The sequence below is a fragment of the Phoenix dactylifera genome, unplaced genomic scaffold (genome assembly GCF_009389715.1).
Source record: "Phoenix dactylifera cultivar Barhee BC4 unplaced genomic scaffold, palm_55x_up_171113_PBpolish2nd_filt_p 001085F, whole genome shotgun sequence".
Taxonomy (NCBI): Eukaryota; Viridiplantae; Streptophyta; class Magnoliopsida; order Arecales; family Arecaceae; genus Phoenix; species Phoenix dactylifera.
Genome location: NW_024068432.1, coordinates 71,193 through 138,922, shown reverse-complemented (window position 1 = coordinate 138,922; position 67,730 = coordinate 71,193). Strand labels below are relative to the sequence as shown.

Sequence of the window (67,730 nt, the reverse complement as noted above, 5' to 3'; positions counted from 1 at the left end):
CGTGGACCTCTCCGGCGTGTGGCTGGAAAACCCCCGCCGGAGGAACGGGAGGCGCGCCCCTCGCGACTTCCGCCAACTAGCCGTTTCATCTGGGATCAACAAGGAGGTTCTCCCCGGCGGAACTCTGCTCTAGGCGTTTCATCCGGGATCACATCCCCCCTCCTTTCAGCCCCGCCTCCCGATTGAGCTCTGCGCCAGACGCTTCATCCGGGATCGCACCTCCTCGCGCTCTTCTCCCTTGTATTCCTCCCCTCCCCTTCTCCTGGGGAGGACCGGAATATCCCTTGGAGGTGGCGTTTCTCTGGAGGCAGCGGGAACTCCTCCTTCGTCCACTTCTTCTTCGTCCGCGCCGGCTCTTCGTCCTTTGCGTGAGGCGTGGATGGCGCCTCCGGGGAGAAGCACCCACGCCCGTTGGGATTGCAGCTGCTTCGGATGGAGGGTTCAGGGTCCCAGATCTTCAGCTCCACAGAGTCTCCACCCCTTTCTTGTTTTCTTTACTCCCCAATTCCCCTCTGGAAATTCTTGTAATCACACGAACACACCGTTGTAACCAGGAATTATTGAAATGAAAAGAATTGTACATTTTTCGAACTGTCTTCCTGGCTTTGTCGCTCTACTGGTGATATACCCGCAGGTTAGCGGAATTCCAGCTCCTCGGAATTTCTCGACCATCTAGGGCCTCCAACTGGTAGGAGCCAGGTCGGTTTACCCAGCGAACCCTATACGGGCCTTCCCAATTTGGCGCCAGCTTCCCACCTTCCGCGGGTTGAGATGCTTTGGCTCGCCTTAGCACCAGATCTCCGATTCTGAAAAGTTTCGGTCGGACCTTGGAGTTATAATATCGGGCCACCCTCCGCTGATACATCGCCATCCGAACCTGCGCCATTTCTCTTGCTTCTTCCAAGAGGTCCAGGTTCCCTCGGAGTTGCTCCGAATTGGCCCTCGGGTCGGTGCGCGGCGACCCGGGGCGAGGGGAGTCCGAGCTCCACGGGAACAACCGCTTCCGTGCCATAGGTTAGGCTGAAAGGCGTCTCCCCGGTAGGGGTCCGATGCGTGGTCCGATACGCCCAAAGGACATTCTCGAGTTCTTCGACCCAAGCTTGCCCCGTCCGACGATTCGCGCCTTAATTCCTTGGAGGATTGTCCGATTTGTGACCTCGGCCTCACCGTTGGTTTGGGGATGCGACACAGATGTGAACCGATGCTCAATCCCAAACTCCTCGCAGAAGTCACGGAAATGCTTATTGTCGAACTGTCGACCATTATCCGAGATGAGGACCCGAGGTACCCCAAATCGGACAATGATGTTTTTCTTCACGAACTTCCGGACTTGCGCCTCCGTGATAGTGGCCAACGGCTCTGCCTCCACCCACTTGGTGAAGTAGTCGATTGCAACAATCAAAAATTTCCGCTGGGCTGAAGCGATGGGAAATGGTCCGAGGATATCCATTCCCCACTGTGCGAAGGGCCAGGGCGCGGTGATTGGTGCCAAGGGGACAGAAGGGACTCTCTGGACATTGGCGTGGCGCTGGCAGGCGTCGCATTTCCGTACGTGATCCTTCGAGTCCTCCAACAAGGTAGGCCAATAATAGCCTTGCCTCATGATCTTGTGCGCTAAGGACCTAGCCCCCAAGTGCGATCCGCAGACGCCCTCATGGACTTCGCCGAGGACGTAGGCCGCCTCCGAGGGGCGGAGGCACCTTAAGAGGGGGGCGGTGAACGAGGTCCGATACAGCCTCCCTTCATAGAGTACGTAGTGGGCGGACTTCTTGACAAGTCGCCGAGCTTGATCTTCGTCTTCAGGGAGGATCCCTTCGGCGAGGTAGGCGAGGAGCGGGTCCATCCAAGACGGCTCCGGATCAATCGCCATCACCGCCCCAGCCTCGCCGATGCTCGGGCATCCAGGGTCTCCAGGTAGATTGCCCTCGACAAGTTGTGGCCTCTGTGCCCACCAAGCGGGACAACCTGTCGGCCCTGGCATTTTCGCTTCTGGGACCTGCTGAATGTCGACACTGCCGTAGTGGTTGATCGGTTAAGAGGGTGACCGAATGAGCCTGGAAATAGGGGCGAAGCCTCCTGGTCGCGGTCAGCAGCGCGAAGGCGATCTTTTCAGCCTTCGTGTACCGCGTCTCGGCATCCCGTAGGACCCGGCTGATGTAGTACACAGGCTTCTGGAGCTTTGCCTCTTCCCGAACCAGCACCGCACTGACCATGGTTGGGGAGACCGCCAGATAGAGGTAGAGCATCTCCCCTTCTTGCGGCTTGGACAGTATGGGAGGAGACGCCAGGTATTCCTTGAGCTGGTCGAATGCTGCTTGACATTCGGCCGTCCAGAGGAAGTCTTTCGGGCGTTTTAACACCTTGAAGAATGGTTGGCAGCGTTCGGCCGATTTTGCCACAAATCGTCCAAGCGCGGCGACCCTTCCAGCGAGCTCCTGAACCTCCTTTACTTTGGTCGGAGGGGACATACCTTGGATGGCCTTGATTTTGTCTGGGTTGGCTTCGATACCCCGCTGGTTGACAATGAAACCGAGGAACCTCCCGGCCGAAGCGCCGAAGGCGCACTTCGCTGGGTTCAGCTTCATGCGAAACTTCCGCAAGGTGGTGAAAGTCTCCTCCAAATCCGCGATGTGCTGGTCTGCATGGCGGCTCTTCACCAGCATATCGTCCACGTACACCTCCATGTTCCGGCCGATTTGCTCTTTGAAGATTTTGTTGACGAGGCGCTGGTAAGTGGTGCCAGCATTCTTCAGACCGAAGGGCATTACCTTGTAGCAGTACAGCCCCCGGTCTGTTATAAAGGCAGTTTTCTCCTCGTCCTGTGGGGCCATCACTATCTGGTTGTAACCGGAGAAGGCGTCCATGAAAGACAGCAGCTGATATCCAGAAGTCGCGTCGACCAGTTGGTCTATTCGCGGAAGCGGAGAGCTATCCTTAGGGCACGCCTTGTTCAGGTCGGTATAGTCGATGCACATCCTCCACTTCCCGCTCGCCTTCCGGACAAGTACAACATTTGCCAGCCACTCGGGGTAGCTTACCTCCCTTATGAATCCTGCCTCCAAGAGTTTGTCTACCTCCTGGTCGACCACCCGGATCCGATCCGGGGCACAGTGTCTCTTCTTCTGCTTTATTGGTCGGTGGGTCGGGTCGACGTTGAGGGCGTGAGAAATGACCTCCGGGTCGATCCCAGGTACATCGGCCGCCGACCAGGCAAATACATCGGCATTGGCTCGGAGGAATTCCACCAACCGGGCCCGAGCTCCCGGGTCGAGATTGGCGCCGACCCGGACCGCCCGGTCGGGGAGGCCTTCCTCAAGGAGGACTTCGACCACTCCCTCGGCCGGCTCCCCGTGCCGCAAGGCCACCTCGTCTCTGGCATCAAGGGACTCGACGCTTAGGGCTTCCACGGGCTTCTTCCCTTTGAGGGTTGCTAGAAAACATTGCCGTGCGGTCGGTTGGTCACCTCGGACCTCTCCAATCCCGACCGCCGTGGGGAACCGCATGAGCAAGTGGTACGTGGAGACCACCGCGCGAAGGGCGTTCAGCCCGGGTCGCCCGAGGATAGCGTTGTAGGCCGAGGGGATGCGGACGACCAAGAACCCGAGTCGCACCGTGGCTTCTGCGGGTCCGACGCCCGCAGTCACAGGCAGCTCAACGACACCTTCCGCCGGGACTGCGTCACCGGTGAATCCTACGAGGGGGGTGGACACTTTGTGGAACAACTGTCTGGACAAGCTCATCTTTTGGAAGGCCTCGTAAAACAAAATATCAGCTGAGCTTCCACTATCCACAAGAACACGTCTTACATCATAGTTTGCCATAGTGAGGGAGATCACCATGGCGTCATCGTGGGGAGTCTGAACCCCCTTTACATCCTCATCAGAAAAGGTGATTACATTGCCGACCCTCTGCCTCTTTACGACGGCCGTCCCTGACGCTTCCGTCGAGCCCCCTGCGTTCCTCACGGGCCGAGAGCAGCCCCCAGTGATAGTGTGGATCACGCCCGCAACGGGTCGATTCTGCTCCCGAGGCTCCGGAGGAGCCAGGTCGGCCGGACGCGGGTCTGCGGGGGGACGTCGGCCGCTCACATACCGACCGAGACGCCCCCGACAGATAAGAGCCTCGATCTCGTCCCGAAGCTGGAAGCAGTCCTCTGTGTCGTGGCCGTGGTCTCGGTGGTACTCACAGTACGCCCGGGAGGGCCTCTTTCCAGGGATCCTTCGTATCTGTCTCGGGGCCGGGAGGTCCTCCCGCCCCTTGATCTCCATAAGGATCTGGGCCCGGGGAGTCAGGAGAGGGGTGTACCGGTTGAAACGTCGGGGGCGGAGAACGAGGGCGTGGGGCGCCGTGGTTCTTCGCCGGCGACGGGCTTCTGCGCCGATGCTGGGGCGTCGGGCTCCTCCTCTGGCGTGCCTCTTTCCGCCTTTTCTTCCCAAGCTTTTGTGGGATCTCGGCGGCCTCCTTGCTCCGGTGGGCGGCCGCCTCCTCGGCGTCCGCATACTGGTTCGCCCGGGACAACAGCTCTGGGAAGCTCCGCGGCAGGCGTTTGTCCAGGGAGAAGGTGAGTCTGCCCTTCCGGAAGCCACGCTTCAGGGCTGAAAGAGCTACCTCCTGACTCAGGTTCCGGACCTCCAGCGTAGCCCTGTTGAAGCGGGTAAGATAATCCCGTAGGCTTTCTCCCTCGTTTTGCCGGACATCAAAGAGGGAGTCGGAGACCAGTCGCCGCCGGCTACTGACGGCGAAATGAGTGATGAAGAGGCGAGTGAACTGGTCGAAGGACCGGATTGAGTCAGCCTCCAGCCCGGCGAACCATGCCCTCGCCGGGCCACGGAGGGTTGCCGGGAAAGCCTTGCAGAGAAGGGGATCTGATGCTCCGTGGAGGAGCATAAGGGTCCTGAAACTCTCGACGTGATCCCGCGGGTCCGCCGCCCCGTCATAGGGCTCGATCGCCGGCATTTTGAACCCCGGCGGATTCGGGGTCTACAGGATCCTCGAGGCGAGCGCCGGCTGGGAGGAGATCTCTAAGTCGGCGAAGGGATCTTTGGAATGGCCCTTCAGGACCTGGAGTTGTCGGTGGAGATCGTCCACCCGCCGGTTCAGGGAACGCGACCGGTGGGTGGGAGACAAGGAGCGGCGAGAGGGGGATCGGCCGGAGCGCGGGTTCCTCGAGGACTGGGGGGTCTAAGAACGCGCCCGGGCCCGCCTCTCGTACCCCGCGCAGCTCCGGTGGGAAGGTCCCGGCAGAATGGAGCGTGCTCGAGAATCCTCCTCGAGTCGGCGCTCCTCCCCATGGGAGAGGAAGGAACGCGGGTTAAGGAGGACAGGCGAACGCTCAGGCAGCGGCGGCTCCTGAGCCTGCTGCGGCGCCCGGGACATCGCACCCTGCAGATTCTGCACCGCCTCCGCGAGGGTGCGAACCTGCTGGGTTAGCTGGTCGAACTGGGCGGCTTCGACCATCTGAATGGGCGGTGGGGCGGTGGAGTGTTGCTGAGAGCGTGTTGGGGATGCAGCGGCCTCCCGGCCAGTGGCGCGAGAGGCCCCACGACCGGAAGCATTGGAAGCTCCACGACCACCTCGCCGTGCCATTACGATCGCTCTGAGATCCGGCCCTTCCTCTAGCGCCAACTATTGCTGGTGGTCCAAACCGAGAACGATTGGCACAGCGGTGTGAACGGGGTTCCCTTGGAGTTGGGTTGATTGCGCTCCACCTTCCACCGGGAAACCTGCAGGCAAGCCTCGCACCACCACTGGGGTAGTGGGGGCCCTCCGACGATCAAGTCAGAGGAGATTGAAGGAGAAGGAGAGATAGTAGTAACGGATAAGAGAATACTCTGGAAAACCTTTTCTTTTCTTTTCCCCCTCCCCCCCCAGCCCCATATATATCAGGCTGGGGGGTTTTTCCGGGGATTCGTCATCGTGTGGCACGATGGGGCTGCCACTGACATGGCCGTTACAGGGCGTCGTGGGGCAGCGCTGGGTACGGCCCTGGCAGGGCATAGTGGAGCTCCGCTTCGTACGGCTGTTACAGGGGATCGTGGGGCAGCGCCGGATACGGCCGTTGCAGGGAGTAGTGGAGCAGGGGGCCGCGGCGTGCCTCAGAGGAACAGTCTGTTGTTGTCGAGAGATTGCCGACTCGGGGTCGGATGACTGGATCAGGGGGCAGCCGACTCGGGGTCGGGCTGCGGAGCCGAAGATATCCGACTCGGGTCGGATTGCTGGATCAAGGGGCAGCCGACTCGGGGTCGGGCTGCGGAGCCGAAGATATCCGACTCGGGGTCAGATTGCTGGATCAAGGGGCAGCCGACTCGGGGTCGGGCTGCGGAGCCGAAGATATCCGACTCGGGGTCGGATTGCTGGATCAAGGGGCTGCCGTAGTCTTCCTGGGCGCGCGTGCCGGTCACGTGGGGCATGGTGGCTAAATTCCCCCGTAACAATACTTAATTGACATTATTCCCACATTGCATAATTAAGTTATATTAGTTTTGCTTGAGCTTTGTTTAAATTTATTTTTTTTTTTTGAAAAATTCAATTTACCCATCCTCCGTCATCTTGAGCAACAATCTATTATTCACCTTTAGCCAAAAAAAAACCAATTATTATTCATATTCTTTTTTTTTAAGGATAAATATTTTTATGAGTTAAATCCATCTTCCCCTTAACTACCAAAACAAAGTGGTAACCCTGATTTATTCATAATTGAATGAGTAATTAAATCGACTCATTTATATCTCGATCCGACGCTCGATGTCGCCACCTACGTGCTTGCACGGGATTGGTTCAACAGTTGGATATGGTGGGTAACAAAAACACACCGCTCTTTTCTCGTCCCCGCTCGCGCTCTCTTGCTCCTGTGAGCGTCGAAGTAGGCGACGTCTAGGATTGCCCACTGGCCGCTTCCTCAAGTCCGGCGAGTATGCGGAGCGCGTCGGCGTCGGCGTTCCAATCCACCTCGCCGCCGTACTCGAGTACCTCGCCGTCGAGGTTGGTTCTTTCCCTCTCTCATTCTCTCTGCTACTCTCCACATTACTGACTCGACTCCAATCTCTACCCCCCACCCGCACCCCCCCCTCTCCCGGCCACTCCCCTTCACTGCGCCTCTTTCTCTTCGGAACCGGGATTCCCATCCGAATACGATTCGGAAACGCAGAAATGCGGCTTCGCGTCGGGTTCGGGAGGGGTTGTAGTTGTTCCCTGCGGCTAAGTAATCCAGAATTCTTAATGCCACTGACATGCATTCAAGGATAGGATTTTCTAGGAGTCATCATCTCCTAGCGTTATAATCATGTGAGAGCTACTATGTATGTCCAAATTTTTATTTTATAAAAATTTGAGGGTTGTAGATACATGCAAAAATTATTTATTAACTTCAATTTAATATCCAGAAAACTTTTATGATCATAGCATCCTTATTCCATTTGAAAAATTGCTCAGAGGATTCATATTCAGATGCAGTCTCATTCCATGTACATCTGGCTGGGTTTTAATGTATAATCCAGCTTTAGTGTATAACCCACCAACTGGTCTTCTTGATTTCATAAAAAGTCTCTCTCTCTCTCTCTCTCTCTCTGTGACAAAGAGATTCATCAGCCGCTAAATTAGAAGTCAATTCAGAGGGTTGATACTAGTTGGAGTCCAATTAAAAATAAACTTCTAATGGGAAATGTACATTTTGATGGACCAACATAGGTATACAGAATTTGTTTGTGATCTGTCATCTTTCTATGTTATCAAATTTTGTAGGATGATGACCAAGGCTGCACTATGTCATTCCATTGTGAAATTAAGATGCAAATTCATTGGCTGCGAAAACATTTTAAGAAAGAGAGGCAAGAATTCCAATGGCACTATTGATAAAGAAAGGCATGAAAGTGTGTTTCTTGACAAGCGTGGGAGATGGAGAACCTTTGATGAAAAAAAATTGTCGAGGAAAAAGGGTAATTCTTCCTTGATACGTTCTACTCTGCTGAAGATATGTGTACTGGAAAGTGATGATCATTGTTCTCTAAAGTTGGTATACCAATATTATTAGTGATAACACAACTTTTACAAAAGAATCCTCTACCTTTTATATCATTTTTCATGTGCGAACAAATGTAAATTTTCCAAACTGAACATGCATTTAAGAACATCTTTTCTATATTTTACTATGTTGTCCATCTCTGATAAGTCAGTTCCAAGTTGTAGAAATAATTTTGAAAATCAGAGATGTTTTGCCTCGCAAGTAAGCAAGACTAAAGGCTACTCCAAAAATTTGTTAGCAAAGTCAATTTTAAGTTTGTAAAATGCTTCATAATAAATAAAAAGCTTCCTCTGCAAACTGTTCACTAAAATCATTCATATCCTGAAAGTATAGCTTTAGTTGCACGAATTGGTTTGATTTCATTTCTGATATCTTAATAATATTGCATGCCTAGGTTCCAATAATATCATGTTTTTTTTGTATTTTCCTGTTACTGTCTACTTAAAGCAATGTCTTGTCTATATAAAACCTCTGTATAGGTGGTTCACTGAGGGCACGGGGATGGAAGTATGGATCTGGTTTTGTTGATGGAGTCTTCCCTGTTCTGAGTCCCATGGCTCAGCAAATTCTAAAATTTGTGCAAATGGAAATGGATGCTGCTAAAATCTGGGTCTCCCTTGATGCTCTTCCTCCTACTCACAATGTGTGGGATGACCTAATCAATGTGGTTGTTCAACTTCGTCTCAACAAAAATTGGGATCCAATTATAGCAGTAAGAACTATCTAAAGCCTTCATTTTCTTTATATAATCATTCATGATTCATCTTTCTATTTTGTTTTCAACAGTAAAAAGTTATCATTGGTGAGTAATTAGGTATAGGAGTGTTGTCATATGAACTTTCTTCTTTTAGTAAATGTCTTGAAATTGTCATCATCATGTCATCTTTCTTGGAAAGAATGCTTGATTGTTGTTCAAATAAGGATGGTGAGTCACATACAGTTTGCATCTCATATGAGCCAAATCTGGATCCAAAAAGCTGAATCCAATTCGTATTTCAAGATTCAGATCCCAATTCATAACCAAACCTAATCAGTGTCCGATCAAAAGCATATGTGGACTGGATCTGAATGCTTATCCAAATTCTAGTTCATACTCTTTGAACATGTTAAATACATATCTTGTATTATTAATTGTCTTAATATAATAGAGACAAACATTGTATGAATCTGTATATAATGGATTTTTAGCTTTAAACTAAACCCTCGATGTTTTGAGATCCTTTTCTGAACTAGAATTGGGAATTTTCGGTCAACTTTGCATTAGGTTATCTAGATGTTGCAAATCTTACACTTTGTTATTATGAATTTCCTAGTTGATCAAATTTTGAGGATTTTATGGCTTGGAAGTTGCATTCAATCATTTTACAGATTGCTTTAAATAAGTGACATGGGTCGTTGGTTTCTAAGAAATGGTCAAATTTATGATCTAGTCATATACAACAAGCTGACATTGTAGAGAAGTAAAGATTTTGCAACATAGGCAAATTTACTTCTGATATGGTGTATCAAGCCATCAAGATTTAGCACATGACAACTGATCCTAGTTAAAAATGAGATATTTAAGAAACAAAAGGAATATAAAAGAGCTTTGAGACTGTATGGCATTTGAACACACTAATGACACAACAGGACACATTGACACACTACAAGCTACTACATCTTCTAAAAGGCAAGAAAGTTCGAGCCTAGTCATTCTTGAATATTTGAGCCTCAAATTTGCATAATGCCGCAACAAACACCTGAGATACCACATACAAAAATGGTAGGGTTCGTGGGCTTCAGATAAGCCTTTCATATTTTGCCACTCTAGGAAATATAAGTGGCTAAATTGTTATGATTTTTCAAGGTGGTAGGTGGTTTGATAGTCCTCCAAAAATAGTGAGGTCAAGGTTCGCCGTCTTAGTACCAGACTCTGTACCGGTGCCACACTAGCACAGTTTTAGTGCGGTATGGTATGGAATTTTTTTGGCATACCGCCACCGGCACCGGGTATCCCGTACCATCCAGTTCGGGCCGGTACGACATACTTTGAGTGAGGTGGCGTCCTTACACATGCATATACATGTTTGTGTCTATATCAACGTGGTGTGGGTGGGATGTTCCAAACTCTTGTGAAAATGAAATGCATATGTATATGTTTTTGACATGTGTGTATTAGTGTATGTGTATGTATGCGTGCAAGTTTAAGGAGAAGATGATGCTTCTAGGAAAACTTTACTTTTAAAAGATTATGCTTTTGTTTTATTATAGAGTATTTTGCATGGATGGGTTGACAAATTATGGTTTCTTGCTCTTTTATTATTAAAGTTCTGCAATATGCCTCAAAATCAATCCACCATTTATGCCATGCAACATTAGTTTGATTGTGTTTGTAGTCCAAAGATTAAAGGATTGATGTTGACTTCTTTCCAATACAGGAGAAGTGATGATAACAGTAGGGAAAGGATAAAGTTGAATGTATGAAACACGTGTGAGAGTGCTTATGACAAAAATGCCTGATTCAAAATACAAATTCCCCTTAATATATTTCTTGATGTGAAAAAGGAAACATATCACAATGGGAAATTTAAAAAAATAATCCTAAACACATACTTTAAAATTGGAAAATGAGTTCCAGTTCATAGTATTCTTGTTTCCATATAAAATTTTCGAAGAGCTGAAATCTCATGAGTGATGATTGATTTTATGGGTTCTTTCTCATGCCTCAATGAAAAAGGACTTTAACTGGGATTTGTGATCTAGTGATTGAAATGCAACTATGGATTGACCAATACATTCAATTCTTTCTTGAGATGCATTCATTCTTTGATTGCATCTCATGTCTTTATTTGAATGATCTAGATAATCAAGCAGATCATCATAAAGAAAAATAATGGAGATTTTGTTCATTCAAAATAGATTGAGTGGATACAAGAACAAGAAGAATAAATGAAAATGATTCATTTATCGAAAAGATGATTAGTTGAAAATAAGGTTATAACTAGGTTGATAAAATCTGAATTTGGATGGGTTGGATTTGGATATAAAATTATCTATTTGATCAGATTCAGGTATGGAGTCAGACAGTGTTGGATATGGATATGAATATGGTTTCTTTTTTTTTTTGGCATTGAGAATATTGGTAAATAGAACCTTATTGAAGGTGCCCCTAGGGGCCTCTCTTACATTGATATGGATGAGTAGAAATTCATGATGATAGAAAGAGGGTTTCTGTTGTTGATTATCTGAATTCTGTGTACAAGGTACTTGTTATTAGTATGTCAAGATTTTATAATCTAATTCATGTCTTCACATATTTGCTCGCTGAAATTCTTGTAGCTTCATTGTTCTCATATTTGATGATTATGTCATTTAATGCTAGTTATCCTTATATGTTGGCGGTGAAAATTTCTATCCTTCGGTTTGACTTTACTAAGAATGGAGCTTTCTGATCTTGAGCATAATATGATTAGGTAGGGATTTTGGGTGCAAAATATTGAAGTCAACAAAGGGTTCATTGACTATTTAATGAACAATCATCTAAGATTGCTCTAAAAATTGCACAGTCTCCAATAATAGGGAATTGCTGCATGTCATTGGCCTGATGGTACCCAATTATAGTCCATTTACTATTGTGACTCGAGCATAACAAGTGTTTTACCCTGAGTTGACTGGGGGAATTTAGTTATTGAAGATAGGAATGACTAGGGACCTTACTTAGTGACAACTCCATATTATATGAGCAAAACTAGGAAGTTCATTTTAGTACAATTATCATTTTACCTCTAATAGTATAATTGAGTACCCATATAAGTTAAGCTCTTTAATAATTGAATATGAAGTTGATGAAAGCATTATTGCCAACTTAGCTTTGAGATCTAGTGAGAAATCTATGCTAGTATGCTAGATCTCAATGTCCTTCAATGGAAATTCTATTCTTCCTTCCAAAAGAGGAAAGAAACTAGAGTTAGGATCCCATAAAGATTCTAACTAGCTAATCTAGGAGGACCCCTGGACCTCTTGTGGACCGATTTGGCCACTTCGGGTAGGTTTGGCTGGAATTTGGAAGCAAGATATCATATTCGGGACTCGATTGTGAATCATAACTTTTGGCGGCCATAACTTTTTCATATGGTGTCTGTTTCAGCATGCCAAGTTCCAAAATGAAGCTCTCGATGAATGCTATGAGGATATGACAAAATCTAAGAAGTTTGTCATACCTTGCTAATGAGGGTTCGATGATGTTTGGGGCCTGAAACATTCTAGTTAAATTGGAACTTTCCTTTTTGGGTATGACTTTGATTGGTCATATTTTAGAATAAGAGAGGAATTAGGCAAGGTGGTAGGAGATAAGTTGACATAGGAATTAGCCCCATGATAAATTTTGTCTTAATATATGTTTTTTAATTATTTCAGGAAAATTTTCATCTCTCTGGATTAGATGAAAAATCTGACCCGAATTTGAGGACTAGGAGCTTATTATTATAAATTGAGGCTCTATGTCTCACTTTATAATCAATTAATCAAAGAAAAAAAGTGTCTAGAGCCCTACTTTCAGAATTCTATATTTTTATTATTAGTTCCTGTGTGAGGTCTGAGATAAGCGGATAGAAGGAATTTCTTCCTTCTCTATCTAATAGAATCACTAAGTTTCACATCAAAATCAATATCCTTAATTGATTCATTAAAATTAGGGATCTTGAGTGAGAATCCTCTTTAATTTTGAGAATTTGAGTTTTTAGTGCAACTTGAACTCTTTCGATCTATGAATATGAAAACCAAGAGGAAGGGTTTGAAAACTGTAAGTTCTTTGTCCTTTGCTATCGAGGTGTGTCCTAATAAGGTAGGAACTAAAAGTCCTTCCTTCTGCCAGAGACCATTAATCATGTAACACCATAGGACTTGGTCATTTGTTTACATGATTGGCTAACCACAAACCATTTTTGTCATGTCTCTAAGAGATTCTGTATCATGCTGGGCTCCATGTCCCAGTTTTAAAACCAGAGCTTTCATAAGCTTTGGCTATAGAATTAAAAAAAAAAAGTCTTGAAGGGGAGATTTTGCTGGAATTTTCGAATTAAACTTGATTAAGCAAAGAATTTAAAATTTTAAAGATCAAACTTGGAAAAGACCGATTGATGACTTGTCCTATTGATTTGACAGCGAAGAATACCAACCACCATATTAGGATTCTTGTGATTTTGGAAACCTTGGTCATTGTTTGGAGGTTGAAGACAAAAAATTGTGATTACAGCTTTATTAGGAGTTCGTCCAATTATATTAGGAGTTGGTTCAACTATATTTGGAGTTGGTTCAGCTCAACCAGCTTAAAACATGTATGGGCCCCTGAGGTGATGCGCTCAAATTAACCAATGGTTATCAAACCATCATATTAAAAAAACATGATTTGGCTAACTAGATTAGATTAGTAATGCTTGGGCTTGTGTTCAAGTTTGGACATTTTGGCAGAATTGGCTTAGTATTATGGTCTTTCTAGTGAGGGCAGAGCCAAGATTAATACTATGGACTTCCATAAAATTATGAGGTTGATGGTACTAAAAATAGATCGAATACTGGTTTATCCATATTTGTATCCATATTTTTTAGCAAATATAAACATGGATATGGATATTAAATAGATACCAAAATTAGTATCCATATTTGTTCTAAAAGAATCTAGATGCAAATCGGGTATCAGTTATATCCATATTTTTTTTAATTCAAATACGGACATAAATTGAATATTATTCAGTCTTAAATTAAGTTTTGAATATTTATTAAACATATTCCAAAATTAATATTCATATTTGTTCTAAATGGTTACAAGTACAAGCTGGATATTACTTATACCCATATTTTCCTATTCAAATATGGATATAACTTGAATATTTTTTGGATATAAATTAGATTTTGAATGGAATCCAATAAGAACAACTAACGTAAATGATATTGTCATAATGAATGGAATGGGATTCACTATCAGGATTGTAGCGATGCACTAATAACTGCATAAGAGTCTAAGTTATAGTTATTAAATTAAACCTGCATGAAAATCGACCCGACCAATGGTCTAAATTGTTGGTGGATCGAGTTTCTATTAAATATTAAATTTAAATTTTATTTAAAATAAAATATATAATATAAAAATATTAACAAAATTTCTGCATTAAGCACCACCATTACTTTTTAATTGCAGCATTAATAAAAAATACTGAATTATCTACTTTTAAGAGAGTTTTTAAGAAAACATATATTTAAATATAGGAATATATATGTTTTTGATATTCTTAAATACATTTTTTAGCAAAGTTGTGAAAAAATCTTAAGGAAGAAAATGAAGTATATATATGTTGCATTTTCTATCAAAGCAAAAGGATCAATTGTTTATAAAAGAAGTAATTATTAGAATATGAAATATTACAATATACATCAAATGAATATATTTAATGACGTGATAAGATTTCAATAAGAGTAATAAACCATCACTTAAGAGCAAAAGTGATTGTGATCCCAGTGGTAACTAATATATTGGCTTATAGTAGATTTAGTGGACAAACCAAAGCAAACAACCCTAATTGATAAGGGGTGTTTTGGTGAGTGACTTGTGAAACCAGTTGTAGTTGATCCTTATTTGGTAAGGGGCTTATAGTAGATTTACTGGGCAAACCAAAGCAAACAGCCCTAGTTGATAAGGGTATGTTGGTAAGTGACTTGTCAAACTAGTTGTAGTTGATCCTTATTTGGTCACCAGGTGGCATATGGCATATCCGCACGTTGAATGATGATGAAGTGGTAGGGCTGCGAGACATGCATCCACATCTAGTGGAAATCCAGATTCTGAATCATTTGGGATCATGTTGTTGAGCTTTTCCTTTAGCAATGGCGTGCTTGTGATTGAAGCGGAATCCTCCGCCATCGTTCTCTTTCTCCTCAAACTTGAGAGAGGAGAAGAGGAGGTGACGTGGAGGAAAAGAGTAAAAAAGAAGCCTCTTACGTAATGGCAGTGGGGACAAGGGAGAAGGGGAGCAAGGGTTTATAAAAACACCCGGCACGTATCAGCATGTGCTTTGTGGGATAGCAGCACGAAGCGTTTCTGATGCTATTGCATTTGCATAGAGTTTCCTATGCAGGTGGCTCTTTGAGTTTACTTGTGCTCTTTACTTCGAGTCTACTGGGTAATTTACAGATTTGTTGAAGATTTGTCACATTATTTTAGCATCTCTTGTCTGTACTCTTGATGGTTAGTCTGCTGAGTTTGAGAGGGTAGGATAGTTAACAGTTATAGTTGTACTTGTATGCGCTACACTGTGCATGTACTCTGGAATAATGGATTGGGCAATAGCCCGTTATACATGTATTTTGATCTGTGTCCATATAGTAAAATGCTATACATTACACAACCATGTAACAAGTTTCTTTAGCATCCTTCTGAGTTCTGAGTTTATTCTAAACCAACATCATATTTATTTTAGATTTTATTTTACACTTTCCATTCTTCAATAGATTCTTGAAAGGCTGTAACGTTTTCCTCAAATGATTTTCACCACCAAATTCTTGGGCATCATGTTCTTTGGATGCTTTATGTGTCACCTTTGGTTAAAGCATTTACAGATATTTGGTTTATGTTAAAACCTTTTTTTTTCTTGTCATTGGCCAACAATTTTCACATGTTTCATCCCTTTTCTTTTAACAAAACATGTTACCTATGACAAATTTTATCACTATCATAGTCAATGTGCCAGAAGGTGGCAAATTGCATTGCATGCTTCAATGTTGGACTGCTGGAGCACTCCATATGCTAAATCTGTCTATCCTAATTCCGGGAAGTCATTGTTCCCACTATGTTACTAAGTTAAAAGCTAATTAACTTTTCATATGTGTTTGATCTTCACATAATGCAGAACACTTGATAATATGACTAAGTGAAATAGAACTGTCTGGGATCAAAGTTCTAGAAATGCTTATATTTTATACGTTGGATCTTAGCTCCATCAAACAATCTGATTCTGTCACTGACAAAAATGTAATGAAGTTGTCTAGAGTTCTACTTGACTGCTGTTCAAATTGCACCCCCACTTATGTCTAAATCTGGAGTCAGGTTTTGAATGACTACTTTTATTCGTTTCTTCTGTTGGAACACTTCAAAGCTTGAGTGAATAATTGTTCTGTAAAACAAAAATTGGTGTTTTCCATAAAATTCATTTTCTTATCATTTAACAGAACTTGCCATCTTATGTATGTAAGGACTTGAAAATTTTGTGTCTAATTTTTTCCCAATTTAGAAACTAAAATCCTATCTTGGTCATGATGCTACCTTATATTCTGTACCTAGGGGGCCAATTCTCCATCTACCTTACCTATACAGCTTCAGGCTCTCTCTTGCATGAAGCATTAACTAATGTTGTCAATGTTTTTTCATGACCAACTTTAACCTTTTTGGTCTTTGCCTTTCTTTCTACATTTATGTCATGCATTTTTTGAAACTGTAATGGAGAGTTCTATTGTGTCTTTCAGGATCAAATATTAGACTAGAGAGTTGCTTCTAAGGTTCTTTATCTCCTGATGCTTTCAAAAGCATCCATTTCCAATCCTTTGGTTCTTGTTTTAAATTTCCGTGGATGCACTAAAAAATTGAGCAGATAATGACAGGCTGTCAGCTTAGCCACAGAAAATTCCTTGATATAATAATTTGCTTCCTGTTATTATGTATTAGGAAAATATAACAAGAATCATTCAGTGGGTACCCCTTTGCTCTGAGTTTTGAAATGTATCAGTTTAATAAAAACCAGCGAATTGGAAAATTAGGATGAGATCCAAAGTTGTCCACAATATCTTCAACAGTGGCATGACCCTATATGATTCTTCCTAGCTATCCTAGCTATCCTAGCTAGTAGGGCGATTAGAGACTGGAGTTTTCCATGCATATTCATTTTTCAATGTTCTTATTATGAATCAACTTTTTTTCCCGCTCAACATAATGCCAGTATGCCACAAGCATTTTTACATGTACTTTCATTATGGATGAGCTATATTTTAGTAGGACCATTATTTGTCCTTAAAATTGTTTCTCGAGTATAATACTGTTATTAGCTTTCCTAAATAAGATAAGATTCTTTTGCAGGATTATCAAGGAGGTAATTATACTAGTATCAGTAACAGTAATTCAAATACTTACTACTAGTAGGATTTGTATTGATTTCTCTGTGAATTAGTCGGCTACTTTGTTAGAGAAATGGTAACGGAAGTGTGTATATGAATTATGAAGTGATTAGTTCTACATGCTAAGCAATCTCTATTACATCAAAGCAGTATTCTGCCAACTAATTGATCAGCATAGATGGAAACTGCCCATAAAATTAAAAGGAGGGTCAAAATTTTGATCACCCTTCTGCATCAATGATCTATTTGTGAGTTTCCTGTCCTAGATCCTTGTAAATTTGATTATCAACTTAATAAAAGTATTCCATTAGGTATGCGAGTGGATACTGTACAAGAGTTCCTTTCGTCCTGATGTAATCTGCTATAACTTGCTCATCGATGCATATGGCCAAAAGTTCCAGTACAATAAGGCAGAGCTGGTATACTTACAACTTTTGGAAGCCCAATGCATCCCAACTGAAGATACTTATGCTCTTCTTATGCGGGTTTACTGTGCATCTGGATTGCTAGAGAAGGCTGAGGCTGTCTTCACTGAGATGAGAAAAAAGGGCATTTCTTCGAGTACATATCTACTTTAGTAATATTTACTCAGACTGATTATGATGCCTTTAGCACTCAAGAAAGTTGTTGGAGAAGAAATCCTGTACTCATATTTATTCTTTGCTAGAATTTGCATAAGCTATTCATATCGTCATAAAATAAGAGGGTGGGCCATGGTGCACTGGTAAGGTTGCTACAGTGTGACCTGAGTTTGACGGTTCAAAATGTGGAAACAACCTTTCCGCATTTTCTTTTTCTTTTTTTTTTTTTGGGGGGGGGGGGGGGGGAGGTTGCACATGACACTCCCTAGACCCTGCAGTTGTAGGACACTCCTTTTTTTTATTCATATCACCATAAAATAATGAATTCATTCAGCTCCTGTTTTGCTCAGGTGTTGTCGTATATAATGCATATATTGATGGGTTATTGAAAGGAAGGAACAGTCAGAAGGCAGTGGAAATATTTCAGAGGATGAAGAAAAATCGGTGCCAGCCATCTAATGAAACATATACAATGATGATAAATTTATATGGGAAGGTGAACCAATTCCTTTTCCTTGTGATATACTCTTTTCCTTTAATGTAATTTTTGTCTTACTCTCTCTGACAGGCAAATCAATCATCTATGGCCCTGAAAGTTTTTAATGAAATGAAAACAGAAAGGTGCAAGCCAAATATCTGCACTTACACGGCTTTAATAAATGCCTTTGCAAGGGAGGGGCTTTGTGAGAAGGCTGAAGAAGTATTTGAAAAGATGCAGGAAGCTGGTCATGAACCTGATGTGTATGCATACAATGCCCTCATGGAAGCTTACAGGTAAGTGTTGACCTTCTGATGCTCCTTCAAATAATTTATTGTTGGATTTTTATGAGGTAAGTCATGCCACCAATTTTTCAATGCAACAGCCGTGCTGGTTTTCCATTTGGATCTGCAGAGATCTTCTCTCTGATGCAGCACATGGGATGTGAACCAGATAGAGCTTCATACAACATTATGGTAGATGCATTTGGAAGAGCTGGTCTTCATGAACGTAAAAGCATTTTTAGAACATTCTTTCATGCTAGTCTTTTTGCACTAAATGTACATGTTGTAGTAATTGGATTGGGATGCATGTGCAAGGATTCCCTCGGTTATACTGGATATCATTATACTTGGGGGAAAACAAAAGCAAATGCATGATTGTTAGAAGGAAATACGAAATTGATATCATGCGATTTCTATAATTTAAATATTTCTAATAATTCAATGATAGGAGGTTGCATGCATTGAAAAAAATAATAGAGATACAACTTCTCGTTTAGGTGAATTTGACTTAGGGTTACATGTAATTATGGTATGTCATATCATACCGAACTAGGTGGTACGGAGCATATCGTACCATACTAGTTTGGTACTGGTATACAATATGGGGGGCATATCGATACTCGGTACGCCAAACCGGCCTCTTACCATACTGTACCGACATAGTGATAGTGTGGCATCGATATGGGGCCCGGTACCGAGAAAAGTACCTTTCACGTAATGCTTGTGACAGAAAATTCATTTGTAAAATGAGAAAGTAATAGATTGATAGACGCGTTCAATTACTATCATTGAATTTTGGTGTTATATCTCTATAAGGTATGGCTAGTGTTATGATCAGGGTATGCCGTATCGGCTGGTACGAACCGGTCCGGGCAGGGACCGGTACGAATCAATCCGAGCAAGGACCGGTACGAATCAATCCGGGCAGGACCGGTACCGGATCAGCATGGGATTCGGTACTGGAAATATTTCATTGAAAAACCGGCTGGTATGACTGTTGTACCAGTATGGAATTGGTACGGGCCGGTACGCCGGCCCTTGGTTATGATGATTGCAAATTTGAGAAAAGAGAAGTGTATACATCTTTTCTTTTTTTCTTTCCTTCTTTTCTTTTCTTTCGCTTTTGTGAACTAAGACGGGAAAAAGGGAGGTGTATACATCATTCTCGAACACATGAAAGTTACGGTATTGCCCTTAGGTGGCATGATTGTGGTCAGCTTTTGTGGGTTTTGGGGGGGGGGGGGGGGGGTGGTTTGCCCATGCATTTGCATTCGATATAGACAGCAGAAAAAAGATTTCAAGAAGAATCGGATGGTAGTTTGTACTAACTCGGTTGTTTTATGTTACTCAGACATCTTGAGACCTTTGGTACCTCTTCTAGTGTATTGATACTAGTACAAATTAAGCCATATCAATTTGCCATGTACACTTAATCATTTTTCCCTTTGTGCAAAATTATGTTATATGATTTTCTGGAAAGGTGCCAGTTTATCAGAATGTTCCGTGTCACAATTTAAAAACCTGTGCGCTGGTATGCATTTTTTTAAGCAGTCCAAATTTTTATCACTTATAGGTGATTGGTAGAAGAAATAGTATCCAATTATCGCTGCATAGTAATGAAAGCGGCATATTTAGAGCTCCAACGGACTGCTGATAACTATGATCAAGATAATGATGTCAATCTTGATACACTTTCACTTAAGGATACTTGGAAACTATTAATAGTTTAGAAATTGATAATGTGGCGGTAGTTCCTTAAAACACTGGTCGGTTGCAAATCTTAAAAAGAAATTATAAGCTCCAGCTTTCTTACTTCCATCTCATTATTTATTATTTTTCTAACTTTCTAGAACACCCAAATTCCATTCACAATATTAACAGCTATATCACCTGGTACTGGCACAATGACCTTCATTGATTGTGGCTAGTATCTGACCTCGTAATGATATTTAAATATGTAGAAGGAAATTAAACTCATTAGAAACTATTTTCGGCTAGAAACTACACAAAAACATGCTTATATTTTAGAACAGGAAAATTCACAGCATACAAATGTGTATAGAAATATAAGTTCTTCAGCTATCTCATTTTGATTTGGGAATTTTTGCCTATTTCAACTCCCTTATCATATATTCAGTTGACACCCATGGCCACATCAAGCATATTCTAGCTAATAAAGCTTGATGAAAAACAAATTGACAAACCACTCAAACCATGTTTTCTCTTTCTTTATATATATATATATATATATATATATATATATATATATATATATATACACACTGAAGAGGATTTGATAGAAGTTTCCATTCTCTTAAATTTGTAATGCTTTGCCTTCTTTGCTGAGGTCTGAGCAAACAGCTTTGGCATATTATGCTCGATGGAACTAATTATTTGTTTTCTCATTGGGTTTTTCCTTGTTGATAGCCAGAATTCTTTTACTTAAAAACCTTTGTATATTTTCTCTAAGTATAATATTATTTCTTGATTGAATATGTGATGCACTATTCTGTTGTTATACATCCAAGAAAATTATGGATGGATTTGATTCATGTTGGCAATCATCACATATTCAATCAATTGGCTTATTTTACTTTTTTATCTAATATTCCACAGATGCACAGGCCATGTTTGAAGAACTAAAGCAGCAAGGTGAGACACCCACTATGAAGTCCTACATGCTACTCCTATCTGCCTACTCAAAGGCTGGAAACATCCCTAAATGCGAGGAAATCATGAACCAGATGCATAAATTTGGTCTGGAGCCGGACACATTTGTGCTGAACTCGATGCTCAATGCTTATGGAAAGGTAGGCCGGTTTGAGAAGATGGAAGAGGTATTAACTGCAATGGAGAATGGCCCGTATGAACTTGATATTAGCACATACAATATTTTGATCAACATCTACGGGCGTGCTGGCTTTTTCAGTAGAATGGAGGAGCTGTTTCAGTCCCTTATCAGTAGAGGACTAAAAGCTGATGTAGTGACATGGACTTCGAGAATTGGTGCTTACTCTCGGAAGAAACAGTACAAGAAATGCTTGGAAATCTTTGAAGAGATGATCGATGCTGGTTGTCACCCTGATGGTGGAACTGCTAAAGTGCTTCTCTCCTCATGTTCCAATGAGGAGCAGATGGAGCAAGTTACTACTATAGTGAGATCAATGCACAAGGAGGCAAGAACCATGCTTCATATTTGATATTTTCACCCATCTTCCTTTGGGAGTATTATAAGTATTTTAACCAGTGTTATCTAATTCTTTACACATTATAGAATTGTGAATTACAACAAAAATTTACATAGTTTGACATAATACAGGAAGAAGAGCTTATTGTGAATTACATATGAAGATTTGTTTCATCACTTCGGTCAGCCATTCATTTTTTGCCTTTTCTCTCCTGGACTATTCCTGTATCATCTATCCAATGTGTCTTGACTTTATTAATCCAAATTATGTGATGGACAAACTTCTTATAAATCAAAATTGAGGGAAGATTGAATTGTATACAAAAATTTGAGTGACTTCTCTCCTTCCTCTACTGGCAAACTGAGAATATTAGATGAGGCAAATTACAAATAGGTAACTACGACTTCGATTGCTTTTTCTTCATGAAATGCTGGCAGGAGACATGCGAGGTAACCATCATTCTCTTCTTTGAAGGCAAAGTTGGTTTTCTGTTAAACTTTTATAGTTAAAAAAAATATTATGACATTTTTGGCCTTTACATGCATTTGATATTTAATATTTTGATTGCTTTTTCATCAAATCTATGTAACCATCCAATATTGTTTTTATACCCAAGCAAGGAGTTAAACCTTTGGTCAACTGTCTGAATCTTCTGATGAGATATAACATGGCCTTCCAAAATGGATTACATATTCCAGCCAGGTGAAGTGTATCTTGCTTGCATTGCGGTCGATTGCGGTGGCCTCCATTTTTTTTCCTTTTTGTTAGGCTTAATTTGGAAAAGAAATTGAAAATTCTGATATAATTTTTTAAAAAAATTCACAAAAGGTATAGATAATTCCTGAATAAAGTGAGATGAGTTCCTAGTCTTGTTTGGTTAAAGTGATCTTATACCCATCGTTTAGTTATATAGTGCCATAATATGATTGACATCAATGTAGATGCTCTGTTTAAAAAACAACTATGCCCTTTCCTTTTCTTATTACTTCTGTTAAGAAAGGGAATTTTGATATGTTATTGAGTCAGGTGGGAAAAGGTGGTAGGTATCTTGGATTTATGGGAACCCAAGGCACTGTTGATCTAGTTGTCCAGGATTTGACTGGAGTTGGAATATGGAGGCTTTGTACGGTAGTTATCCTAGGATAAGCCTTGGATAAATAGCCTATCTTGAAGTTAGACCTGTTCATGGGTCACGTTGGTTGGTATGAGCTTGGGCTGGGTTTTGCCCCAAGGTCAACACCGTTTATTGCGATCCAGGTTTGGCCCGGCCCAACTGTTGGGCCTACCTTCCAAGCCTAAGCCGGATCCATACTTGGGCTTCCAGCTCTAAACTGAGCCTTATACTTTCTGACCATTATTTATTTATTTTTTAAAATAAAAATATTTAAAGTTCATTAGAAATATTAAATTTGAATAATTAAATATTGCTAACAATCTATAGCCTTTATTGTAACATTTACTATAATAGAAATAATCAAATATCAAAAATATTTATTCCACTTACTTTACAAATTAAAAATATTTGTCAATTAAGTATATAATACATCAAACATAAACAAACAACATAATATAAATAAAAAAAATCAGATCGGTCCGGGCTCGGGATAGGCTTTAATCTTCAAGCCTACCCTTATATTAAAAGACTATTTTCCAGGCCCTGCCCACCCTGCTAGGCCTAATATTTTGGTCCAAGCCCAGCCAAAAAGCTTTGGGCTTGATCAAGCCGGGTAGATTGCCCGATCTTGTGAATAGGTTTCTCGAAGTCTATCAAATATGCTAAGTTTTGATGTGTGCACACTTGTGTAAATAATAAACCTCAAAGGCTAAGAATCCTTCTAGTTAGCAAACGGCACGATATTTGGACGCTAAGCACACACTAAATATCTAAATGAGTTTTCATGCCAAACATACCTTGCCATGAACATAATTGGCATCACTTGCAGTAATTTGGTAGTCCTACACCTCAGCAGCATTTGAACAGAATGTCAATTTTGGTTTGATAGGAGGCAGCAAAATTGGTTTAAATGTGTTGCCCTGGACTCAATGATAAAATGTTAGTTTCCATTCTTGGTGAGAAAAAAATTGAAAGTCATAATTATGTGCCTGAGAATTAAATTTTAAAATTTTGCAATATTTTCATATTGATTCACTATTATTTTCTTATAATGCATACTTCGATCTATCTTTGTTCAGTCTGATATAATTTTTTCTTTACTTCTGTCGTTCTTTCTTTTCTTTTTGGGACAAAAAGTTTGGTCTATCAGCTCTATTGGTAAATACTAGGGGCACAATTGGGCCAAGCTTCTGAGCTTGGATTTGATCAACTTGGTTTGAACTTAATTTGAAACTTGAAAGTTGAGATCAAGCTTGACAGTCTAATAATGGATTTAGCCAAACTTGGGCCTGTTTGAGTAGCTTGATAATACTTGTCAATCAAAATAAACTCATGCTTGCACCAGGCTTGAATTAATTAAGCCTAGTTCAAGCAAGATCCAATCTCGGTTCAAACTTCGCTCAAGCTCATTTCAATCTTGGTTTGATTGATTATACACCAAGCGAATAAAGGGTCAAGTGTTGGACTAGAACCAGTGACTGTTTAGATGATGACTAACATATTTTGCAAAATATGCTTTGCCAATTTAGAGCTTTATCAAGTTGAGGCTAATAGATTAAACCATGTTCAGGTTTGACTGAATTACATGTAAATCTAGCTTAATTCGAGCCTATTTTGAACTAAGCTTAAGCCAAACTTGCGACACTTAAATCAATTGATATCCTTATCAAATACGAAGTATAATAGTTATAAATCTAGCTACAACCACCAAAAGATAGCACATAGTTACTAATCGGTGATGCCGAATATCACATGCTTTAAAAAGATAATCTATGTAGATGAGAAATATTACGGGGATTTTATATTTGAGGAAACAAAATAATGGTGAGAAAACAAAAGAGGTTAGAGATGGCTCTATATAAGTCCGGGGTTTTCCTTCGAACTCTGCCTTATGGGTGTAAATGAGATATTCTTTCTTGGTAAGAAAAAAATAGACAACGGCTCAAATCATAGTCTGCTCACGATTCTATGGATTCATTTGCCCTTTTGTATATATAGAAATTTAGAATTCTTTTTCTCAAGCTGTATGAGGAGAAAACCTTCCACACATTTTTGGAAGGGTGTCGTAAGTTCAAATGCTTACATATTAAAAGCAGTTCATCCTTTAAATTGATAATAATAATAATAATTTTTAATAATCACTAGCAACTTATCATGTATAATGCATGTTTGAAGGAAAAGAGAAGGTAGAGTAAGTAACATAGCTCAATTTACTTAGAAGTCAAATCGAGAGGTCTAATCTTTGAGATAGAGTTCAATCTATTTGTTTGTATGTTTTATGAAAGTAGTTTGATTTGATTGGAAAAGGAGAGAGAGCGAGCGAGCGAGCGAGCGAGCGAGCGAGCATAGAAAGTTGGTGAGATACTTAACATATAATATAAGACTAGCATATTTATGTTCAGTAACTATAAAATAATAAAATAATAATAACTTAGTTTATTAAATACATAGTAATATTAAAAATGTACACTAATATATGATTCTTAAAACAAAAGGTTAATAAAAATATAAAATAAAAATAAAAATTATTATAAAATAGAAAATATAATATTTAAAATTTCTAGTAGTAGTTGAAAGCATGCTAAATAAAAATAGAAAATCAAAAGATACAATTTTAAGAAGTAAAAGAAAGAAATGAAAATTTGCAAGAAAAAATGTAAAGGAATAGATAATAATCAATAAATAGAAATAGAGGACATAAAAATGCAATTCAAAGTACAAGAGTTAGAAAGAAGTTATAATGAAAATACAATGTTTAACTATAAAGTAGGAATAGAAACAAAAATTTAACTAATATCAAAAATATTCAAATTGAAATGATAAAAAATAAATTATAAAATTAAATTTATCAAATAAATAACATCAAATATGCATATTTGGTTATAAAATTTTTGAAATTAAAAATAAACTAGTAAAATAAAAAAAATTGAGATATATAATCTTTAAATGGAAATTGCATAAATGCGAAAGAGAAGGAAAAGGGTTGTGTGGGGGTATTGGTTAAGAAATGAACATGGCCATCAATGCTTTCTGTCATGCTTTCCCTCGCATGCTTCAGCTACCGCGTATATAGAATTTTTTAAGAAAAGAAGGGCTTTACGCATGAAGATTCTGTTGCCTTGATTGGTGATACAACGAACTTATACTTTTCAAGCCAAATATGTATTTAAAGAGACCAATAAAATTGTCAATTGAATCTGGATGGCTACTTACGTGGCTAACTATTTAAAATATATTTATAATCAGAAGAGAAAAAATTTTCACAGACACTCCATGAGCTTGCATTTTTTTATTTTTTATTAGATATATTCATATATGCATTACATGGTGAACCGTCAAAGAAAAAAAAAATAAAAAAGAAAATACAACGAAACCCCACATCCTATGCTTGTAGATCTGATGGACAAAGAGAAATAGCAAATAATAACTCGCGTGGTGGATTCACACGCAATGGGATCTCGGTGCGGTGCTCCACCAACTTTTTTGTTCTGGGTTGGTGGGTTGGTGGTTTGTCCTCTTTGTAACGAAGAAGACCACCGCTGGTCGCAGCCACCAGGCTTTCGCAGGAAAAGCTGAAAACAGAAGGATGTTTTGCATGCATAATTTTCTAAATATATAAAATTATATAAATATCTTTATAAAGTTGATGCATACCTTTATAAAATATTTATTTTGGATATATATATATATATTACATACATATCCATACCATTTAAAAATAAATAATTTAAAATTAAAATGATTCAAATATTTTCATGGATTGATATGAAAAAGAAAATTTTATAAGGATATATGCACAAATATAAATTTATGAGGATATTCATGCAATTTTGCATATGCAGGAGAATACATACTTAAAAAATATTAAAAACTGAGGTATATGCTTAAATGACAAAAGTTAATAATAGTAAAGATAATTTAGCCACTCTTGATTAAGAAGAGTAACAAAAAAAATCAATGTTGTCATACTATATGATCCTATGTCGATATCAATTTATGTTATTTTTATGCAATTCTTGCCTCAAAAAATGAATCACTTACCATATAGAAATTACTAAAAGTCATTTCATTGATCTTAACATCTATAATTAATTTAATTTTAATATATTTTATTATTATAAAAATAATAAAAAAATATTGTAAATGTTATAGACTCAATAATGATAATTAGATCAAAATTAAATATGAGAATGTAATTACCAAAATGGTCATTTAATATTCTAACTTGACCAAGTTAAGATTTTAAATAAATAAAAATTGACAATGTTACTTAGCTTTTTATTTTGACTCGTCGATTTAACTGAGTTATTAAAGTTTTGGCAAGTATCAGTCTAGCTTTGATCTTTTTTTTAGTGTAAATCCTCCTAAATATGAGAAATTGTAGAAATTTGTTGAGAAAGTTGCTATTTGTGCATGTACCCTTATTACCTTTTCTTTTAGCATGCTACCCGTAAGGATATTTTAATCATTTTAATTTTTATTTTTTTAACAGTTTTAGATGGTACGGATATATATATATATATATATATATATATATAAATTATACATGCAAAATAAATATTTTAAAAAGGTACACATGCAAATTGTAACTTTATAAGGATATTTACACAATTCTACATATTTAGAAAGTATATATGCAAATAATCTAAAATATAAAGAATTAAATCGAAGGAAGTTGGAGGTTGCAGAGGAACTTGCTGGTCCAACAGAATAGGTCCCTCTGGGTCTCTCTCCAAAATTTATTTGAGGATTATGTTTCTCCTATTTACATCCAATAATTTGTAAAACTTATATTTATATGTAGTTAAATTAACATGGCAATAAAACTTTTTGTCACGTGAAAAATCAAAATTATTTTTAAATGGAAGAAAAGATATACATATTTTTTATATTTTTTAGTGACTGTTATGTCACTAAAATTTATTTTAGTAATTTTATTTGGATCCACAAAAGATTAACGGTTTGACTGTAAATGCAGTAATTTACCTGTAATCCTAGAAATTTTTTGATAATTTATATATATATATATATATATATATATATATATATGTATGTATGTATGTATGTATGTATGTATATGTGGGGGGGGAGAGAGAGACGGACACGTGTTGCACACTCAGGCTTTTGGAGTTCCTGCGAACGCCTGGGTCTGCGAACCAAATCCGCGTCGCCCCGTTCCTCCATAAATACTTTCCCTAGGGTTTTCCGGGAGGTGGCAGGAGAGAGCAGGTATTGCTTTTTATCATTATGGCAGCGAGGTTGCTGTGGGCTTCGAGAGTCGCTTCGTACCTACGAATCTCCACCTTCCCAAGGGGCTTCGCCAGTGGTAAATCTCTGCTGCTCTCTTCCGATTCCGATCCTTCTTCCGTCTCTCGAGATCAGGCTTTTTTTTTTTTTTTTTGCTTTTGAGTGTCTGTGTGTGTTATCGTCTTTGGCTTCTTGCTTGGATGTTTCTGCTTGAATGGGCGACTGGGTGGTCCTGTTTTTTCTTAGATCTTGGTTAGGGTGCTTGAAATGGAAAGATCTGTTGGTTTCTAAGCTAAAGTTTGGATTTTTTTTCTTGATGGGATTTACTTGATTTTTAGTTTTGATTAATGTATTATTGTGTCTTCTTTTATTCATAACAGAAGTTTGTTTGATTTGGATGAATCTGGGATGAATTGAGAGGTCTCGCTTTTATGATTTGGTTCTGGGCTATTTGAATCCGTCAAAGAAGTCCACAACAGGTGTTTCTAGAATGGTGGTTTGGGTAATCTGGCTGATCTGTCGTTTAGGATTGAAGGCGATGGAGAAATTGTTTTCTTCTGAAATGGTTGGAGTGCATGCTTGTTTTCTTTGTTTGTTTTTTTTTTAACTTCTTTAGTGGATATTTGTGGTGGAGAAGATAAAGGTTTCTCTTGGTTGATATTGACGATCAAGTTTTCAGGCGCTAAGGAGGTTTGGAATAATTGGAAAGTAATCTCATGATTGTTGTGTTTTATGATTCCATGATTTCTTAAGAAGCTCTTAAAATAAATAGGGTTAATTATACTTTTGGTCCTCCAAGTTTAGGTCGATTTTTCGATAAATTTCTAAACTTCAAAAAGCTCAAATTTGGTCCCTTTTTTTCACAACTATTTTAATGCTGTCCTTCCCTCGGATTTTGGCCATTTTTTCTCACTGGAAATCCTTGTTGGCATTAATCGGTGATTGTATGGCCAATTATGTTGCAGAAATTGCAGATGAAAATTTTTCTTTTAATGATACGGCATATGGGTGATAGTGTGACATATGAGTGATGACGTGGCATGTGCTTTGAAATTTTCTGCTCAAAAGTGTCCAATTGTTGAGTGTCACATCATCACCCATGCCACGCCATTACCTATATATCATAAATTATGTTTTGGGTCCTCAAGTTTCACAAATGTTTTTACATGGTTCTTATAGTTCAAAAATCTCTAATTAGGTCCTCTAAGTCTTGATACTCAGGATGTGTTGGCACTCTAGTGAAACAATGGGATGCCCTTTTTCCTTTTTTTTGTTTTATTTTTTTTTCATTGCTTTGTTGCTTTTAATGAATTTTTAGATGTTTTAGACCCTTGAATAGGCTTTTTGAGCGGATGGTTGGGTTTGTGGTATAGATACCAATACCAATACTTGTAGTTTGAAAATTTGAAAAATAACAATAAATTTAAATGAAGCACCACTTATCAAATGAATCATAAACAAGAAAGTCAATGAACTTAAGTAGAATAATAAGAAAATTTCTAAACAATAATTGAAAATAAAAAATAAAGAAAAAGTAAAAAAAGTAAATAAAAGAATTGGCATCTCAGTGAGTTATTGTGATGCGAGGCAATTCCAAGTGTCAAAATGCATAGATCTTGGTCCATAATAAATTAATCAAATTGGCATCCCAACTTACTAGGACACTAGGCCATCCCAATTGTTAGGATGCATAGGTCCTTGTCCATCCCAACTAAGACCTATGGGGATGACATGGTCCATAGAGACCTAGGATCCTGCACTTTTCTCGAGACTTGTTATTTCTCTCATCTTATCCGTGATGGACCAAGTCAAACCGGGTGTCTAATCCTTGGGTCATATACTAGGATTAGGAAACAACGCTGATATAATAAATCTAACCCCTAGATGAAATGGAACATATAGGACACTTGAAAACTCTGGATATCTTTTCATGCTGACAAGGACCCAAACACCAAACATGCAAACAAATACACAGAGATCAGCTAATTGTTTGTGTGGGAACATTATGAACCATCCATTTCCTTGAGGATGTTTAAAGTCTCAAAGACAAATTTAGATTTTTTGATCATTAACAAGTAGAAGGAAAACCTGCCAATAAAATGGAGAAGACTCAGGATACATTCATTTTGGGCTGAAATTGAAGAACTAACATAATTTAGCTCATGATAGGGAGATAATCCTGCAAACGGTATTAGAAATGAAGAAATCCACTTTTTGATTGGTGATTAGTAAGGGCTAGACTATCAAAGCGAGAATCATGAGTATGCAGTGCAGCCAATTAGAATTGGAGGCTGTCATGCATGTGACATTGCTGGTAAGTGCAGCAGGTGGCATGTAACAGCACCTCAGTCTACATCAAATAGAAAATGAACCCCTTTCGAGATTCACCGAAGGTGAAGGTTTGAGTAGGTAGAAAACCTAATTACCTTTCAGACATTTGGACGAGTATTCAGAAAAGTAAGACCCTTGACTATTGAGATCCAAAGTGATATTGTCCATAGAACAAGTATATTCTGTCGGAAATACATGACTTGAATAAGCAGCACTTCCCTTGTCTTGGTCCATGCCTCTCCAGTATTTCCTTTGTATGAGAACAAAGTTTAGGATTATATAGCGACTGGAAGTAATACTAGTATCTGAGTTCACTTCTTCAAAGCTTTCATGTAATTGAAGTTGTTAAAAGATTCCATACTTACATTTGTACTAGGATATATATGTTTCTTTTAGCATTAAGATGAAGACTCTCCTTTTGCATGCAGGAGTTTGCCAGGAAACCAATTCACGGTTAGCTCATTTGGTCTTTAAGATTAAAAGATTGTGTACTATTCAAGCCAAAAATGTCATCACACTTCCATTGGCCTTCATCTTGTGGAAAGTGAACATGCTTTAGCATATTATGATTACCTAGTTTATGAACAATATGATTAACACGTTTTGAAAATATTCAATTTATTGCACATCCTATTCATTATTATTAACTAGTAAATGTTCTTGTCTTCCTTGTTATCTTTAGACCTAACTAGGGGTGTGCAAAAAACCAGCCGAACTGCGAACCTAACAGGAACCGGTCTCTTCGATTCGGCTTTTGTTGGTTTTTTTTAAATTCTGTTTGGTTTCGGTTGGAGAAAGTCTTGAACCGAAAAAATGCAGTTTAGTTTCGATTTGACTTTTAGAAAACCGATTCAAACCACTGACCCGACCCATATGTGTGCCTATATATAAAAATTTTTATTTTTATTTTTTATATTTTTTATATAAAATAGAATTTTTATGTTTAGACATAGCCGAGCCCATTTAGTCCTGACCATTAAATATTAACCCTATATAAAATGAAATTTTTTATATTTAGACTTAGCCTAGCCCATTGAATATCAACCTAATAAACTGAACGAAATGAACCAAAATTTTTTAGGTTGGTTTCAAGCAGTTTTTGTAGATGATTGGTTCGGTTTCCATTTTGATTTTAGGAAACTGGTTGAAATCAGTTCGGTTTTGCGTTTAGTTCCAAACCGATCCGACCTGACCCGTGTACACCCCTAGGCCTAATATTAACCATGGAGTTCATATTAGTAAGAGTTAATAACTGGTCCTTAGAATGTTTATTATATTACTCTGCTTTGGATTATTTGCTATGATGATTGGACTCTTTCTTATTATCTCTCTTCTACTCTCCTACCTTTGCACTTAGTTGAGGATGTCTAAAAATGCTGATTTGGTTTACTGATAGATATTCCATTAATAATGTATGCATTTAACTCGGGGTCCCCCTCATCCACTGGGAGACAAATGTTATTCTTGGTCAATATCTCACATTCCTGTGAAGTGTGTAGGGAAGTTTGGCTTTAGAGCATTTTTTTTCCAATCAGAGCTTGTTCTCACCGCTCATACCCTGTTGTATTGTGATGACTTGAATGCTCATCCATTCTGTTTTTTTTTGAACACGCAAGCACATTAAAAATAGTTCATTGCTTATTTCCTCTTACTTGCTTCTTCCCCTAAATTTAGCCTACTAAATAGTTCACAGATTTCTTGGTGAAATTCCATTGGATCATGAATTCTTAATAGTTACTAGACAAACTATAGCTGCATGGTTCACTTGCTTTGTGAGTGGCTCAAGCTGGCAAAGATATTCTTATTATATGTTCGTTAGATAATTTATGACTGCACATGCATTGCAAATCTACAAGTACATGCATGGTAAATCAAAGTACTGTATACACATTATAGTGAAGGGTAATGGACAGTTAAACTTGGAAGAGTGGTTATTGCATGCCTGTACTTTCTTTGGAAGTTACAGAATCAATTCTATTTTATTCATTTGCAGTTGTGAAGGATTTGAAATATGCCGACACGCATGAGTGGGTTAAAGTTGACGGTACTTCTGCAACAGTTGGAATAACAGACCATGCTCAGGTTTTATACTTGATCAGTTTTATCATGCAAGCACAATGCTTTTTCGATTTCTAATTGTTTGAGTAACATAACATCAACCAAGATACTGTTATTTAACTCATCACTTCGGGCCAAGTTGCCAAGTTTAGCTGTGGTATAGGAATATTTTCTTTGTTCATCTTGATAGAGTAGCGCTCTCCACTGTGCTCCAAAAGAGTTGAAGTTTGCTGCTTATTAGCTAATTTTCCTATTTCTATCAAGTTCAACATAACTCATAAATGGTTTTTGGTTCGTTATTTTACTAAACTCAATTTATGCTGTTTTGTTTTCAGGACCACTTGGGTGATGTTGTGTATGTGGAATTGCCTGAAGTTGGCACCAATGTGACACAGGGAAAGAATTTCGGAGCAGTTGAGAGTGTCAAGGCTACTAGTGACATCAATTCTCCCGTTTCCGGAGAAGTAGTTGAAGTTAACACTGAGCTAAATAGCTCTCCTGGATTGGTATGTGTTGCCTGACAGCCATTTTTATTGATGAATTTGATGGAATTCTCACTTAGTTTACCATTTTCATGGCAAATGAGCCCTACTCAAGCTACCTTCTTCACAACCTTGTCTTGTCCAGTTCTAACCTATCTTCTTATGACATCTAAGGAATTGCTTTCTCCTTTTTATGTTGTATAGAATGCATAATCACATCCAACTGAGACTTACTAGGCATTTGTAAGATCTTTGTTAACTTGACCATTAAACTATAATCATAATTTAGAATTGGTACTTGATAGTAAATCGTTTATTCAACCTTCTTCTTCCATTCTTTGTTGTACCATTTGTACATGACAGGCTTCATGATGTTTTTTTCTAGTTTTTCAACGGGAGGCATTGAAAAGGAAAATCAACTTTATGTTCTCTAGTTGTCTGCTAAAATTTGTAGGGGACTAAGTTTCAGATCTCTCCTTGATTTCCTTGCATCTGATACCTTTGTATTTTATGTTTATCTTCTTAGATATCTGGACATGTAAGTAGGAGAGGTTCTTATCCCGTGTTTAGGTGACATATCCCACTTAAAATAGTTTCTAGATTTTAGGACATTTTCAAAGAGTAGCATAGCAAGTCGATAAGCACTCCTTTAGAAATTTAGTGGACATGACTGTTAAGTTAGGACCACCCACATTCTATTCATCCAAATGATGAATTGAATAAATGAATTATTTCCATTTTCTGCTTATCCTATCTCTCCTTTTATCCTTCTTTGACCTTCCATTCTTCCTTATTTCTTCATGTCATCTTCCTTTCTTTCCTCTTGTTTTGTTTTCACTCTATTCTTATCTGTTGACAACAGCAAGCATGAAGAACAGCCCTCTTTTTGTCCTCCTTTTCCCATTCAATTAACTTTTTTATCCTTTTATCATTGGAGCGATGAGGACAATTTTGAATTCAATCTAACTTGTCGAGACATTAGCAATACTATTGTGAACCACTTGGTAAGGATACTTATATCATCATTAACTCAGATTTGATGTAGGTCACCCATATAGTTTAGGCCATTGAATAAAGTAATAGCCAGAAACAAAACCAATTAAACTTTTGTTATTGGTTTGTGCTGCAGCACCATGAATCTCATGACAATTATATGTTTGCAATGTGCCCCCTTAAACAGGAAATCATGCTTTTTGGCTCAATATAGGATCAAATAGCTATGCCAGTTACATCTTGATTTGTATTCATGTATCATCATAACTATTAGAGTATCATTATAAGATACTTGGTGCAATGACCAAGTTCATGTATTCGAAGACCTTCACGGTAAAGAGAATTTTCTGCACCCCAAACAGGAATCAAATGAGTCGAGGGTTTCAATCTACTTAGAAGGTGTAGTTCCACCTAGTTCATGGGGGAATTGTGCAAGGGGAAAAAAGTACCATAATAGATTGTTAAAGTGGGTAGGAGAGGTGATCACAAAAAGTAATGGTATTTAGTCCCTTGTGTTTTGCTTCCATAATGTTATACCAAAAACAGTAACAATGTTAGTCAAGGCTCGCCGAATCGGTACCGGGACCTGTACCGGTCGGTGGACGGTACCGGCACACGGTATGCTTGGACTTGTCAGTTCTGTACCGGCTTCCATAATGTTATACGAAAAATACTAACAGTGTTAGACTAAGGTCCACCAAATCGGTACCGGAACCTATACCGGTCGGCGTATGGTACCGACACACAGTACGCTTATAGAACCGGCACACCTAATTTTTTTTGGAGTTTTTCAAGTTGATTTAATTACTAATCAATCTTTTTTTATTTTTTTTATTTTTTATTTTTTTAATGTTTCTATAATTCCGTTTAACTTAAATGATGCATCTTGTTATTTTAAAACGATACAAAATATAAAATGATTAGTGAAATGTTGCATGCTACAAGAAACAACATGAAATATCCTCAAATCAAGTAGTGAGGTGAAAAATATAAAATAATACAATCAATTTATATATTTAAAGTACAACGTACGTATCAATATCTAAAATCTCGTCGAGTGGCGACGCCTTTTGTTGATATTTGGATCATTGGCATAGGCAGGAGGTACATCTGCCCACCCTTCTAACCAAAAGGCGTTGTAGTCTTGTATGTTCATCCCATAAGGAACGTGCTTAGGGTTTTAGGCACTCTTGGATCTCTTGCTGAAGCTCCGACTCTGAAAGGTATCCTCTGGCTGAAAAACTGGCCAATAAAACTGATAAAACGGCTGTGGAGGGGCTTATCTGAATAAGCCGACAGCAAAATCCGACTCATAGGATGCTCTAGGCTGCATAGGATAGTAGCCACTGGAAGATGTCTCAGACGCACAATATTCATATCCATATCCGAATGGGTTATAGGTTGTTTGTGATTGTGAGTAATAGGATTCAGTATGCTAAAGAACTTGATATGTTTATGGATCCTACCGCACGTGTGAGGTTATCTGAAGCTGCATCGTGTCTTTCTGAATGACCTCGAGGAGCCCATTTTCTATATGTAATCAGATTCTTGCTGGCTCCACCAGATCGTGGACCGTGGTCTTTATCCTGTGTAGCATGCATAAACTAGGGGTCATTGGTGAATCGAAGACTACCATGCGGTTGTCTTATAAATAGTGGTCTCATATCCTCCACTCCCTTCCTGATCTACAGATCTATGACCACTAGAACTGTTGTTCCTAATCTTTGAATCTAAGTGAACTGACTCCTCCACACTCTCCATTGGGGCTACAGGTGCCTTAAGATTTTTTTTTTTTTTTTTTTTGGTGTGCTGGGCGGTTTGGTCCGGTTCGGCCTACCTTGATGTTAGCACTCTCACCAAATCCTTTTTTCCTTTTTTAACCCAAGTAGTACTAGGGTATAATATCCTTCATTAGTTGGAATCCTTGTAAGAAAGATGGCTGGATGGTCATAGAAGAAGAAAGGAGAATTCACAAATAAAGGATTTTTGGAACTATGTTTTGCAAGGGCACATGTAAAGACATTCAGGTCCACAGGAGTACCACTTTCATTTTCTTTTGCTTTCTGATCACTAAACAAATTAAATTTTTTCTGCTTATCTTAAAATTCCTCTGTGGGCTGGGGTGAATAAAGCTGACCAGCAAAGCTAGTGGTCGATAACTTTTGGACTTGGTAATGGTTGTTCCCGCACTGTCCCATTTCTGACCTTTCATCTACAAGGAAATTTGCTAGATTCATTTTTGGTAAGTTAGTTGATTTTAGACATGAGGCCTAACAACATCAGACCATTGTTCAAAGTTAATTGACACAGGTCCATCTCCAGGGTTCGATCGGGTTCAGCAGTCAGGTTGAGCTACCGCGCACCTTTGACCATCATATGGGTCTGCTAACAGTGTGAATTCCTAGATCTATTTTTCCTAGAAAAGCAAAGACACCTTGATTATTCTAGTGTCCTTTGATAGATAATGTTTGGATGCTGGAATTTCTATGCTGTTTGTGTTGGTGCTCATTTTTTTTTGGCAAGTAAAGGAGAGTGAGCTCCCCAATGTAAAATTCCTCACATATTAGCCTCAGCTTTAGAAAGTAAGAAAAATCACTTGAGAACATTTGAAACCCAGATGACACGATCTGGAATAACCCTAGCTCCATCTGCAAGGTTGTCAGCAACCTTTTTCCAGCAGTAGTTTGGGCTGCAAGTTGGCATCCCTAAGGGCTCGTTTGGTTCGCGGGAAGCATTTTCCTTCCTAGGAATATGATTTCTGGGAAACAAATTCCTAGGAAGAGGATGCCTAGGAAAGTATTTTTGGCATGTTTGGTTTACCATGGAAAAGTGACAAATTTCCAAGGTGCTTATGTTTGGTTGGCCATCCACTTTTCTAGGAAAGTTATATATAATTTCTATTATGCCCTTAATAAAAATTAGGTTTTTAATGCCTCTTTAATGCTTCTTTAATACTGAAGGGACTTTTTGGAAAAAAGTAAAAATGAAGTGATTCCCGCCTCATGGGAAAGTAACTTTCCCATGTTTCTCATGGGAAAGACTTTCCCATGAAATGTGGGAATCACATTCCCATGGGAATACAACTTTCCCTTCTCTCTCCTTTGAAAACTCCAACCAAACAAGAGGCATCTCATTACTTTTCCGTTGACCACACTTTCCCCCCTTCTTTTCCCGCGAACCAAACGAGCCCTAAGTGTATGCAACAGGGAAGATGTCCTGGGTTTGAACCTGGGTGGTGGCCATGCCTAAAACCTTGTAATAGACCTACATTTGTGCTGCTTGTTAAGTTTTTGGGTTTGAAAGATGAAAATCTTGCTAAAGATGATAACTTGAAATGTTTTTCTTGAATCAGGTGAATGCTAGCGCATATGATGATGGATGGATTATAAAGGTCAAAATGAGTGATGCAGGCGAGTTGGACTCACTGATGGATTCCGACCGATATGCAAAATTCTGTGAGGAGGAAGATGCCAAACATTGAGGCAATTCTAGATTTATCTCGACAAAATTGTCAGTTTGAGTTTTGCCGATTCTCAGTTCATGCTTCGCAAAATCTTGTTGTTTCATCATCTTTGCAGGCTCTAGCAGCGAGCATTTGACTGCTGAAATAATCACAACTTTTTCATCCTTTGGCCTGAGGATTGTAAATTTTGATTACCTTTTATGCCTTTAATTTTGCCTTCAAATATGAACTCTGATTCAAGAGGTCTCCTCATGCAAAGCTGCAGGCTGTCAATTGTGCGATTGTCGTCTTGTTATCCATACCGTTGTTTTATACATGGGGGTCTTTGAGGCTTTTCAGTTAATGAGATGATTATCATATATTTTATTCCGTTTTTTCTGGCAAGACTCTTCTGCTGAGGTCTTGGTGTCCAAGGGGTCAAATCCACCAAAATTTGAGCATAAGTATGCGACCTTAAGCCTTTCAAAACAAGATGGGCATTCGATTTTTCAGTCATCAATACATTACTTGAGGCTAGACTCGTTTGCATGTTAATGTCCATGTATTGATGTAAAATGTTTATGTCCATCGGCTCATCTTCTAAGTGCACCAATTACCTCCATATTTATTGGATACTTGTAAAGGAGAGAAAATCCAACAACAATCACAATGCGGTGACATGTTCATTCGGGTAGTTCTAAATACACCCCCCCCCCCCCCCCCCCCCCGATTGCTCAGGACACCCCCCAAAAACCAAAAAAAAAGTACCCAAACTAACCTTTAGTGTAATTACCATATTGCCCTTGAAATTTTCTCAGTACACCCCCCTTCCTCCTCCGTCTCCTCCTCCGTTTCGTTTTGAAAAGGAAAAAAAAAACCACCCCTCAAACCCCCCTTAAACCCCTCGATCCATTTACATCGTTTAGGCGATCTTTGAAGGAGATTTAAGCCCCATTCGAAGCATGGACAAGCAACTAGTGATTTGGGACGAAGAATCGGCCGCAAAGGTACGTGTTCCACCTTGTTTCGAAAGTTTTGTTTTTTCACGGTTCGTGCTCCGTTCGGCACTGGATCGCCGAACAAAAGGCTTCTGTTCGGCTGCATAGTGCCGAACAGAAGCCTTCTGTTCGGTAGCGCTCTACCGAACAGAAGGCTTCTGTTCGGCTGCACAGTGCCGAACATAAGGCTTTTGTCCGGCACACTGCAGCCGAACAGAAGGCTTCTGTTCGGCACTCTGCAGCCGAACAGAAGCCTTCTCGTGCCAAATCGCGTGCCGTGCTGAATTTTGTGCCGAACAGATCCTCTGATTCATTAATTCTTGGTGATAAATTATTTTATATGTAGGGCTATGCTACAACCAAATCGAGTATAATTGGATCAGAATTTGTACTGGATTACACAAGCGAATTTACAACTTACGAGGTATTATAATATATTGTGCAATTTTGTATTAGTTTAGCGAGCTATTTTTACAACTGTGTACTTACATAAATTGTTTAATGTATAGATCTTCAAGAGTAGAGAGGACTTGTGTAATTGGTGTCGTGAAGCTGGGAGGCGAAATGGTTTTGTTGTTGTAATCAAATCATCCGATGCAGGTACCATTTCTAAGAAACCCAGAATTACGTTAGGTTGTGAGAGGGGTGGGACGTACCGAACCACAAAAGAAAAGCGAATAAAGACTGCCTGTGGGACAAAGAAGTGTGGATGCCCTTTTGCATTAAGAGGAAAGAAATTGGATACTGCGGATGATTGGATATTACTGGTCGTATGTGGAGTGCACAATCATCCCGCTGCAGAGAATCTGGAGGGGCACTCATATGCAGGGAGATTATCTGAGCAAGAGACGGAATTGTTAGTGGATATGTCGAAGAGTTTGGTTCGTCCAAAGGACATATTATCCACATTGAAGGAAAGAGATGCCCTCAATGTTACGACTATCAAGACTATCTACAATGTACGTCAACGGTTTAAGGTTGCAGAGAAAGCCGGGAGGTCTGAAATGCAACATCTATTAGGTAAATTATCAGAGGCTAAATATATTGAGTGGCATAGGAATTGTACTAATACGGATGTTGTGCATGACTTATTTTGGGCACACCCTGGCAGCATTGATTTGTTCCGTGCATTTCCCCGTGTGTTGATAATGGATTGCACGTACAAGACGAATAGGTATCGTCTTCCGCTCTTAGAGATTGTGGGGGTGACATCTACTGACATGACATTTTCAGTTGCTTTTGTATACTTAAATTCTGAGGGGGAAGAAAGCTATACTTGGGCATTAGAGAGATTGCGCAGTGTCATAGCTGATGATGTTTTGCCTGAGTTGATTGTTACAGATAGAGACTTGGCTTTGATGAATGCAATTCATAGAGTATTTCCTACTGCTAGACATTTATTATGTAGATGGCATATTAGTAGGAATGTTTTGGCCAAGTGCAAAAAAATTTTCGAATTGAAGGAGAAATGGGATAAATTTATTATGAGTTGGAATGTACTAGTGCTGTCCTCCACGGAAGACGAGTATAATGATCGCTGGAGTGCACTGCAGAGAGAGTTCGGTACCTATCCAGATGCACTACAGTATGTGTCAGATACTTGGCTGAGCAAATACAAGGAAAGATTTGTTGCGGCGTGGACTGATACATGCAGGCACTACGGAAATGTGACGACAAATAGGTATCACAAATAAAGACTCATTTAAATTTAATTTGCCTCAATTCTTATATCTAACTTTCATTTGTTTACTAGGGTCGAGAGTGCACATGCAAAGCTCAAAAAGCAGCTTGGATCAAGCCAAGGAAGTTTCGAGTCATCTTGGACTAGAATACATGGATTGATTGAGTTGCAGCACAGCTCCGTTAAAGCCTCATTGGAGAAGAGTTTATTGGTAGTGCAGCACAACTTCAAGCCAGCTGAATTCAAAGAGTTGCGAGGTTTCATATCTATAAGTGCGTTAAATCATGTCCTCGCCCAATCGAAACGAGCCAATTCAGTTGGGTTTGATGATTCAAATTGTGGGTGCGCTATTCGACGCACACATGGTATACCATGTGCTCACCAGATTGCGCGGTACAGGGTGGAAGGTCGGCCCATTCCTCTCGACTGCATAGATCCTCATTGGAGGAAACTTGATATTCTGCCTACCCCCCCCGTGCAGCCAATTCAGTTGAGTTGTGATGCAGAGTTAGATTTGATTGCGCTACGATTCAAGAAGTTAGATGGGGCTTCTCAATTGCAGATGATCAAGAAGTTACGAGAGATTGCAAGTCCAGATAGTACACCTCTTTTAGAGCCTGCAAAACGGAAGACCGGTTCACGTGGGCGCGCTTCACTGAAGGTTGATACGTCTACTCGACGTGACCCGTCTGCGTTTGAGTTGGTTCTATCTGGACAGGATAGTTATTCACCTGGTGTTGAGAAAGTTACCATCCGCAATCCATCTACTCAGATTCAAAAGAGACGGCCCAAGCAAAAGGTAAGTACCAAATATTTATTTCCTTACAATAGGTATCACAACGTCTACGGGACGGTCCGTGCCGTGCCGGTATGTCATGTGCCGATACGGGACATGTCGGGACGTGCCGTGCCGAGATGTGCCGATACGGGATGTGCCGTGCCGAGATGTGCCGATACGGGATGTGCCATGCCGAGATGTGCCGATACGGGACATGTTCTGCCATTGTTACATCTTTTCTATCATTTGATATTATTTGCAGATTTTTCGTACTAGAGCCCAGTCACATACGCCCATTATCTATATTGATGCTATTCCTTCTGCCTTGAGACCATACATCCAGCATATCAAGGATGTAAAAGCTGATGGGAATTGCGGATTTAGGGCAATAGCTGACTTACTGGGATTTGGAGAAGATGACTGGGTGCGTGTTAGGAAGGATTTATTGCAAGAGTTGCAATGTCATTCGGACCACTATCGCACATTATATGGTGTGGAAGGGACGATTGCTGAGATCACTCATGCATTATCATATTATGATGATTGTCCACCATATGACAGATGGATGACTATGCCGGACATGGGTCATCTTATAGCATCCTGCTATAATGTTGTCCTATACCATCTCTCGTTACAACAATGTCTGACCTTCCTACCTCTCCGTTCTGTGCCAGTACCTCTTCTATCCCGCAAAGATATCGCTATCGGATTCGTAAATGGAAATCATTTTGTTGAGGTACTACGTTCACAACACTTGCGAATATTTAATTTTGCTTATTTAATTTTGCTTATTTATAATTTTGTAGCTATTAATATTTTCTTATTTCTAATTTTGAAGGTGTTCTTGTTGCCGGGACATCCCGTTCCGCCAGTAACGACCAACTGGCGAAAATATCATCTTCCTTGTGCTACCGGATGGGAAAATTCATATGAAGCACGGATTCAACAGTTCAAAGAGAGCATCTCACCTAATGTTATAATTAGCGAGACAGTAGAGTTAGATTGATTATTTATATATGTACAATTTTTGAAAGTTGTAAATTTTTTGGGGCTCTTAGAGTCATGTACTGTGAAACTCCATCATCAGCTGGGAATACATATGACGACTGTTGTTTCCGTTGAGATTTCAGATGTAAACAGAAACATACTTAAGAGCTGGTGGGAGCAAACAAATCAAACAGAGGAACTAATAGACCTTTCTGATGTACAAGAACTTAACGGTGACAAGCTTGAGCAGATGATTAACACATTTGTTGGAAAAGAGGGCTCTGTGATGTTCTTGGTTAAGAGGTTAATCGGCTGCCCTCTCCTTGCAAGGCCAGGTCTTGCCACTGGCACCCTCTTAGGCTTTGCTGCCTTTTTTGGAGGGGAACTTTGTCCAGGGTCAGCTTTGATTGGAACAACATTTGGAGGTACCTCAGGGGGAGGTGGAGGCAGAACATCAGTCGTATCAGATTCAGGGTCAAACCCCCCATGGGACTCCATCTCCTCAGGGGGAGGTGGAGGCAAGACAGTAGAGTTAGATTGATTGTTTATATATGTACAATTTTTGAAACTCCATCATCAATATAAATCAAAAAATATCTGTCTTCGCATTGTTAGATTGATTGTTATGTGCACTGTTATATTTGTGTAAAATAGAACGGGCCAGGCTTTACAAAGATTACACGTAAATGTACCAAAAATATATATTTTTCATTAATATCAAAGGCTTTACAAAGATTACAAAGGCTCCATCATCAATCCCTATGACGCCATCGTCGACGCGTGTACTGCTGTACGTCCGAATGAGAGGGTCCTGGATCCGAATGAGAGGGTGCTGTACTCGGGCCAGGCTCATCACCCAGAAGTACCTGATGCATCTGAGAAATAGCATCATATAGGTGCCCGGCACCTAGTGACGTAGCCTCTGAGGGACCCATCCGTACAATGTCGGTACTGATACCGAGTGCAGCTGCATTACGCCGCCGGTGCATGTCAGCATCATCATGACCTCCCCTAGCTCCAGAATGAGTACTCGAGCGCAGATGAGGAGGCTGAACTGCAACGTGCGTGATACGGAGATACCACTCCATGTATCCCGGTACGCTGTCTGATGGCCGGGTAACTGGGTGGCTCCTGCTCGCCTGGCTCAGCACGTGGTCCTCCCACCGCTCCCAAAGCTGATCCATATAGGAGTAATGTATCCGGTACGAGCCTGCTGTGGAACCTCTGTTGGCTCGCGTAGTGGCTAGTGGCGCTCGAGGGATGGTCTGAATACGACCAAACTGTCTAAGAACCCTTTCTGGATGATAGGGTTCTACGATATCAAGGCACTTGATGGAGCCACTAAAAAATGCGACGGGTATATATGGGCGATCTCCCCGAAGCCGATGATGGGGATCCCAAATAACCTGTAAAACAAAAGGTCCATTTCAGTTTTATACTATATCGCATATTAAATGTACTGACAAACACAAGCAAATGGTAATATGATACGTACCTCATCGATGCTCAAAAAGTCCAATGACTCACGTAGAACCACTAAATGGTCCATCGTGGTACGGGATGGAGTACCGGGCATCCAGCGGTGCACGCGGGGACTGGCATCAGTATACTCGAGCGACGGGTGAGGACTGAGTGCTGGAAAATGCTCATAAATCCATGCCTGCAGAAGCGTCATATAACCACTGATCTGTCTCACTGATGACCTCGACGCAATCCCCAACTGCCGATACAAATATGCTAAGACAGCTGTACCCCAGGCATATGTGCTCACCCTATCCAGATCCCGCAGTAAACACAGATACGCTATAGGCACCCTGGTCCCACTCTTATCAGCAAAGAGTGTGCAGCCTAACAAAAATAACAAATAGGCTCGTGCTGCACACTCTATCCTCTGCTGCCTGTCTCTATCAGATACAGAGTGAAACTGAGTCCTCAGCCACTCCATCCTCACAGACTGACCGCGCGATGACAGTACCTCCTGACGCGCGTCTCCAGCTGACACCCCCAACAACTCCACAAGTAGCTCCTCAGCATCCCGATCACTCATCCTCTCAGGAGAAACTGATACTGAGGAACCTGCGACAGGAATCCCTAAAATGGCGGATACATCATCCAACGTGATAGTGATCTCGCCAAATGGTATATGGAAGGTGTTCGTCTCGGGCTGCCATCTCTCTACGAAGCCCGAAATCAGAATCTTATCGATGAATCGATAAGAGCACTGTACTAACTCTACGAGGCCCGACTGCCTCAATAGTGCTCTGAACCTGGTATTTGGTTGGTTTGAAGACCACCACTTCCATTCACCAACCTTGGCAGTATGGTTCATGCACTTTAGTGGAGCTCGTTCCTGTAATATAAATGTATAATTACTACTACTTTATAAAACATCAATAAACAAAATATAATGCTATAACAAATAAACAATACCTGTTGCCTCCAGATGGAAGCTGCTATATGCGTCCTGAAACTGATCAGGACGGACTCATCCTCTGGACCTCCTGGACATGGTCCAACGGACTCATCGTCTTCGCCCCTAGCGGGCATATCATCATGCTCTGACTCAGGAGAGTCCGATGGCATATGAGCAGGCTCGGGAGAAGCAATCCTAGCACGACGTCTCCTAGCTGACGCCGTAGGTCTAACTCTGGCGGGACGGGAATCCATGTCTGAAAATATAAAAATTCAATGTTAGGCTATATCAAAGAAAATAATTCAATTGCATACATAAATGTTCGGCACAAAATTCAGCACGGCACGCACCAGAACCCTTCTGTTCGGCTGCACGGTGCCGAACAGAAGGCTTCTGTTCGGCTGCACAGAGCCGAACAGAAGGCTTCTGTTCGGCACTGTGCAGCCGAACAGAAGGCTTCTGTTCGGCACCGTGCAGCCGAACAGAAGGCTTCTGTTCGGTTGAGTGTTGCCGAACAGAGGGCTTCTGTTCGGCACTGTTCAGCCGAACAGAACCCTTCTGTTCGGCGATCCAGTGCCGAACGGAGCACTGGAGGCGGGGGGGCGGGGAGCTACCTCGACGTGGTCGTGGAGGCGCCGGCGAGGTGCTCGTTGCTCGGGAGATGGCCGGGGAGGTGGTTCCGGGAGAATGCCGGCGACGAGAGGGAGAAGGGGAGAATGCCGGCGACGAGAGGGAGAAGGGGAGAATGCCGGCGACGAGAGGGAGAAGGGGGAACGGGGGGGTTTTGGGCGAGGGAGAAGGGGGAGACGGAGGGGGTTTGGCCGCCGGCGAGGTGCTTGAGGTGCTTGAGGCGAAGTTTTTTGGGCGGAAGGGAGAAGCCGGCTGGAGTGGAGTTTTGGAGGGGAAGAGCGGGGTTGGGGGGGGGGGGGGTTTGGGGGGTGTAGAGAGCAATTTAGGTGAGGGGGTGGGGAGGGTGAAGGGTAATTTAGGATTTTTTATTTTTTTAGGGGTGTCCTTAGCAAATGGGGGGGTGTAGAGAGTATTTAATTTTTTTTTAATTTTTGGGGGGTGTCCTGAGCAATCGGGGGGGTGTATTTAGAACTGCCCTGTTCATTCCTATCACCTTCGCTAGCATCTGATAGACAAAAAAATTTGATGAGGATACAAATGTATAGGTCTCTATTGTGCCAATGTCCATTCCATCGGCAACAAGTTTCAACATCAACATGATTTTTATTGGAGCTTTATTTTGTGGAAAGGTTTGGTTTTCCTGGTAACTTTGGAACACTTGGTACATTAGGAATGCAAGCAAAAGAATCCAAATTGAAACTCAATTTCTTAAAAGATTATTGCAGAATGAGGCAAACTGTATGCAATTTTGAATTTTTTTTTTATGGAAATACACTTCATTGCTTATGTAATGAATGCCTGCATAAAATGTATGATAAAACTCAAAGCTACGTGTAATAAAATTTAAATGCTTGGACGACAAACCACTCTGTGATGGGAAAACGGGCTAATACTGTTGATAAAAGACTGAGGCTACAAAATTGATTCAAGCTTTCCCATTAACAAAGACAATCATCTCAAATTAAAATAAGAGACATGGTGAAATATGCATAACATATTAGTTTCATGGATTTGAGAAAGAAAAGATACATTTTATTCCCTAAGGATCAGTATATGTCCAGGACATCTCCATACTTTGTCTCAGATTGAAATTTGATTTAATGTAGAATACAGGACATATCCATGCACTGAGAAAAGAAAAATAAATAAAACAAGCTAGCTATGCTGTTACTAACAGAAGTATCCAATGCATGGTGAAGCTTCAGTAGCATCCCTGCTGCCTGTGGTATCCAGGCCTATTTAACGTGCTTGATCTTCCAGTTATGTGCTGTCCGAGGTCCACTAGTAATGCCCTCATAGTACCGAGAATGCAGCTTTTGGTTGTTCCAATCCTTGACAAAACTTGAGAATAGATCTCGTGCAGCCTCAGATGAAAGCTCAGAGAAATATATACTTCTCTCTTCCTTCAACCAGGTTGAAAACTCATTGTTCTTGGAGTAGTAGTCATCCTTTGATAGCTCTTCGACCTCGTGTTAAGCAGAAAAGGCAGAAACATCAGGAAAGAATAGTCAAAAGATGGTTAAAATAGCATACAAGTAACAAACCTATCAAACCATACTGCACCAAATCCACAAACATTTTCCCCACAACATTTCACATTGCTATCAAGTTTTGATTTAGGCCACTGCCACACAACAGCTCACATTAACTTTCAACCAGGCCTTTTCTTCTCGTGCTTAACCTTTTTCTTCTTCTTTTAGGAAAAGGGAGGGGTGATTGGGGGTGGCAAACTCTATCCCGGAACCACCCAGCCACACCAGCCCATGTGAAACAAATAGGTTTGGGTGGGGATGCTTCAAAATTAAGTCAGTTCCAAGTTGACCCAAAATCATCTCGATTATAAATGGGCAGGTTTGGGCTCAGACTCCGGACCCAATGGGTGGGACCAAGGTGATCTGGCTGGGAACCAATTGCTTCCATACCCATATAGTTGATAGTTCTCTAATTTTTTCATATAGTTTGTTTCACTACCAAAAAAAAAGGTTAAAGTGAAACTACAGGATAGGCTATGAGATTTTGGGATATCGGGTTGCATTTAGCTAGTTATATTCTTGATTAGTTTATGACTTTCATATTTTTTTTTATAATTTTCCAAGTTCATTATGATTGCAATTAGTTATATGAAATTAAATTTGATTTTATGATTTGTGATTTGTGCATACTACAATTTGCTTCATTTTTCAGTTGTGTATGATTGACCAGTGAAGTGAGAACTTAAATGTGTTGTTGGGTGGATATCGGTTTATATAAAATAAATGGGATGGGTGTGGATTTATATTTTCAAACACAATTATAAATCTACCTAGTATGGGTTGAGTGTTTTTGACCCGAACTTAGTCTGACCCGACCCATGGCTACCCCTAGGGTTGACCCACCCTATTCTCATGCTTAACCTTAATCGCATCATAACTACACAACTATAGATATTCTTGGTGTTGCAAAGTCCTTTCCCTTCATTCTTCTTAAATAAAATCATTTTTCTTATAATGAGAGAACCAGGGAAGTATGACAAATACAATTTGTTGATTATGCATAGAAAATAAATTTCCTAGATTGGATGTAAGGTCTAAACCTTACACTCAAACTGCAAGCATCATACAGGTTATGACCAATTTTCTGAAAGAAGGAAAACAAGCTAAAGTTGGGATCATGTTATAGTAGAAAAGATAAAACTTATCCCCAAAGACCAAGATACAGCTGTATATTTGACCTGTAAAAGATCAAAGCAATTGTCACCTATACCTAGCTGTTAAAATAGACCATATTTTTTTTCATCATAAACTTTCCTGCCAAAATCAAAAGACAGAAACTCTCTCATCCATGCAGAGATAATCTGAATGTTATGGGCAAACAAATGATGCAGTATCTACGACAGGAAAGTGATACATAAGCAAGCTGAATGATTTAACCAGCCAGCCAGCCAGCCAGCCAGAGAGAAAGGTTCTAATGTTTTGGCTTCACATGACTTGCTATCATACCTGGATCGATGTTGAACAGGATGAAACGAATCCACTGTTGGAAGGAGTAGCCTATCGGGATGATCTAACATTTCAGATTCTAAAGATGATCATAGATGGTGGTGAACAGCGTGAAGCAATTGGTCCTTCCAAAAGTTATACGCACCCAATGGCAGAAAACTATACAAGTAGCACAGATATACCAAAAGAATTCCATGGGAAGAATATAAAAGACATGAAAAAGAGAAAAATAACATTTCAGTGACTTGTTGAACAATCAAAACAGTTGCAATGAACTGGAGTCTGCAGGTGACTCAAGCAAAATGACAAATAATGCTATTAAATATGTGCAGGATTTGGTTTTCCCGTAATTCAGATGATCCTGAGACTAAGGGGATCTAATTGACCAAAATTAACCAGAAGAACCATAAAAAGGGCAGCCAATGCACAAGGCTCTCACCATTGCGAGATTTGGGGAGGGTTAGATGTCGCAACCTTACCCTTGCATGTGGAGACGCTACTTCCGTGTTTCAGTCACAATGGAGCAACATTACTGTTGCACCAAGGCTCACCTAGGGGCTGAAAACGGATCGAATACGGATCGGATATTGATATATCCATATTTTTAAACGAATACGGATACAAATATTAAACGGATATTAAAATTAATATTCATATTTGTTCTAAACGGATACGGATACGAATCAGATATTAAACATATCCATAGTTGTTATAAACGGCTATGGATACAAATTGGATATTAAACATATCTATATTTTCTTATCCGAATATAAATATATATCAGATACTTTTTCGGATATTAATCAAATTTGAGCAAAATTCAAAGATGAAAACTAGAAATAAAGACATGATCATAAAAAAAAATCAATTTAAAAAATATAATTTTAACAAGTATTTATCAATAATAAAAACTAACAACTTCATAAAGAATATATCGCTCAAGGTTGCTCGTCACCAAAGTAGAGGAGATCTATGCCGCCTCCAAGGTATCTCATGGTTGTCACCGGTTGCAATCGCCGGGTAGAAACTAAGAAATGGACGAACCTTCGAAATCCTAGTTGCTTGAAGATGATGAAGAGGAAAAAAAGGACGAAATGGATGAACGAGAGATTTGTGCCTTTCAGGCATGTAGAGCGATTCGAAGGATCTTATTCGAATCAAGTATTCTATATTCGGGTTATTATCTTAAGTAATGGTCATCTGATATCTGGGTTTCTTTTAGTTAAGATTTGGTTAATTATTTAATTGATTCTCTAATTTAACTTAACTTAAAATTCTTCTTTTCACTTACCCTTATTATACAGATATCCAAATCCGGAAAAATCAGGTATATTCGCATCCGTATCCGTATCCGTATCCGGAAGATTTTTGAACTGACTATTCGAATCCGTACCTGTATCTGATCAGACCAAAAAAAACAGTATCCGAATCCAATATGAATCGCATACGAAAATAGATACGGTCGGATATAATCTGACCCGCTTTCAGCCCTAGCTCACCCTCAACTAGCAGAACCATAAACAACTAAATTTAAAAATGTTGAAAAAGCATTCAAAAAAAAAAACAATGTCATTATGAAGCTATTCAGCACTCTTAAAAAAGCCAGGTAATAAAATGTTATTTAGCTCGCCAAACAGGAATCTCACACAGATGCTGATTGTCATGAAAAATAAAACTGATCTCTTTGATTTGGTGTAGTTCAAGCAAATTAAGGATGGCCACTGATACAAATCTAGCCATATTCTGGTGTTGAAATCTGACTAAAGCTGTTGGAAGGAGTCACTACAAAGAGAAAATGACAATTCAACAAAGGATGAGCTAATCAGCAGTTGGTGCTTGAAGCTCACAGGAAGATTCTAGGAAAGCATAATTTGGCATAGGGACCATCTTAGTAAAAGGTACAACAGTTGAAATGTTGATAAGCTGTCAAGTTACTATTAGGATATCCCATATATATACTCTTTAGATAGGTCATATCTCCTCAGGTATTAAAAAAAATCTTACAATAGACAAGCTTATGGTGTAGGAACAGATCCAATACAATATTTCACAATCACAAAATTTTATATAGGGAGATGAGTTCATTTCTGAAGCCAAAATTATAAGCCAATAGGTCAATTGAACCATAGTCCCTTTTTCATTTTTTGAGAAAAGTTGCATTTAATTATTATGCATTAGCATTAGCAAATAACCATGTCACACCCTTTGGATCACAGTTCGAAAATTTGAAATAAATTGTTTCATTTTGTCCAAAACATCCTGATTTCTTTTTTATGGAAAAGACACAACTAGGTCCCAGGAATAGCAAGTAATAGCCTCGTGTGTTCCTTTCAGTTAAGGATTTATATAATAGTTTCATGAGGGATGTTTTTATTCAGAATCAAACAATAGCAAAAATGGCCAAAGGAGGCTGGAAATCTGCTGCCTAACTATTGAATGCTAGTTTAGGTTCATTTCATCCTATGTCTATAGACTCAAACAAGCTCCAATTTAGCATCTAGCGATATAAGACACTGGAAGCAATAAGCACTCAACATATAATGAGAACAATTATTAGGCTAACTGATATGCATCTACCATTCAGACTTTTCATTTGACCTTGTGGTTTAGTGGGACTACCGACTGATACACTTGATTGCATTATTTCAAAGAAAGCTATGAATTAATAGTGTACCTATATGTCGAACTGATTGAATACAAACACAGCTTAGTTTACCCTGGATTATGATCTAGTCAATTAAATCTTACAATTATAGTACTACAAAATAAATTTGTTTTTTCGCCCAAAATGTTCCCATAAAAACAACTCTGTATTTCACTACAAGTACAAATGGGCATTGTTATTAGCGTTAGTTGCTAATGGAAATTATGAATTGTAAAGTAGCAATTAATCAGCTACATTCACAGCTTCTTACTGGGTCAAGCATATAGAAAGCTAAGTTACTTGCTACCTAACAATATTTCAAGCTAAGATTAGCTACCAAAATTATTATCGCAAAGAACATTTTTAGTAAGGTTCTTGTTTTATACTTGTGAGCAAGGATCTAAATACCGGTGTGTATCAGCCTATACCACCCATACTATATTGTATCAGTAAGGTACTGATACCAGGATGCCCCTCTGTACCTGTCTATTGCAACACATGGTACAGCACCTCATTAATATAGTGCTGGCACCAAGAGGCATACCATGTGTGGGTACAATATGGTACCATACCAGTCAACATGTACCAATAAATTATCGTTATGGATAGCGGTACTGGTACTCCGATGAATTATTCTATTTTCAGGTTTAGGCAAGTCTCTTTTCACTTTTTTTTTCACACTTATCTTCTTCTACTACCAACTTTAGTCTAGTCAATTTGAGAAGCAATACCACTAAGTGAACTTCAAACTTTGGTACTCATACTTTCATTAATTATCACTAGTGGCATTTAAAAGTAAATTGGATATATCATTTAACAGTAAATATGTAAACAAAGAATCACCTTAGGAGTCAAGACTAACCAATTGATACACACACACACAAAAAGAAAGAAAGAAAGAAAGAAAGAAAGAAAGAAAATATTCAAGAATCAAAACCAAAAATTTCAATACTAAATATACAGAGTCACCAATACATACATATGAAGACCACATTCCAACATAAGCAACTTAGTCTAATATAACAAAATATATGATAATAATAGGAAGCTTCCTGTCCTTTAATTTTATACAATTCATGTTTAATAGTCTATGGCTTAACCAAAATTACAGCTGAAAACATGTTATATAACTTCAAGTACAAAGATTTTCAAACTGGAAGAACAACAAATTGTAAGAAATGATAGAAACTAATCTAAAATTTATTCGGCTGACTGTTCGGGCTATTGCTTGCTCTAATTTTCAGGTCTTAGTCCATGTCCCGTCCCGAGCTGTGACATTTGGTCTAATGTAAATAAGCAAAAAAACCTTATACAACCTAAAAATACCAATAACATAAAGGAAGACCCCACTACTCTTTTCTTGTTATTTAGTGGCTATGACAGTCCACACAAGTAACCACTAAAAGCTATCTACTTTTTTGAGGACCACAATATTCTAAGAAAGTTGAAGCTTTATTTTCCTCTACTTTTTTTGAAAACAAAGTCAAATGTTCCAACAAATGTAAAAAGTGATTTTCCATATTATAAGCTTTTCTTGCAAAATAAACAACCATACAAAGGCTTTTCCAAGGAGAAGTTTTTCAAGCCTTTTTCCTTGAGACCAAATAAACTATAAAGGCACAAAGACAAAAAAAACAAAAAGATGTTAGATGTCATACAAGAGAGATGTTCATGTATCATACTTAATCCAATTAGCATGTTTCACTTTGTCAATCAATTAAAACTTTTCCAAGTTCTGTTATGAATACATAGGAGAGAGAATGCGAAAAGAAGTAAAGCAAACAACAAATTTTAAAAAAGAAATCATTACTACAAAATTCAACTTCTAAATTGCATAAATAATCATTCAATGAATAACATTCTCCCAAGAGGCCTCATCAATATGACCATGAGCAGCAACCATGCTTTATCGAACGACTCCTTAAAGAGCAAGCAGAAGAGGAGTATCAATGACTTCATTAGAGGAGATGTTGGAGGAGTGATGCGACGAGCAGAAGGGCCACAAGAAAGGAGGGTGAGGATAGGAAGGGTGACCTAGAGGATAGGAGTCTTGGATAAGGATGTAGGAGGAGGAGGAGTTGTAGAGAGCTTAAAAGGAGCTAAGGATTCAGATTAAGGGATGGAGGAGTTTGTTGCTTGTCTATGTTGCAAGTCATATTAGACTTATTTGGGTTACCTTTGGTAGTCCACACCCAAACAAAGTAAACAAGCTAATGTATAAGTCGGGCTAGCCAAGGGTATATACAACCCGGATCTAGACCTAACTTGGTTTTGTGAAAGGGTTCGGCTTTCAGCACGAATTTAAATACCTCCAAAAGAGGATGGCATAATTGGTACCATATTGTTTTGGTCCAAAAATGACACTTGGATGGGCACCGGGTCACCAAAAAAAAAGCAAAATCAGGACGTGCTGGTTGTCCCAATCGGTACCAACCGACCCCAAAGCTAATACGATTAGTACGAAGCCCACCCCAATTGGGATGACACTTTTTAAAGCACGAGAATGAGATGAATTGGCCATTCCAATCGGTTCTGACTGATACAAGCTGGTACAAAGGCCGATATGAGCCAGTAGCAAGGTCGGCTCGCTCAAACAAGCCTGTCCTGGTTGGGACAACAATTTTTTTCTAACAAAAGATGGAGAGTCAATCCATATCCATATTGCATATCCAAAAAAAAAAGAGATTGATTTATCCATATTACACATCAAAATCCCCCAAAATTGAAAATCTAAAATTATACCTCAAATTTGCATTCTGATACAGTACCAGTATGCACCATCAGTTATTAAAATCACTAAACTACATTAAGATGTCAATGCCTTTCAATTCCAATTACATTTATATAAAGGGAAATTAGATATCATTAAGACAAGCAAGAAAATAGGCCAAAACCAAGAAAGCTCACTCACTGAATCCATATCCTTCCTGCTGTGTTTGTGCTTCTCCTTTGACTTCTTTTCTGCGAAAAATTATAAAGTTAGACAATACAATACAAATCCTAAGTGCACAGAATACTAATATGTAACACCAAGAACAATGACAATCCTTGTCTATTAAAAACCCACATGCCACATGCACCAAACTTTAACAATATATCAGACAGTATAAAAAAAAAAGACCAGCAGGTTCCAACCACCCGGAGAACAGCTCAAGAAAAATGTAAAATAATGACAAAACACCAAATAAGTAATTTTTCGGTTGCTTCATGCCTACCTCCATGGAATTATATTTTTCATCGGTCAAATGCATCTGATGCAATTATTCATAATGTTGAAGAGAAAATCTCAAAATTACAAGAAGAAAAACTCATAGATATCAAACAAATGAAACCCTAATAGGGGGAAAAAAGGGGTTTTGAACTGCCGCATGAGCAAATCAATAAAATCTCCTAAGAAAAACTTAATTAGACTACAAGAACACGAAGAGATAGCAAACAAACCGACCTTTCCCTTCTCGACTTCTCGAATGCTTGTGAGATTTCTCGCTCTTCTTCTTCTTCTCTTTACTTCCGTCTTTCCGGCTCTGCCTTTCTTTGTCATCTCTCTTCCGGTGCTTTCTGCTCCTCTTCTCTTCATCTGGATGAGAAGAACAGGATCAAATTGAGGGTTTGAGGAGGGCAAAGCCGAAGAAAAAGGGGAGATATTTTATAAATTTCCAACCTTCAGAGGGAGAAGCAGAAGGAGATGATCGCCGCTTTCTGGACTTCGCCTCGCTGCCCATTTCGCCGAACGGTCGAGTTCGAAGCCAGGAGACCGAGGAGAGCGAAGAAGAGGGCCAAGAGCCGAGGTAAGCGCATCGGGTTCGGGTTGTTATCTTTTGCCCGACGGAACGATCGATCTTCTTTCGCGATGTCAACCACTGGATCGCGCCTCGCGCAAATCTCAAAGCACTCCGAATTTTTCATGACATCCGCCAATTCAACGGTTGCCGTCATGAAGGTAGGTGAATATTTTTTTTTTTGCTAGGAAGTGAATAATCCAAACCATCAGCAGAGGGCTAGCCCATGAATTCCAAAAGTAATTCAATAAGGCTGATGGAGCATTGGCTTCCGGCAACATAGATGAGTGCCACTTCTTACTTCGAAACATTTGAACCATAATTAGTAGCAGCGTGGCATTTTAGACCAAACATATTTATAAAAAAACTAATAGGACCGCAGATTGGATGATCGCCAATTACTCTGGAAGAGCTATGTAGATTGAAAAGAGGGAGTTGGCTAAAGCACTCTATGACTTATTATTTTTTGACCATTTTGAATGGATCCAACCGTATGAATCATCCATTATTTTTTTTTTGTACTACGATATGAATCATCCGTTTAGCAAAAAAAAAAAAAAAGCATTGGCTTGGCAATGGAAACTAAAATTCCATCAACATGTCATGAAATGTAGAAGATACATACTTTTAGGATATTCATGAATTCTCTTCACTTGGTATATATACAATAGTAGAAGGTTATCATTTACTTAAAAATAAAATAAAATAAAAGAAAGAACATTTTCAATTCAAAAATCTCCTTTATAACACCAGAGTGAACTAAAAAATTTTGCTCTCTCCGAAGATTTTCCTGTGACATCTGCAAGCCGGATATATAGATACGATAAACATGTCACTGCTGGCATGACAAAGGAGGTTAATTTAGTTAAAATGAGTCAGATAAGAGGGGAAGGAATATATATGCCAACCAGGTGAAAGTTACACAAGAAAGTACACCATAATTAAAAATAATGAGGACAGGCAAAACACATTTATGATTCTAAATACAAGTTTTCTCAAGTTTGTTTGATCATAAAGGAAGCAAAACTCTAAATATTCAGACAACCATTAGGGTTGGGCTTGTCATCATCTATCATGCCCATGGTCAATCAGATCCATCAAATGATACATCAGGGATAGCAATTACATACAGATACAGGCATGACAATATGACCCGAGTCATATGAAGGGCAATGTTTCAGTTCAATACTAAATATTTTATCTTCAAGCAGGCACAAGTAACATGTCAGCAAAAAGAAGACAAATATAACTGTATTAACACGTGTCAAATAAGTCCGGTAGTCCAGCAGAGAGCAGGAAGCAAGTAGATTCTGTTTCTGATAGTTACAACAACCACCAACTAGATCTCCCACTGGACTGCTTCATTTGTACTATATATTGAAAGTATAGCTACACAATTTATTGCATGTAAGAATGCAGAATCATGAAGTTAGCAAGTGAACCTCTTTGATTGGTGACACAAATGCATGTGATCTTCAGTTTCTTTTTCCAATATAATCTTCTTAACTCATCGTCCAAGTTGAATCATGTCGGAGCTTGTCATATGGAAGTTCAGTAACATGAGAATGCACCATAGTAGATTAGAATGTCACTGATGGTTATATCCTTTCCAAAACTTACATTTTTCTTAAAATAATTGTTCAGTATCCTCTCCATCCGGGTTGCTATCAGTCCTATCTTCTTCACATACCCCAGCAAGTCAGCTCATTATATTCGGATAGAAGAAGAAACGATAATTCTTCAGTATGGAGCCAATTGAAGTATCACTAGTTGTCACACTGCAAAAATGTTGCAACAAAAAATGGTCCAGTGCTCTTATCCTGCAGTGCTAAAACATAGGAAAAAGGTCAATCAGCATAAGAATTGTATAGAGCCTAGCCTCGTGAGCATTTTCTAAAAGAACCTTAGATTAGCGACATTGAATAATAGTACGAAGCTCCGACCATCAGCTAGTGGAAGACATTGCTTCTTCAATCCTCCTGATGACCACACTAAGGCTGTGGCCATTCTCTAAAGCTTTAACAGCAGCTCTGTGTGCATGTTTATGCCACTTCAGAAGATTGTAGGATTGCATAACAGACCAGCGTGCACGATTTGACATCTGCAACATTGATAATAAAGCCTTAATCCAGTAACTGCTAAAGTTTACAGAGAACATAACAGAGTAATTGTGTCGCGACCTGTGCAATATTCAATGGAGGTTGTAAGAGAACACAAACACTTCTGAATAAATTTTCATCATTTTCTCCACCTTCTGCCTCTCCATAAACAAGAGCCTCAGCTGCAATACCAGCAAAAAGCACCATGCAGTACCTAGACATTTGATTTAGCATGTCCACAAGTTAATGATAGAAAAGAAGTCTGCTCAACCACAATAACAATAACGACAGGGTTAGTTGAATGATGACTGCTGTTACATGCTTTTAGCCTCATTATTTCTAAGATATACCTGTCAAAAGCAGTGCTACTAAGACGGCCCTCTGTGAGCTCATTTTCCAACTTCTCATCCCAAAACTGAGTTCCTGCCTGCAGAAAAGATTCATCATCAGGCCTAGCATAAAGCTTCTCTTAGTGAATTCATAGAGGAAACTAAGGCATTGCTATACAAAGTGCAAAAGTAAATTGTTCGAATTGCATATTTTATTAAACTAGAAGTGCTCATCTAAAAGCAATAAATCCAATTAAATGCAAGCAAGAAGACAAAAGTTGCACAGAGGAAACCAAAATAGCACTTGAAAGCAACAACCTGCAAGTCCAACAAACAAGGTCAATGGTACAAATTCCAACTGTTTGAGCAAAAGCTTTTTTCCATATTTTTCAATTTCTCCATCATGGAAATTCACATGAATCATGCAGACCCTCGATTGAAGTTCTATGATCTTATGCATTCCAACCACCTATTTTTTGGTGAACGTTAGCAATGTGATGGAGTTTAGAAGTTAGCAGAATATCCACCCAAATAAGAGCCTTATTCCAAAAAATCTGTTATTTAGGCTACAAGTTATCATAATACATGTAAAGCCCTAGTTGACTTTTGCTTCCTACCTTTGGATAAGAGAAAGGTTTGTTGTCTCGGTATTGAACCCTGTACCAGTACTATCCTATTACAGTGTCGGTATGCAGTACGGTATGAGATAGCGAGGTATGCAGAGTATTGATATGGTTTGGAAATGCGTACTGGTATGGTATGAGAATGCTTACTAGTACAGTATGAGAATCATACCGGTTCGGTACCGGTACAGTACAGTATGAGAATCATACCGGTTTGGTACCGGTACAGTACAGTATGCCTAGTACGGCAAACCTTGGATAAGAGACTTAATTGATCTCAAAGACATAATCTAATTGTTCATGGACCTAGGCATGTTATAGAACTGCTTAAATCATGCAACAATGGTTCTTTCAAAATCTTAGTTCATGAGCTCATGCCGATTGTCATAATTCCAATTAATATTTCTGATTGGTTGAACATCATATTTCATGTCGGCAGTGCCTGACCACCATCCATAGTTTGTGGTTAGTCAGGCCTAATGGAAGAACCATGGCCACCTTCCTTAGCCTGTATTTTTTTTTTATTATTATTTTCCCTTTTTCTTCGTGCATTAAATCCTCCATGCCACATTCATGCTGCAGTGTCGGATTTCTTCCCCTGCCAACCCCTCCAACCATGCACATCTCTACATATTCCACGTCTCCTTAACATGCTGCCACAAAATTGGAGTCCAAAAGTATGCATGCTGGGAACATTATTCTTAAGCAAGAACGTAGGTCAAAACTTCAAACTACGTCATATAATTTTTATAATTTCTAGGTGTTCTTCATTTCTCTCTTACATACAAATCCAACATTTTAAACTAAATAAATTTATTTCTTAATTGTCTTTCATTTCTGTTATTAAGTGGGAATCTAGACAACATTTGGATCTAAGTTCTTTCTTCTTATTCTAAATATTGTTTCACATTAATCATTTCTTTCTACAATATCAATATTAAGCAATCAATCCTGCTAAACTGCAACAACATTTATGTAATTTTATCCACTGGAAACAAGTACACGCACATACAAAATAATTATTAAAGAAACAGAAAATAATGAAAACATTAATTAATGATTTCTGCCAAATAAGAATTAAGAGCAGAAACGATATAAATGCCTCAAAATTCAATTCCTTGCATTCTCATACATCATTAAGCACTTTAAATCATGTAACAATGATGCAATACTCATAGAATAATGAGGCACAAAACAGTGCCAGTAGCAAAAACATAAGAAGCAATTTGTTGAAAAATGGAAAGAATGGATATCTGACTGCCCAGTTCTGCTAAAACTGAATTATGAGCAGTGTAGATATATATATAATAAATGACTTAAATTTCATTTGCTTCATTTTCATGAAGGATACAGGTTTCCTTTTTCAAACAAGTATATGGACAAGGAATATCTTTAAGATGTGTAAAATAAGTATAAAAGTAGATGAACAAAACTAAAATGCACTACAAGCATGTAAGCAATATAGAAGAGAACCTGGCCCTGAATGCCCATCTGCAGTGCCACAAAGGGATCCAAAATCACACCTCGAATTGGACAACCCATAAGATAAGCTGCAAAGAAATATGAAGATAAAATTAGATCAACTATCAAATTGTGCAATTTACGTGATGAATTTATAAAGTTAATGAAAACTGGTATACAAATCCTTATGTCAGCTATAATGTCAGAGAAGCATGTTCAAGGGTTATCAATGTCCAAAGCTAATCTGATAATTACCAATGAGAAGATGCCCTGCTTCATGAACAAGAACGCGCCGCTTATACGGAGGCCAAAAGCATAAGATTTGAGCAAGACAGCTGCCACCTAGAAAAATTGCATCTAACATTGCTAATGCCAACATGGCTGCTAAGTTAGGTCGTATGTCTATTCCCTGAGAGAGCAGAAAAGATACACCTCCAAGGAAAGCAATCAACACAAGTCTGGAGCTTCCAGAAAGACCCCACTTCTTTGGTGCAAGCTTCAAGGCTGCAAGATGTCAAATGAATGACCGAGTTAGTCCAGAATTATAATGAAAAAATAAAGGCAGGAGGATACTTGTTCTATAAAGCAACATAAAGATAATTTAGTACAAGTAACCTTGAGTTCCAAGGACCTGTAAACCCATATATAGTAAAACACTGGCTAACAAATGTTATGAAATCAAACAACTAGATTTTGAAAACTTACAAGAAATTGGGAACTGAGAATTTGGAAAAGCCTCTAGAGAAATTTTACCTTCCAAACCAGTTGATTCCTTTAAAACTGTTGGAGTTACATCTCTTGGCCCCTCTAAAACTGTAAATGCAAGAAATTACATGATATTAAAATGCAGAAGAATTCCCAGAAGTAAAACATTAAAATGCTTAGATGTATAAATGAACATAATAGCATTTAAGAAGAGAACTGAAGTGAGCATGAGCCTTGGCACAAGGCTGCTCCCATTTTGACCTAAAGGTCACAGGTTCGAAATACAAAAACAGCCTCCATGCATGCAGGGGTAAGTCTGTGCACATTTGACCCTCCTTAAACTCCTCAATTGCAGGAGCCTCATTTACTGGGGCACCCTTTTTTATGTCAATGTAATAACAGAAGTATTTTCCAAAAGCACATAATTGATTCATAAGAGACAGATGTGATTTTCATTACACAAAATAGGCACGCAATAGCTTCTTTTATTTTCTAAAATCTAAGCTTCAGGAAAAAAATATGCATATTTTAGTTCAGAATAAGGAAAATATACCAGATGTTCCAACATGCACTGTTAATAATTAATATTAGATATTCTTAATTGGGTAAATATACACTTGTATATCTATTAAACTCCAGAAATAAATATCTCCAGACCAAGAAGTGCAGGTCTACTACATTAGTAATGTATGGAGAAAAGGGAAAAATCTAAACATTAATATTTCAGAACAACAATTATGCAGGCATTTACATTTTCTATGTAGTAAAAGGATTAAGTATAGCAAGGCACGCCCAATTTGGTCAGAGGTTAGCAAGATATGGATATGTATCATGCTTATTCATGCTGTGCAGGTTTTGTGGCCATCTGTGTTCCAAATCTCATAACAAAGGAAACGGTACAAGCTGGTCCGTGCCCCTTGGTGCACACCAGCACAAACCTATATGACGACATGGTTAAGTATGCAAGACATGGAGGAATATAACCCTGCACTATGCTCATATATTGAATACGTATTTCATGTCATATGACATGGAAATGCCCTGATATGGCACTTGAATCCATGAGTACAAATTATAAGGGATTCTTCGGAGCTAAGCCTCTTCAAAGTTTGAACTGAAATAGATCTGCATGTGCCATTGCCTATACACAAACACATACAAATATAAACAGAAGGAGAAAGAGACAACATAATAAACTGGTCACTCCTACCAATTTTATTGTCCACTATAGGATTAGGAGTAAATCATCTAAATCAAAAATAGGTTGCAACCTGCTATGCAAATCTCCTATTTTGCTCCATTAGAATTCAATTGAAGGTTGAGATCAAATATCTAATAAGTGATAAGATAATAACCCTGCCAGGTGATGCATAACAGACAGCCAACCAACCTCAACCAGATTAGTAAAGCACACTTCAAAAATGCTGGACAATATAAATGGCATAGCTATTATCTACATACTTACATTATAAACCAAAAACAGGAATATCAAAATGGTAAGTCATCTTTCGCCTACCTGGGATTTCTTTTTGGACCTTAGGTGCATGACTGAAATCTAATAGTGGAGAAAATACAAAATTTGCCCCGTGAAAAGTAAGTCGCTTCTTTTAGCATAAGTAGATGCCTGGTGAGTAGAGCAAACTAACTTCTCCATCCATAATACAACCATTTGCTAGGCATTATAACTATGCTAATCAGTTCAATTGAATTCAGGGTGGTTCTAGTGGAGGGGTGGAAGGGGCTGAAGTTCTTATTCTCTCAGTAAGTTGAACATTCTGTTTGTATCGAAATCAAGATGCCTTTCAAGTAAGAGATGAAGAGGTGGTTAAATTAAAGCTTTACCATGTGTTGATCTGGACTCTGGAGCAAAAGAAATTGATGGCTGCACATGGAAAAATATGATAAAAAAACTAATATAAAAGGTAGGTTGGGCTGGGACCGGAAAGCCATTAGAAATGTTCTGGGATTAAAATAAATAAATAATAAATAAACAGACAAATAAATAATAGTAGATGCCTTGGTTGCTTTGGCATGAGGACAAGATTCAGGGTGGTTTCAGAAATCAAATCAGATATTGATATAAGAGTTATATAATCATTCTAATCCCTAAGCCTATGAGGGAAAGGGGACAGCATTTGGATTCCTGCAATTAAAAACAAAAAAATCTAATAAAGGTTTAGAAGACATTCAACACTTATTCAATCTAATCAAACATGTGACAATTTTCAGGCCAAGAAAGGTACTGTGCTGATCATGCTGGCTTAGCATTGGCATGGTGTACACCATGACATGACATGCCCTGCTAGTGCTAGTGCTGGTAAGGCACTTGCAAGGTACATGCCATGCCATACCAACCATCCCAACTAATTTTAATCCATACCCCACACTAGATAGTCACTCTGGAAATTATAGAATAATTATGGAATTTACTTTAAATACTTCTAAAATCTTTCTTTTTCTTTTTTTCCTGCATGGAGGTGCTTTTACAGGCTCATAGGTAGTTGTATTCTGGATGCAAAATATCCATATTTTCTCACTTCATGTGTGAACTTCTGTCAATAATAATTATGGGCGAGTTTACTAGTAACAACCTCGCAGAAAGATAAATTCAAGACACCTCACTAGCTCATATTTATGTTAAGCATAAACATCTATACCGTCTCAAGAAATGTTGTGACTTCTATGGACTTGTTCCCGAGCTTCTCTAACCAACTCATTTCTAGCTTCATGAAATTATAATTGAATTGCAAAAGTCTAACTCACTATCTCCACATTGTTAAGCTTGCATTGCCTTTAATTGTAAGCCATCTTGAATTATATGCACCAATGAATTTGACACTTGTCTTATAACAATCCCTTTAAAACCCCAAATGTTCTTCTTCAACAAATACATAACTTTTTATAGGCCAGTCCATATTCTAGGTTTTGAAATTTTTTACTACAACAATAACAGCTTGATTTAAAAAAACAACATATTTGTTGAAGGAAAGATAAATTATCCTATAGTTGACCACTAAGGAAAAAGCAAGCTGTTATTATGATTAGCCTATAAAATGACCAAGAGAAGGATAAAAGTGGATATGAGAGTTTTAGGAAATAGGGAGGGAACATTTAGGAATAAGATAAGAAAACTGGAGGAGGGGTTAACAAAACATCTAACAAAGAGAGGGAGGAAGTAATGACAGACTAGAGAAATGGCAGCTGACCAACAAGGCGAGCGATGCTGAACAAGGTGATGTCCAACCATCTCTCATATTTATAAGGATATTTTCATAAAAATGTACTCTTTATCAAATTACAGTTCCATTTTTTCAAAAATTAACCAACTCTGACAATATTTACACTATCCACACTATAAATTGATTTCCATTTCAAGGTTTCCTTCCTCATGTTAAAAGTTTCCCTCTAGACCTCCTCCTAATCCTAAACTATCATGTGGATCATCATAGGTTGCATTCTTATGTTTACTAGCTTCTTTGCTTACTTAGCTTTTTAATATCTTATGAAATACTTTATGCAATTTCTTCTTTACCATTTACAGCAACATGACCTTCCCAGACCACCTCTTGGACTCCAATAACTGTGCGTAAGACCCTTGAATGCTCGAAGGACTTGTCCAGCATTCTTAAATGAAGTTGGATATCCAATAATAAGTTAGTCCCATTTCAAATAGAAAATATGACCGCTAAAGATGACTGGTCGAAGGAGCAAAATTCAAATTTAAATGTTGCACCAATAGTAAATAGTTTCCTTTCTGTTTCTCCTTATGAGAATGCCACAGCTTTTTCTTTCTTTTTTTCTGAGAGTGATGACAAAAGGGAGATAGATATCATATATGCCATTAACATGATAACAGTAGCATTTTTTCGTGACAACCAAACTGAACCCAAGCGGGAGAAAAAACATGAGCAAGAAAAAACATCAAAAACCTATGATAGCATCAAATTCTCATCAAAGCTACTCCACCCTCGAGTAAAAGACGAAGAAAAAAGAGGAAAGAGAACGCAGTCTCCATACCAATGTTCCTGAATTTACCGAAACTCGGAAGCAATCCCCGTGCTGGAGGAAGTCATAGGCGCTCCCGACGAGCCTCATATCATCAGCATTCAAGCAAGTATCAAGCACCTCCCAGTCCCTCTCCGGCCTCAGCAACTCCGAGAGTACAACTCCGAAGGAATCGAAGAAGCAACGGAATCCATGTAAGGAGGAGGAGGAGAAGGAGACAAGGAAGAGGACTGGGTTGGGAAAGATTCCATGGATTTGAGGAAGCGAAGAGCCCGAGCGAGGTCCTTCTCACGGCACGGCGTCCTCGTACTCCGCCCATTCCTTGAGGGCTTTGATGGAGGGCGGATTTAGGGTTCTTCGAAGGGAAATCCTTCTAATTGGGAGGGAGAAGGGCGGGGATTGGGGGGTTTTAGGAGAGCGGCACAGGGGAGGGCTGGGGAGAGGGAAGAGAAGAGTGGAGAAGCCATGGACGGTAAAACCCCAAAAAACAAAACAAAAAATATTGCAGCGCGGAACCGGAGATATTATATTATATTACTTTCGGTTGCATTGTACGATTTTCTCCGAAATTCGGCAGCACCTGCCGACTTGTGGTGCGTGAAGGAAAAAATACTTAAGAGATTCTTTATTAAATATTGTATCATTTGTCTCTATGCATCTTAACTTATTTGTATTTAATTTACTTTTATGTTTGGATCAAGCTTGAGTTGAGTCCAACACAATTTAAAGGTGCCAAGATATTCAAAATTGGTGTTTATTTAGGGCAGGCTCGAACTTAATTTCGAGTCAAGCTTAATTATATCTAAGTTCGAACCATCAAGACTCAATTCTAGGCCTATAGCTATAACGCCTTCATCAAGATGAAATACATAATAATAGGATTGACATGAAAACTATTTGCCTAGAATGAAACTATTTTTACTAAATATTATAAATTTATTTGAAATAAAGGACCTTTGTGCCAAAGGACTGCCATAGTCCTTTGATAAGTAATTTTACAAAATACAAACTAAGTGAAGGCCAGATAGAAACAAAGTGAAAGAACTTTATCAAACTTAAGAGTCTTATGCAGTAAAAACCGTCCTCTTCTCTCCGAATGGTTCAAGAGATTGCTAGAATGAAAAATTTCCAAGTAGGTAGTCAGTTTGAGTTATGGAAGCTTTCTGAAATTCAGCCATAATTTTTGGAGAATCAAGTTGAAAGCTTGTAGGCTACAAGAGATGAAGAATCCTCCTCCTTCTTTGTTGCTATAAAAGGGCAATTAATGATGATGCAATTGGTAGCTTTCACTAGAGCTTGACAGAAGGGACAATTGAAGGTCCAACTCTATTCCTCTTGTTATGAAACTCTTACATGTCGAGCTTGTTTTTTAGTGGCTAAACTACATAAAGATTTTAATTTTATCTAGGAAGCAAGCTTTCCATAAAGCTAGGTCCTAAAGAGCATATAATGCCACCATAGTTGAGGGAACTAGTCGAAAGATTTTTATAGAGAAGACTTCTTGTTTTTGGTCCACTTTCAATCTTGGCATGTTTGGATTCTAGTAAGAGTGTGTGAATCTCAACAGCTTAGCTAAGGCATCTTAGATTTGAGAAGGCTTTAATAGAGATCTAAGTGAATCTAGGATGGTGAGAGATCTAGGATTCCATCAGTTCGCCAATGTTGTCTTTATGTTATCGATTCTAGAAAAAAGGTGCAGAATAATCTCTTAAGTGAGATGACCCTATCATGGAGTTCAACTACAGTACATATCAGATTTGTTTCTGAGCATAAATACAATACCCTAGCCAAGAAGGGTCTGAGTTGCTAGCAAATATTCCTCTAAATTGGTTATGCTCGATTTATCTTTCTCTATTTTTGCCTGTGAAACCTAACTTCTTGTAGTAAGTTGCATGGATTTGCTTTGCCCATGGCTGGTCCTTTTTCTATAAGCAAGCATCAACCCACTCAGTAATCAAAAACTCTATTAAAGCCAACAAGATTAATCACCCCAATTCCCCACCTTTTATTGGTTTGCAGACAACCCTTCTAGTTTACCAGTGCTAAGGAATAGAGAGGAGGAATGTTGAACCCTTCCGGAGAAAGTTTCTAAGATTTTGGTTAATCTTCGGCTCATCAAACCATGAGGAGACGGAAAAAACGACCTATGGTATCATAATACGATAGGAAAGGGATCGAGAGAATAAACTCAAGTAGAATTACGCCAACCACCAAATAAGAGCCAGTTCCCCTCCTCCCAACCTTGCTAGTCTCTGTTTCTCAAACCCTCTTATAGGAGAGGTTGCCAATCTTGTCGGGAGAGTCGCTATTGGACAGTTGCTAATCTGAGCAATTTCAAAGTGTGCTTTGCAAGATCTTCTCCTTTGTAGTTAATTCCGGCTTGGCCCATCGTATACTAAGGTACCGTTTTGAAAAAGTTTAGACTACAAGCTAGTTGTAATCTAAAAGGATTAGCTTTACATCCAAGACCCAGAAGGAGGATGCTTCAAATAAAAAATTTGTATTGTTGCATATGGCAAGGATTTCAATCCTCTTATCGTAAGATCTTATCCTAGTCCATGAATCAGACATTTGACCCTGCTTAGTTGAATATCCTGCTTAGTATATCTATCTCGAGATGTAGAGAAGAAATAATAAAAGATCTCTTGTTGCAGTCTCTTCCTATATAACAACAAAGGCTAGGAAAATTGTTTAGAATAACACAATACTTGATGTGTATAGAGTCTAGCTAGTTATTTGAGCTTAAATCCTTTTTTTAGGAGCAGTAGTTAGAAAGGAATCCCAGTCTACCAAATCAAAAACTTTTCAAAGTATAAGCTTACACAAAACTCCTTCCTTTTTACATTCTATGGCATGGTAGATGAGTTCATGCATGTTGAGGAAGTAATCAAGTATGCAATAATATTTTATGAATGTACCGACTTGATGACTTGTATGAGAATATGCATCAAACTGCTTGCTAGCACATTTGAGATGATCCTGAATGAGCTATAGAGAAGACTAATGAGATGGAAGCCTGTTAAGAAGACTACCACCTTTGTGATGATCTTGAATGAGTTGTTGAGAAGACTAATAAGTTAAAAAAATTTTGTTTCTAGCAGTGGATGTGTGGCCCAACTATTGGAAGTCGAGTGTCCCTCCATCTTTTATCATCATCTGGAAAACTATGATGAGATGGTCTAGGACATTCTTAGAATGGATATAATGAAGTGAGTATGGTCTAACAACCAGAGGAGAGAGGGTGTAGGGCTCGAGGAGATGGGAGGAGGGAGGGAGGGAGGAGGAGATAGGATTAAAGAAAGAAAACAAGATATTGTATTGAAGTTGAACTCTCCTAATCATTTTTAGAGTCGTGGCCGGATTTTATTTATAGGGTTTTTTGCATGGATATCTTCCTAAATATTCAAATTGCGTGTATACCTCTAAAATTGATATTTGTACCTATGCCCTTATAAAACATTGTTATTATACAAATGCCCTAATCTAACGGTTATTCTAACACCGTTAAAAAAAAATTATATTTATATGAATTAAAAATAAAATAAAATTTTGTAATGACAATTTTATCCTTGCTTTCTTTCTCCGCGGATCGGGATCGCGATCTCCAATTGCACTGCTCTTTTGCTTGTATCAAGGGCCTAGCAGAAGAAAAGAATTTTATAAATAACATCCAAGAAACCATGGCGTTTAGAAACAACAGTTTCACTTTCTCAGACATCAACCAGTATTCTTCAATCCCAAACAGCGGAGCTCCTTTAAATATTATGGAAACAAGGAGAAAGAAACAAGAAGAAACAGGGAGAAACAGAGAGAAAGAAGTAGGAAGAAACAGGGAGAAAGGAATAGGGAGAAATAGGGACAAAAAAAGGAGATTGATCGCGATCGTGATCGCCCGCGATCCGCCCACGACTAGCATCCAAGCAATCCGTCTCCAAGACTTCTTTGCTCATAAGTAATTTATCCCCATTATCTCACGTTACTTCTCCTCAGATAAACACAAAGAAACCAATTGTATTAATCAAACAACATCCAAATATCATTTTGTGGCTAAATATACCGCTTGCCAATGAAAACAAAAAATGTGGATTCATTGTTGGTAAAAAAAAAGGAGGATCATTGCTTTAAAGAAAACCAAACAAATTGCATCAAATTTTTCTTATCGAACACCACCTGATTGCCATCAAATTAAGATCAAAATCTTCCACCAAATGGGGGAAAAAAAAGAAAGGAGATTAAAACAGAGCAACATAACCCAAGATACCTG

General features: G+C 39.2%; 3 protein-coding genes and 1 pseudogene across 5 annotated transcripts; 2 read left to right on the top strand and 2 right to left on the bottom strand.

Moving 5' to 3' along the window:
- The first annotated feature begins 6,830 nt into the window (after nt 1-6,830).
- Nucleotides 6,831-21,865, top strand: LOC120107937 (pentatricopeptide repeat-containing protein At2g35130-like). 3 transcript variants are annotated; one of them, XM_039121471.1, is made up of 8 exons: nt 6,831-6,981; nt 7,741-7,934; nt 8,500-8,732; nt 17,470-17,707; nt 18,090-18,235; nt 18,308-18,513; nt 18,603-18,727; nt 21,118-21,865. In XM_039121471.1, exons 1-8 carry the CDS (start codon nt 6,914-6,916, stop codon nt 21,699-21,701), a joined length of 1,794 nt encoding a protein of 597 aa, XP_038977399.1. In that variant the 5' UTR covers nt 6,831-6,913; the 3' UTR covers nt 21,702-21,865. The 3 variants fall into 3 exon arrangements, with proteins under 3 accessions (XP_038977399.1, XP_038977400.1, XP_038977398.1); XM_039121472.1 differs by having other exon boundaries at nt 17,470-17,719; nt 18,603-18,693; nt 21,126-21,865; XM_039121470.1 differs by having other exon boundaries at nt 17,470-17,719.
- Nucleotides 21,866-27,973: 6,108 nt separating this feature from the next.
- Nucleotides 27,974-37,635, top strand: LOC120107935 (glycine cleavage system H protein 2, mitochondrial-like). The gene is made up of 4 exons (XM_039121468.1): nt 27,974-28,129; nt 32,375-32,463; nt 32,775-32,945; nt 37,267-37,635. Exons 1-4 carry the CDS (start codon nt 28,051-28,053, stop codon nt 37,393-37,395), a joined length of 468 nt encoding a protein of 155 aa, XP_038977396.1. The 5' UTR covers nt 27,974-28,050; the 3' UTR covers nt 37,396-37,635.
- An 8,187-nt stretch (nt 37,636-45,822) lies between these two features.
- On the bottom strand, nt 45,823-54,281 carry LOC120107936 (style cell-cycle inhibitor 1-A-like). Its single transcript, XM_039121469.1, has 4 exons — nt 54,127-54,281; nt 53,911-54,042; nt 53,377-53,426; nt 45,823-46,309 (listed from the first exon to the last, which is right to left on the bottom strand). The coding sequence occupies exons 1-4, from the start codon at nt 54,185-54,187 to the stop codon at nt 46,079-46,081; spliced, it is 474 nt and encodes a 157-aa protein (XP_038977397.1). The 5' UTR covers nt 54,188-54,281; the 3' UTR covers nt 45,823-46,078.
- A 1,189-nt stretch (nt 54,282-55,470) lies between these two features.
- LOC120107938 lies at nt 55,471-63,610 on the bottom strand (annotated as a pseudogene).
- Nucleotides 63,611-67,730: the final 4,120 nt, after the last annotated feature.

Bases quoted from the DNA above. Each gene is read 5' to 3' on its own strand.
- LOC120107937 (XM_039121470.1), top strand. From the start codon at position 6,914: ATGCGGAGCGCGTCGGCGTCGGCGTTCCAATCCACCTCGCCGCCGTAC. The intron at 6,982-7,740 runs GTTGGTTCTTTC...CAAATTTTGTAG, and splicing joins TCGAGTACCTCGCCGTCGAG to GATGATGACCAAGGCTGCAC. The intron at 18,728-21,117 runs GTAAAAGCATTT...AATATTCCACAG, and splicing joins AAGAGCTGGTCTTCATGAAC to ATGCACAGGCCATGTTTGAA.
- LOC120107935 (XM_039121468.1), top strand. From the start codon at position 28,051: ATGGCAGCGAGGTTGCTGTGGGCTTCGAGAGTCGCTTCGTACCTACGA. The intron at 32,464-32,774 runs GTTTTATACTTG...TTTTGTTTTCAG, and splicing joins GAATAACAGACCATGCTCAG to GACCACTTGGGTGATGTTGT. The intron at 32,946-37,266 runs GTATGTGTTGCC...TTCTTGAATCAG, and splicing joins TAAATAGCTCTCCTGGATTG to GTGAATGCTAGCGCATATGA.
- LOC120107936 (XM_039121469.1), bottom strand. From the start codon at position 54,187: ATGGGCAGCGAGGCGAAGTCCAGAAAGCGGCGATCATCTCCTTCTGCT. The intron at 53,427-53,910 runs GTCGGTTTGTTT...AATTTTTCGCAG, and splicing joins GAGAAGTCGAGAAGGGAAAG to AAAAGAAGTCAAAGGAGAAG. The intron at 46,310-53,376 runs GTGAGTGAGCTT...GCTTAACACGAG, and splicing joins GCAGGAAGGATATGGATTCA to GTCGAAGAGCTATCAAAGGA.